The sequence below is a fragment of the Lepidochelys kempii genome, chromosome 11 (genome assembly GCF_965140285.1).
Source record: "Lepidochelys kempii isolate rLepKem1 chromosome 11, rLepKem1.hap1, whole genome shotgun sequence".
Classification (NCBI taxonomy): domain Eukaryota; kingdom Metazoa; phylum Chordata; order Testudines; family Cheloniidae; genus Lepidochelys; species Lepidochelys kempii.
Genome location: NC_136390.1, coordinates 81,760,440 through 81,831,883, shown reverse-complemented (window position 1 = coordinate 81,831,883; position 71,444 = coordinate 81,760,440). Strand labels below are relative to the sequence as shown.

Below are 71,444 nucleotides of genomic sequence, written 5' to 3'. Positions count from 1 at the left end.
CCTCGTCTGGGGTGGAAGACAGTCAGTCCCCAGCCTGGGCTGTCCCGTCGTTGGGGTGCGGGTGTGTGGAATTCCTGAGCCCCAGCTGGAACAGGGCAGGAAGGATGGAAGTCCCCAGCCTGTGCTGCCCCAACCCCTTGCTGGAGCTGGGAGAGGCCCGGAACCCAGGTTGCCCCGGAGCCGGAGCCAGCAGGTGAGGGGAGAGCCCCGGGGGAAAGGGCTGGGGCCACGCAGGAAAGTGACTGCACCAGCAGCCTCTCCCTGCCCCAGCTCTGCTCCCAGGGGAGCTGCCAGTCTCAGAGCTCCTGTCCTCCCAGACCCCCCCAGGCTCTTCCCCTCCAGTGCCTGCAGGAGCCGAGCCAGCTCTGGGAGAGCGAATGCCCCAGGCCGGGCTAAGGACCAAGGCTCCCAGCCAGAGGGGAGTAGAGAGGGAGCAGGAGGGAGACAGGGGGAGAGACTGGAAGAGGCAGCAGGAGCAATAAGTGGGGTGGGGGGAGGGTCCCAGCCAGTGATGAGCTGCCAAAATCTTAACAACCGGTTCCCTATAAAAAGTTCTGATTTAAGGGATGTGCCCCAGTATGTATTTTTTGTACCAACAGGGTTACCATACGTCCGTATTTTCCCGGACGGCAATTTAAGAACCAAAAAGCCTGACCTGCCCGGGAAAATACGGGTGTGTTTTAACCCTGCCTAAAGTTCTTTTTTAAAAAGATGGGCCTGAACTAGAAATGAGCTCCGTTTCACATGTGTGGGTCCCTGCCACTCCCTGGGGGCGTGCTTGGGTGACCAGATGTCCCGATTTTATAGGGACAGTCCCGATTTTGGGTCTTTTTCTTATATAGGCTCCTATTACCCCCCACCCCCATCCCGATTTTTCACACTTGCTGTCTAGTCACCCTAGGGTGTGCACAAGTGTGGGTCCCAGCTGCTCCCTGCCACCCTCATTGAAGCAGGTGTGCAGGGTTACTGCCCTGGGAACTGTAGGGCACCAGTGGACGTGGGGCCAGCTGCAGACAGGGGCATGGGGCAGGGCTAGCTGGAGGCAGGGGGTGCGGAGCTGGCTGGAGACAGGAGGGTGCGGGGTTGGCTGGAGGCAGGGCAGGGGCTGACTGGAGGTACGGGCTGGCTGCAGGCAGGGCAGGGTGGTGCGGGGCTGGCTGGAGACAGGGGGTGTGGGGCTGGCTGGCTTCAGGCGGGGCTGCAGGGGGGGTGCGGCAGGGGTTGGCTGGAGACGGGGGGTGTGGAGCTGGCTAGCTTTGGGCAGGGGGGTGCGGCAGGGGTTGGCTGGAGACAGGGCAGGGGGTGCGCATCAGCCCTGCCCCATCAGCACAGAGACAAATCGCTCTTTATCTTGGGGAGAGTCAGAGACACAAGGGACCCTGAATCTGTCTCCCCGGAGCTGGGGCTCTGTCCCGACTCAGGGCCTGAATGGAGAGATGGTGGGGATGGAGTCATCAGGCCTTACCGTCCATCTCTGGGCTCGGTGTCTCCCCAGGCTCTGTCTATCCCTGGGAGCTGGCAGGTCTTCTGTGCTTCCCCCGGGCTCGGTGCCTCTCTGTGTGCCCTGGAGTGAGTATTATATCTGCACCCAAAGGCTCCACCCACCCTTGGGGCCTGTGGATAGAAAGATCCCCTGCCATGCATCACAAGAACCCGACCCAGTCAGGGTGTGTCCTCCCCCCACACATCCGCTGATGACTTGCCATGACTCAGACCATTTGGCAGCTCCCTTATGTTTACTTGGCCCCATTTTCTGGCTTGCCCCCATGTGACCCAGGAGTAACAGGTTTAGTTTCACTTTCCTGTTCCCAGAAATGTGCTGCTCTGACAGCAACCATCCATTTTCCTTCTGCCAACTCCCTGCTGCTGTGGGCTGACTTGGGAAGAGTCACTAGGGACAAAGAGCCACCTCCCATCCGCATGTTAGCCAGTTCCTGCAGCTTGGCCTCTCCTCAGCTCCAGCCAGGTGTTGCATCTGCTCTGGGTGAGGATGCTGTACAGGTGAATCATAGGACTGGAAGGGACCTCGAGAGGTCATCAAGTCCAGTCCCCTGCACTCATGGCAGGATCAGCACCATCTAGAACATCCCTGACAGGTGTTTGTCTAACCTGCTCTTCAAACTCTCTAATGTGTAATCACACACCTCCAGGGTGCGGTGCTCTGTCCCATGGTGTGGAACTGAGCCCGCTTAGAGACTAATGAGTCTGCTACAGCCTAGTTATCAGCCATGTGGCTTTTAGCTCATGCAACAGAGGTTCATGCATTTAGCTCGAGAGGTTCCCAGGTTCAATCCTGCCCGCCAGTGACCGGGGTCTGCTAGCATTACCTAGGGAACAATGGTGCATGTGAGCATCACATCTCTCACTCAGACTATGTCTACACTACACACTCTCTGCTGGCACAGGCCCCGCGGGTAGATGCAGCTGCACCAACTGAAGGAGTTCTTCCATAGGTGTAGAAACAGCACCTCTCTGAACAATGCTAGCTGTGCCAACAGACATCCTCCTCCGGCCTTTACCCTCTATTATCCAACAGGGCCAGTTCTCCACAGAACTGGGGGCTGGGGCCCAGAGCCACAAGGGGACTTAAGTATTGCAATGCCTAATTGTTAGACTTGTAGAAAATCACTGGAACAACACTGTGCTCCATAAGGCCTGAGCTAGGTGCCTGGGCTCCCCATACAATGCACAGGGGGAGAGACAACTGAGAACAATGAGGAGTCCTGTGGCACCTTAGAGACTAACAAATGTACTTGAGCATAAGCTTTCGTGGGCTACAACCCACTTCTTTAGATGCATATCAGATGGGTTGTAGCCTACGAAAGTTTATCCCCAAATTTGTTAGTCTTTAAGGTGCCACAGGACTCCTCATTGTTTTTCCTGAAACAGACTAACACAGCTACCCCTCTGAAACTTGACACCTAAGAACGGGATCCACAAAAACCAGCATGCTAGGCCAGGAGCCTCCAGTAACAAAGTGGAAATTTTCTGTAATATTTTTCTGAAGCCTATGTGTGCCTCAGTTTCCCCTATGTGATTCATTGTTACCTAGTGGGTGAAAAAGGACTGTTTGCTCTCAGAGCAGGCTAAAAGGCATAGGCATGAATGTCATCTTGCTGTCTGGATGGCTGGCTGGATAAGGAGAAACCTATTAGACAATAGCAAACCCAGTTACCTGGACATTGACACCCAGCACCCAACCACCCAGAGGCAGATGGAGCCCCCTCACCTCTCCGTGGGGAAGCCAAGCAAATATTCCCCAGATGGAGAACAAAGGACTGGGAAGGTGTGAGGTGGGAGAATAAGAGTTGGCTGCTGGAAGGAGTTGGGGGGTTTGACCAAGGAGGTCAGATGGGGAGGCAAATAGTGCTTGAACAAGGGGATTCAGAACAGCTTGGCTGGGTTCTGGGCTGACCAGCCTGGCCTATGCTTTGCTTTTCATTTCTCTATGATAACCTAAGGACTTGCTATGCTGTGTCCAATTGACTAAAAAAGCCGATTGTTTGGGCAATGTTATTTGGACTGTCACTGCAAATGCTGGATGAAGTGCATTACTCCCTGAAGAGTGGACAAGTGTTCAACAGGAGTCTATCTCGGTTGTACTCGCTGAACAAAGCCCCCGCTGTGAGGCAGGAGTGCTGGAGCTCAGAGGCTCAGTGTTAGGAGGTGGTGAGGCTGCGTGACTTATCCTGGAGGAGGAGTGAGACCCCGAGGGGGTCTGGAACACTGAACTGGGTCCTCTTAGAGACTATTCCAAAGCTGGGGCCATAGCACCAATCCTGTGAGTCCATGACACCTCCTGGGGAGATGCTGATGAGAGCAGTGTGTCCTGAGCCCAACCCCTCTCACAGAAATAGGTGTCACCGTTCAGAGCAACCATACCTGTATCTCCTCTCACTGATGCTGCAAGAGCAGCCATTCTCCAGCTACCCCCAGCCATTGCCTCTGTAGGGTGGAGACCCACGTCCCTCTTCCTTCTGATCAGGGTGTGTCTAGGCTGCCGAATTCCTGGCACTCACTGTAATTCCCAGTACAGACAGGCTGTCCTAGGACACCTGCTTGCTTTCACTTCTGAGACGGCTACGGAATAATTGCTACAGGTGTAAAGTTACCACTCAGCTCTTTCTAAGCAAGTCCACATCATTCATAAGGTAAAAAGATGACATATTAAAAACAACACAAGAACCTACATACCTGTTAATAAGCTTACCAGGCACCAGCCCACTCTAGGGGTTTCCTTCTGGTTCAAGCTCATCAGAGCTTCAGCTCCAAGCAAGGCCACTGTCTTATGAGGCCTCAGCCGACCAAGTCCTTCCACTCCTCCCCTAAGGACTGGGGCCCTTAGGGGACCAGGGTCCTGTCCATTTGCTGGACCAGGAAGAAGGCCCTGAGTCATTTTAACCTTTTGGGTGTAAACTTGAAAGCTGGTTCTCCCTCTGGAGCACTCATGGGGAAAAGCTGGGGGCCCCAGGCTCAGTAACTCCTCCCCCACCCTCCCAGAGCTTCTGGAGCACCGCAAACAGCTGATTTGCGGTGTTCAAGCTCAGGGAGGGAGGGGGAGGAGCAGGGACTGGGGGACACTTGGGGGAAGATGCGGGACAGCTGTGAAGTCCTGCGGCCGGGGGCCAGGAGCGCAGCCCAGCGGCAGGCAGCTGGGAGCTGTCCCGGCCCCTGGGCTCCGTTGCTGGCTGCGGGGCTCTGTAGCTGTCCCTGCTCAGTCAATGCCAGCTTTTCTGCTGCCGCTGGAGTGGAAACCCACAGCCAGCAGCAGACAGAGGGGCCGGCATTGACCTGACCTCCCCTGGTCCGGTAAATTCCCTGGTTTGGGACCAGTCGAGTTCCGAGGGTGCTGGACCAGGGAAGTACGACCTGTAGCTACTTACACCCTTCAAGTCTTAAAACACAAGTACACTTTCACAATTACACAATAAAACAAGGTTCACAATATTACAGCTGGGCTCTTACTTCACTTCATCTGGTTCTTATATCTCACTGATTGACTGGTGACACCCTGCCCCTTATCCACCTGCGAGGGCATGGCGGGCAATGTTTTAGGAGCTTCGACGAAAATGTAGTTCTCAGAAAGTCTGGAAAGTTCCACGCGATTCTACAAAGCTCCAGAACATTATAGGAAGTTAGTGAAAAATGAATCCACATATGGAATACTGGAAACATTTTACTTCAGACATTCTATTTTCCCTTTTGTCACTAACAACAAAAACAGCACCCTGAGCCTGGTGCCCCCCTGAGCCTGGTGGTTGCCTGGGTCAACTGCCCTTAAATCTGGCCCTGGGGTGGGTGCCATAACATAAGAACATAACAGCGGCCAGACTGGGTCAGAGCAAAGGTCCATCTAGCCCAGTATCCTGTCTTCCGACAGTGGCCAGTGCCAGGTGCCCCAGAGAGAATGAACAGCTTCCGCAGCTGCCTCCATGTCCCTACTTGTGACAACGTCATGGTCTGTATGGCCCCTGTATCCCTCTGATGGGTTAGCAGAGAGCTTAATTCCCTTATCTGTGCATTAGGGACAAGCAGATTTCCCTTTCAGTCAGTAGGCCCTGTTCCTTCTGGAAAAATCATGGAGCAGATCCACAAGGAATCAATTCTGAAGCACTTAAAGGAGGGGAAAGTGATCAGGAACAGTCAACATGGATTCACCAAGGGCAAGTCATGCCTGACTAACCTAATTGCCTTCTATGACGAGATAACTGGCTCTGTGGATGAGGGGAAGGCAGTGGACGTGTTATTATTTGACTTTAGCAAAGCTTTTTATACAGTCTTCCACAGTATTCTTGCCAGCAAGTTAAAGAAGTATGGGCTGGATGAATGGACTACAAGGTGGATAGAAAGCTGGCTAGATCGTCAGGCTCAACGAGTAGTGATGAATGGCTCCATGTCTAGTTGACAGCCGGTATCAAGCGGAGTGCCCCAAGGGTCGGTCCTGGGGCTGGTTTTGTTCAATATCTTCATTAATGATCTGGAGGATGGCGTGGACTGCACCCTCAGCAAGTTTGCAGATGACACTAAACTGGGAGGAGAGGTAGATATGCTGGAGAGTAGGGATAGGATACAGAGGGCCCTAGACAAATTAGAGGATTGGGCCAAAAGAAATTTGATGAGGTTCAACAAGGACAAGTGCAGAGTCCTGAATTTAGGATGGAAGAATCCCATGCACTGCTACAGACTAGGGACCGAGTGGCTAGGCAGCAGTTCTGCAGAAAGGGACCTGAGGATTACAGTGGACGAGAAGCTGGATAGGAGTCAACAGTGTGCTCTTGTTGACAAGAAGGCTAAAGGCATTTTGGGCTGTATAAGTAGGGGAATTGCCAGCAGATCGAGGGACGTGATCATTCTCCTCTATTCGGCATTGGTGAGGCCTCATCTGGAGTACTGTGCCCAGTTTTGGGCCCCACACTACAAGAAGGATGTGGAAAAATTGGAAAGAGTTCAGCAGAGGGCAACAAAAATGATTAGGGGGCTGGAGCACACGACTTATGAGGAGAGGCTGAGGGAACTTGGATTATTTAGTCTGCACAAGAGAAGAATGAGCGGGGATTTGATAGCTGCTTTCCATTACCTGAAAGGGGGTCCCAAAGAGGATGGATCTAGACTGTTCTCAGTGGTAGCAGATGACAGAACAAGGAGTAAATAGTCTCAAGTTGCAATGGGGGAGGTTTAGGTTGGATATTAGGAAAAACTTTTTCACTAGGAGGGTGGTGAAGCACTGGAATGTATTACCTAGGGAGGTGGTGGAATCTCCTTCCTTAGAGGTTTTTAAGGTCAGGCTTGACAAAACCCTGGTTGGGATGATTTAGTTGGGGATTGGTCCTGCTTTGAGCAGGGGGTTAGACTAGATGACCTCCTGAGGTCCCTTCCAACCCTGATATTCTATTATTCTAGGGTGCACCCTGTCACTGCCTTCCTCCTCAGGCATTTGCCTGCAAAGCTGGGGGTGTCACCTGACCCCTCTGGGAGTCTGGCTGGGCAAATATGACTCCCCCTCAGCTATTCTATCTGCAGCTTTGCTCACATACCCTTTTTGTCTGTCTGAGGCTACCGAGGGGCTGATTCAGCCCTTCTGCATTCAGAGCCCTAAGGTCATTCCTCCAAAACAAAGAACATGGAATATCAGACAACACAGACAGCCTGCACTCCTGGCCCTTCCTAGGGCTGTATGTGTGACATAGGCAGCATGAAGGATTTTGCATCAGGAACCTTAACCCACATTTGGCATCCTGGGGGGCATCTGATGGGGTTTCACTTATCTATAGTCTTAGCAGTCTCTCCACCCACTGAACCTCTCCCCATTAACCACCACCTTCCATTCCCACTGGTGATCTGCTAGCTCAGCACCCAGGAGGGTGCAGCATGACACGTACCCAGCGGTGTGGGGTGTGAGTGAGTCAGCACGAACCTTATGTGCCTTTGGCAAACTGGCTGCGAGACGCTCTCCCTCGGCAGTTCAGTCACACAGTTACCTCTGTGACGTAGGGGTGCAGCCGGCTTTTCCAGCAAGGCTCTGCAGCTCAGTGGGCGTCATGGGCATTCTTAGGCAGTGACCCTGCTGGCCACAAATGGCACACTGCTTCTCCTCACCCACCCCAGGGCTTCTGGGAGGTGGTTTCCCTGCCCCCTGGTTGTGGGGCTCAGCATGGTCCTGATCCCTGTCCTCTGATCCCATTCCATCTCTATTAGATTTTCTCCCAAGTCCGGGATGACTAGCCACATACTGGTCTGCCAGTTTTCCAGCTATAGTCAGTGGTGGATTACTGCAGGGGCCCATGCCCAGGGGCCCCGGCTGATTTGGGCTCCCCCCACCCCGCAGGAGTGCCGGAACTCTGGACCCGTCCCCTGCTCCTCCTCTTTCCCCTGAGGCCCTGGCCGCTGGCCAGGCTGGAAGCTGGAGCGCCCCCTGTAGTTGGGTGGGCATATTCTCCTGCCCCACACACATGGAGCTGGCCAAGCCACTCGCCTGAGCACCCTGGGCCCTGCCCCCGCGTGGAGCTGGCCTGAGACCTGCCCCCCGAGCGGAGCTGGCCCAGCCTCCCCCCCCCATTGTTTCCCTCCCCAAACCTCTTTTTGGAAAAAGCAGGCATTTTTCCTGTTTGCTTTTGCCAGCAAGTGATCAGTTGACAGGAGCAAATGGGACAATTTGGGATCACTTGCCAAAAAAGTTGGGACGTCTGGGGCAGCACTTAAAAAGGGGACTGTCCTGGTCAAAATAGGATGTATGGTCACCCTAGGCTGTGGACAGTAAGAGCCGTCCAGAGAGCCCTGGACTCTCCACCTGCCCTGGGCCAGGACCAGGGGGGGCCTGAGAGCAGCCCCCAGCCGATGTTCTTGCCCCCTGGGGCGCACCGCCCAGGGCAGGTGGAAGGTCCGGGGCTTCCCGCAGCAGCCCAATCTGTCTGGGCAGCTCTTACCACAGCCTGGCTCCAGCTTCCAGCCTGGCCTGCCTGTGGGGTAGGGCCCCAGGGGCAAGGAGAGGGGACCCGTGGCGGAGCAGGGAGTGTGGGGGGTCCAAATGTTCTTTGTGCCCATGGCCCCTATCAATCTGAAGCCGCCTCTGGCTATGGTCACATCTCTGGGATTCCTGACTATTAACTGTGATGTCAGGTTTGGGCAGCAGAGTCAACACGGTTCAGGAACAGATACAGAGCATGTCTAGTAACTGCAGCCACCCCCAATTTCTGGGCCAGGTGGTCAGCCCTGCACTCTACACGTGTGCTGAGCCACAACATCACAATGCTTTAAGTGAGCTGAAGATATTTTTGTTACTTACAGCCTCTCTGACGGTGACCTTTGTGGTTACTGCAATCACTGACTCATTAATAGTACCATCATAATGTAAGAAAAGTGTAAGAGGCAACGCTGTGTTTGCAAGTTAAATTTTCCTAGAGCACATCATTACTACAAGATAAGATTTATATTATGTGTGATTAGCGACGGGTAGAGGCTGCAATCAAAGAGAAATTTTTACAGTTAAAGCACCAAAAATGCGGATCAATTAGTTCATTCTAATGGGACAAGAGTGCCACCACTTCATTGCTTATAGAAGGGATTACTATTCAGGTAAGAATAATTTTTGCCACACAATCAGTATCAAGAGTTGTCAAGCCATGAATAATAATGGCTCATTTAACATCTGAGGGCTAGTCTAAGGCTAGTCTAGTGGGATTTTCAAAAGCAACTAGGTGCTTTCACCCTTTAAAAATCTGGCTTATAGTAAATATTTGGGAACCAAGTTCTACACACAAGTGGTGATATGTGAAAACTCTAGGGGGTATGTATAGAGAGTCAAAAGAACAGCTGACAAAGGTATTCCCCATTGGCTGATCAAAGGGAACTTGAAGAAGTTTTGACATCTAGCCAGGAACTCAGTCTGCCTTGATGTCATGTGATCCCAAGGAATATGCTTTTGAATTAAAAAAATGAACAAAGAACAAAAAATTAGAATTAAATATTAATATTGCAAAGAAAGTGGCATACTAGAAACACTGGGAGATGTGATTGCTGAAGCTACTAGCAACTATTAAAATGTTCAGTTATTAAAAATATAAATTAAACCACACAGTGTTAATGAAGGGAAATGATGAAGGACTAAGAATAATCAAAATAATATTTTAAAAAGTAAATAACTTTAAAGAGTGAAATTGCATTTACAAGGGATTTCAGGAAGGCCGTCCAATCCAAGCAATCAGAGCAGCGGCTAAAACAAATGGATGACCTGCTATGAGGCTTAATGTAGACATAAAAACTGAGAAGGGATGCTTTTAAACACTAAAAACCTGTATGAACATTATAATTTGGGGGGGTGGGGATGTAAAATAGTTCACTGAATCAAGCGTCTGTTAGCAGCTCAGTACACTATATCAGCTGGGGAAGCGCTGCCGTGTCTTGGCGGCAGGATGTGCCTGTAAGAACACAGCCCTGGGGAGCGGGCACTGAGATGTATGGTCCTGTGAGATGTGGGGGAGCCCCTCTGCCTATCACAACCTATTTCTGCAGCCAATGCACATGGCTCGCCTAGGGTGACTGGATGTCCTGATTTTATAGGGACAGTCCTGATATTTGAGGCTTTGTCTTATATAGACATCTGTTCATGGTCTTATATAGACATCTGTTCATGGTGTCCGCAGTCAGTAGTGTCGTTGGCAATTATTGAGACCATTTTTCCATTTAGTGAAGACACAATCTTTTGTTGCACAACATTGTGCAAGGCTACAATTAAATCATTCTGGATGCGATTACTCAGAGAGGTAGCGTTTCGAGGAGATTGTTGGACATGCTTTGCCATTACAGGATCATATTTTTGGAGCATATTGACAAGATTTAGAAATAAACCTTTATCAAAACTGTCAGCTTTTTCATTGTGACCCCTGAATGGTCTTCCACCTTTCACCAAACACAGAACAATGTCAGTCAGTCGCTCCATTACACTTCGGTTATGGCACCGTTCTTCTTGTTTAGACAGATAAGCCTGCTTGCCCTCATCCAACAATACATCAGTAGGTTTCCCTTCATTAAAACTTGACCATGAAGAACAGCTCAACACATGAGATTTTGACAGTTGGTGGTTTTTAAAACATTCGTTAGCCCTATGCCAGTTTCTGAACCCCTTATCAATAAATGCTGGATCACTGTGACCTTTGTTTGCGGCATCATTAGAGGAGACGAAACGGAAGTAAAAGCAAAATGCTGCATCCTTTGATGGGCTATATTCTAACCACCTACACTTTTCATACCAATTGGAATAAAAACTTCTTTGTTTATTCCCTATTTTACTTCTGGGAAACATACTCAATCTAGGCTGATAAGGACCTCTAGATAATCGAGACTGGCGTTATATTTTGGAATATCACAGACCGGCTCATCAGATGGAATGTTTGAGGGCTTTGAATAGGAACTACACTAACCTGAACTAAGTCTGTTTCTGTTGGTCATTACTCAGTTTAGTGCACGCACTGGAACTGGTGGCGGCGTTCTCATCATGTAAGTTCTTAACCGAGGAGTCCGAGGTATTTGCACTACTATCAGTACATCCATTATAATTCAGTTTGTCTGCTCCTTTTCTTATATTAACAACGAACCGATCCATACTTTAAAATTAAGAGGGGGGTATCATATGATTTAATTGAAACATAAAGCCACGGGCTTGTTATGCTATTTCAGTAGAGTACACGCGACAAAGATTATAAACACTGTAGACACTGCGCTGGGCACGCCTGACGCGGCCGCGTATATAGGTCAAAGAATTTTCTAGAATAGTAGTCAGAGGGGGAGGGGAGGACCAATGGTAATGCGGCGCCGCAGTAGTGGGGACGCATGCGGTGAGCAAACGCAGGCTTTCTATACATTTCTACAACATCTATATTACGCAGTTTGGTGCTTATTGCATAATACAACATAATACAACTGCAAAACTAAGCCCGTCTGATGGTATCTTCTAGACTGAGCACTGAGCCCCACTGGGTAGATAGAAAGATTAACCTAAATAATCTATACAGAAGCCCCTGGAACCCCATAAAATTGGGTCCCTAATGCATGAACTATTAGAACACATTTACAAAACTTTTCTTAAACATTACATGAATATATTGTCTCATACTATAGAATTAGAATTTATAATCCCTATTCCATGATGAGATATAATGTATCTTAATTAAAACTATCTTTAGATATGTTTTTTCCTCAAAAATTCAATTTAAATAAAACAAATCCGATATTTTTGATTTTTTTTTAAAGTCATTGATTTTTATCCACCCTAACAGCTGGGCATAGTGGGGATGGGGGGGAAGGATTGGTCACCAGCTGGAGTAAGGCAGGGGCCAGGGGCAAGAGGAGCACAGTGCGGCATGGGGGGAGGATTAGTCCCTGCTGACTGGAGCAAGGCAGTGGCTGAGGGCAAAAGCACAATGGGGCTTGAGCTAGGGTGGTCCCTGGAGCAAGGGAAGGGCTGGGGGTAAACTGCAAGTGCAGCAGGGCTGGGGAGGGGGTAAACAGGATCCCCCCCACTCGTGCCCACATAGAGTGGGTACCTACCTTCTCCCTGGTTCTAGCCCATTCTCTTCCTCTCTCTCTGCACTGAGCTGAGGGTGGGAGTGCACTGAGCACAGGGCTGGGGGAGAAGGAGCAGGCTGGAGGTTGGGGTGTAGGGTCTGGCCAGGAGCTAGAATGAGTGAAGGGGCTCAGGGTTGGGGCAGGAGGTTTGGGTGCGGAGTGCTTACCTGGGAAGTTCCCATTTGGTGCGAGGGGTGCAGGTGGGAATGTGGGAGGTGCAAGAGTCAGGGCATGGGGTGTGGGGGGCTGGGTATGTGGGGGGGGGTGCTGGAGTCAGGGCTGGGGTTGTGGGGGGGTGCAAGGGTCATGGCAGAGGGCTGGATATGTGTGAGGGAGGTGCCGGGGTCAGGGCAGGGGGCTGGTATGTGGGGGGGTGCAGGGGTCATGGCAGAGGGCTGGATGTGTGTGAGGGGGGTGCAGGGGTCAGGGCAGAGGGCTGGGAGTGTGTGTGGGGTGCAGGGGTCAGGGCAGGGGGCTGGTATGTGAGGGGGTGCAGGGGTCAGGGCAGAGGGCTGGTGCATGTGAGGGGGCTGCGGGAGACAGGGCTGCGGAGGTGGGCTGGGGCCGTGGGGGTGCTCCCAGCCCCCTGCCCTGAGCAGTTCACAGCAGGGAGCTGGAGAGGGTATACTCCGATTCCACCCCCTTCCCCAAGGCCCTGCCCCCATCTCTTCTCCATGTCCCCCTCTCTCTGCCCTGCGGACCGCGGACCGGGGCAGGGGGTGGAGGAGGGGCGAGTCCGCAGCGCGCTGGGGGACGAGGTGGGAACTTGGCTGCCAGCTGCCACGGAGCAGCAGGACAGAGCCCGGGGCGCAGCCCCACCAAGCTTCTGCCCCTGCAGGGGAGAGCGGGGCGGATAAGAGAGGCCGGGCCAGGGTCCCCCCTGCCCTGGACTCCCCCGCCCCCCATCTCCGGCAGTCCGGCTGCCCTTTTTTTTTTGCGCTTGGGCTGGCCCTGATTAGGGTGTGCCTGGGCACACCCAGCACACACCGTGCACACGCCTATGGCTCTATGACTGAAATTTCGCCCACGCGTGAGGACTCTTCCCTTCCCATCAGCATGTTATTTATTAGTGTCATTTACTCATGGCAGAAAGATATGAGAAGAGCTTTCTGGGGCACAGACCTTTGCCAACATCATGTTGCCTTCAGCCTAATCCTGACAGGCCCTGATCTTTAGTTTAGATGAGGAAATGAGGTGATGCACCCAGAATTTTTAAAGGTGACCTAAAAAGAGGAAAATAAAGAGTTTTCTGACCATTGTTTCTTTGTGATCAATAAACAAAAAGGCCTGGGAGCTTTTTTATTCTTTTACTAACTAAAAATTCTGGTGTTAAGAATGCTAATGGACAACTGGTGAACTAGTAGCTTTATCCTGTCCAGGATTTTTAGCACCAATGACTATCATAGAATCATAGGCCTGGAAGGGACCTCGAGAGGTCATCTAGTCCAGTCCCCTGCACTCATGGCAGGACTAAGTATTATCTAGACCATCCCTGACAGATGTTTGTCTAACCTGCTCTTAAAAATCTCCAGTGATGGAGATTCCACAACATCCCTCGGCAATTTATTCCAGTGCTTAACCACCCTGACAGGAAGTTTTTCCAAATGTCCAACCTAAACTACCCTTGCTGCAGTTTAAGCCCATTGCTTCTTGCTTTATCCTCAGTGGTGAAAGAGAACAATTTTTCTCTCTCCTCCTCATAACAACCTTTTATGTACTTGAAAACTGTCATCATGTCCCCCCTCAGTCTTCTCTTATACTATGTACCTAAGCCTTGATTGAAAGATGAAGTGATTTTTAGTCAGCCAGTTATAACATTTTTTAAATTGGTTTTGCTTTTGCAATATATTTAACCCCGAACACTGGGTGGAAGAGATCTGTTAGTTCAATATTCGGCACCTCCATCTTTGCAGAGAATCTGAGAAAACTCCCAATAAACAGGGGAGTTGCCCAAATCAGCCACAGCAACAATATGGGAGTGAAGATATTTTTGGACGAAAAAAATAAAATAATAATTTTGCTTGGGGGTGGGGTGGGGGGGAGATCTACCAAGAAGCTTTCAGGCCCATTCTGTGTGCCTTAAAGAAGCACAAAAGGAAGCAGACCTGTTTTATTCATTTAGATGGATATGTGGACCAATGTTAACGTAACCTAGTCACTGTCCAACATTAAACAGTGTTAAAGAAGGTTCGGGGTTTGGCATACAGAGACCTCAGCCTGCTTAGTACCATGGCAAACACACCATTAAAAATCCTTTAAACCTTTTACTAAATATAAAGAAAAGAAGGATAAACAGTTAAAGCATTTGAAATGTAAAGTGTTCAATAAGGCTTTCATTTTAACAACATTCCCTGTTCCGTTTCCCTTGAGCTAGAAAGAGTTTAGAAGTATAGTATCAAAGATGGTTGATAATAATTGTCCTTTGGGGGAAAAAAGAAGTTAGTTGACATGGATTGGAGCTGTTGCTGCTGCTGCTGTTAAAGTCTGCTCCGGTTTCATTTTAGGTGGTGTTTAGGATTGAGCTCGTAGGGGTGGTGAAGTCATATGGATCCCTCTCTCCGGCCTGGCCTGGTCAGGACATCGCAGGATCAGGATTATGAAAGCCGGGGTCCCAGGAAAGAGTTGGGGTGTCAGTCGTGATGGGGAAGCTTGTTCCACCGTCTGTTTTTCTGTATTTCCCCTTCAAAGTCTTTTTAAAGACCCAAAATGGGATGGGAGTGATTGGCTAGAATAGCCCATCCCTCATTATTTTGTCCACCAATTAGGCCTAATTTCCTACACACCCATTTTGGTTTAATGATTTCCAGGTTTTCTTGTTTATCAGGCATGATTTTAACACAGTCCTTGAGTTACATCCGTAGGCTTTTTTGTCTGGACTAATTCACACTTTCCATCTCTCTTTAATTCTCTTTTCTATAGACATTTGTTAGTATAAGTTATTGTGACATTTTATGAGCTTTTACATACTTTTTACAGTTGAACTCACATGTAGGGTAAATTTGTCAGCCCACAACAATGATCTTTTCTTTGCTCATCAAGTCACCTTTAAGGAAGGGCCATTTTTCAAGGACTCGACATTTATCTCCAACTGCAGATTTTGCTGTTTCCTCTCTAATTCTTGCATTTTGAAATAAAATCCCGATATATCCCCTTTTCCCTCTAGCTATTAAATACTAATATATATCTTCGACAGAAGGAAGAGCAATGTCTCTGATGGACAACTGCCCAGCCCCAGTTTGCCCCATTCCAGTTGCTTCTTCCCCTCCCCGTGCAAACCCAGCTCCCCCAAACCATGTCAGTCACCTGCCTCTTCCCTGCTGCTGCCCTCTCCCAAATGCCATGGGATCTTCCAGCTCCATCCTCCACTCACTGCCCCTATTAACTTGGCATTGCCCAGGGCTCTCTGCTACCTTGGTTAATGGCAGGGCACTGGGGCAACCAGCATTTTCCAGTTATTTATGACCGCAGATTTTTCTCTTTTTCTCTCTGTTGATCCAAAATTCCTCTGATTTTCTCTATTTTCCATCTGATTTCCAAATTAGATAGAAAATTCCCTCTGAGTTTTTGTCCCTTTTCTCTAACCATCAGTCACTAATAGAAACTCTCCTCAGATTTTCCCAATTTCCAGTTAAGGTTCAAGTATTAGTATAAAATCCCTTCACAGCTGGGGAGTTTCCCATCCCTTTTATCATCGGCCATTTCTCCTGTTACTGGAGGGGAGCTGTCGGTGTGTCCTCACCCCGCTGGAGTGATATCCCTCCATCCCTTCGAGGTGCCAGCCCTGCCCTAGGCAGCCCCGGGCTCTGCCCACATAAACTCCTGAGCCAGACACTCCTGGTGATTGAGAGGGAGCTGGGTAAAAGTGCTGGGGACAGACAGGAAAGTGACCCTCTTCATAAACAACCCCTCTACGCTCCCACCTCTGCTCCCCAGGGGGTTGTGAATCCCAGAGCAGCTGCTGTCAAACTGCCTGTAGTGAGGCGGTGTGGGTCCCCGCCACCCCGGAGAGAGACAAGCCCCTCTGGACACCAGAGTGGGCGGAGCCGGGAGCTCTGAGCCCGCCCCCAGAGGGTCAGGCGTGGCACTGGAAGTATAAAGGCCGGACCCCAGAGCTCACTGGGAGAGCAGCCACTGGCGAGACCAGACACCTTTGGCCTAGCTCCCAGTTGGGAAGCCGCAGCGGTGGACCCAAGGGCTGGCCGGGCCTGCCCCACGCCAGCTACCCGGAGGAACCCAGGGTGCTGGATGCCCCTGGGGACACCACCCCGACCCAGGTACCTCCAGAGGGGGAGTCTGGAAGTAGCCTGGGGGCAGCCGACCCTAGTCTGGCTGCAACAGTGCCAGAGCCCATGTCAGTGTGTTGCGGCCAGGATCCCCACTGACCCAGCAGCGGATCTTCTACCGCTGCTAGGGCCCCAGGCTGGGACGCAGTGGAGTGGGAGGGCCTGCGTCCCCCCTGCCACCCACCTCGCGGGTGGCCATCTCCCCCTCTCCCAGGCCGCTTGGAGCCTGAAGCCTGGGTGTGCTATTTACCTGCCTGAGCACCTGACTCACCATTGCCCTGCCCTGACATAGGGCCTGGGCTGACGACTAACTATGTTGTTTCTGCCCTCACAAAGGCTGCGGAGGAAGACTCCTGTGGCCGGACTAATTCCCTGCTAGATCTCTTCCTGAACTTAGTGAGGCAGCGGGGGCCCTGCCGCCCCTGAGATTGGTGAGCCCCGGCTAACCTCTCTACAGTGCCACGCACAGGTTCTTGCTCCCGTTTGCGCCTGCAGAAGCTGATCCCACTATGAGAGAGTGAACACCCCTGGGAATGGCACAGTGACAGTGTTTCCCAGCTACAGAGGTGTTGGAAATATCAGATGCATGGGTCATGTACCCAGGCCAGGGTAATGTTATGCTAAGGTAACTGACTGTGGCCTAGTTTTTGCTTGATGTGTCGCATTGCAAAATTCATCCTTATGTGGACTTGCTTAAATAAGGCTTATAGCTGCTGTGTGGGATTGAGAGGATGTTTTGTACAGCGCTGAAAGGCAGAGCTAAGAGGAAGATAATCAGTAAACTCTTAATACACAAAAGGTACTGACCAATTCCCTATCAGGAGTATCTCTTTATGGAGTAAGGTGACACGGTGGCATGAAAATAGCATGGAGAGCAAAAGCTATGTCAATTGAAGTATGTACAGGCGTATAGGTTATTAGATGGTCATAGTGTGGAAAGGTACGACTATACTAGAGTGGAAGGGCGGAGTTGGAGACTTGCAGGAGAAATCCATTATGACCCACCTGTGCCCCAGGAGAAGGTAACTGGCCAATGTCTTTCTCTGTATATGTCATTCATTGCTTTTATAGTAACTGTAAACACTAGGTCATGCTTTTGGTTCAATTAAGGGTTTGAATGAATAAATCTAAGTATGTCAGCCCCCAGTGCGTGGTATTCCTAACCCCCGCAAAGGGAAGGAGATAGACAGATGTAAGCAGTGTCAGGATGAGCTCCACCCTGACATCTGGTGGTGAGTTGTGGCAAGTTGTGGAAAAGAACTTCAGGGGCTGATCTCATTTGCATAGGCACACCCACCACGCCTAGAATGAGGCCATAGCTGCCCAAATGGTCACTTTGGCTGCTGTGGGATCCCCAGTGTCTCTGTTATTGGGGCAGGAAGAATAAATTGTTATTACCCTGATTATGGGAACTGTGCTTGGAACTGTACTTGGCCTTTTGTTATGATGGAGGGACTCACCATCAACTAAGTAGCACTCGCTAGGCAAGGGTCATGGGTTTTAAAACTCTGTGAATTGAGAGAAGCTGTGGATAAGTATTAATACTTAGTGGTATGGGCCCCTTGGTGAGGGCCTTACATACTAATTGCACTTTCTCCACTGTAGAATGTCAGAGCTAATTTTGATTCTATTAGGAGTCTAGTTACAGGCTGCTAAGCTCACTTTGGGCTAATGGTGCACCAGCACTGAGGCTCCCCTACTACAAGCTGAATTCACCTAAGAGCTGAAATCACTGAGAGTTGTGTTAAGTAGTGGGGGAAGCCTGAAGATATATTGTGGAGCAGTTTGCGGGACGGCTGGAGCGCCTTGTGGACAGGCTGGTGGAGCAGTTTGTAGGATGGCGGGAGCTGCTGGTGGACACGGAGCAGTTTGTGGACTGGCTGGTGGAGCAGTTCGTGGGACGGCGGGAGCTGCTGGTGGGCCGTGGGGCGGCTGGCGGAGCGAAGCGAAGGCCTATGGAGCTGTGGGACAGTCAGCTTCAGATCATGTAAGGTGCCTGTTACCCCCGTCCCGTCTCCACCCAGGTTGGGAGGTAAAGCTCTGCAGATAAACTTTCGAACTCTGGGGCTGCCCTGACCAGGGACAGAGACTTTTCGGTCATTGGACTTTTGGGACTTTGGGTGATTTGGGGTTGCTGGACTCAAGAACCAAAGGGAAAGGGGCATGCCCCAATTTGCTTGGGGTGGGTTTTTTGCTCATGGATTGTGTTATGAATCCTGTTGGTGGTGTTTCCCCAACATAATGCCACATTGTTTCTCTCTGTTATTAAAAGGCTTTTTGCTACACTCAGACTCTGTGCTTGCGAGAGGGAAGTATCGCCTCTTGGAGGTGCCCAGCGGGGGTGGTATATATTTGTCCCAGGTCACTGGGTGGGGGCTCGAGCCGGTTTGCATTGTGTTATTGGAATGAATCCCCTAGATATTGAACCCGGCCCTTGTTGCTGCCAACTCTGATGGGCAGAAGGGTTACACAGAGAGAGAGAGAAACTGAGAGAGCATTAAGGAGGGAGGTAGGTTCCTGGCTTCCATGCCTGCCCAGTCCCATTCACTGCAACATGCCTGGGCAGATTGAGTTTCTTGGGTACAAGGTAAGGAGCAGAGAGTGGAAAAGCCAGTTCCTGCCTTTGCCTGGTCCCCAAGCTGCTGGGGGGGGGATGTGCTGCCCTGGGAACAGTGTCTGGGGGAATCCCCCAGAGCAACTCCTTTGATTCTGCTCTTTTCTAGCATTTGGTTCATAGACTCCGTTATTGGGAGAGGAGGTTAGAAATGCCTGGTGGGTTTAGTCCTGGAGTCAGGGCCAGCCCACAACATTTTGGCACCTGAGGCCCGGAGCTCAAATGACACCCCCATGCCCCCTCACTTGGGCCAAAGCTTTGAAAGGTCTCAATTCTGCCTTCTTCCTGTTCTACTCTTGTCATGGTACTTCTCTGCCACCTACCCCAATAAAGAAGAGCTAGCAACTTAAAATGCCTTGTTCAAAAATGTTAAGTAACACTTAATTTTCAAACGCCTGAACAGCAAAGATAACTTTTCTTGTCTGCATAGTAAACACTGGCATTTTTATCTGTTTGAATAATCAAAATGGTGCTTTCCGTGCCTTCTTGGTTGCAAAGATTTGAACTGCTTCCTGCTGAAGGTCCATAGTCTGGGCCAGCTCATGCTCTATTGAGCTGGTTGCAAGGCCAACCAGCCTCTCCTGTGTCATTGTGGAGCGTAGATGTGTTTTTATTAACTTCAGCTTGGCGAAGCTGTGTTCTCCACTGGCAACTGTTACAGGAAGTGTTAGAAGTATGCGCAGAGCAACAAAAGCATTTGGAAAGAGGGTGGTCGTCTTATTTGTGTACATATATTCCAGAACAGCCTTTGGAGTTGATCCTGCTGAAATGTATCTTGAAAGGGCTTTCAGTTCATCACCTAAATCACTTGCATCAATATCGTGCATGTCATCATGTGTCAACATTGTCTCTAGTGCCCTGCATTGCTGGCGTAGGTCTTCTTCAGGTATAGTGAGGAGTTTTGGAATATCATACAACATCCCAAATATACTGCTGTGTTCCTTGAGCTGCATGAAACATTCTTCAACTGACTGTATTGCACAGTCTAGCACCTGGTTAAAGAATTCAACTTTGAATTGTTGTTTGGGGTCTCTTATGGGATTATCCTATGCCTCGTAATCAAAATGTCTTCTTCTTCGGTGACTCTTGTATTCTTGAATGGGTGGGAAAATAGCTTCAGTGTGAAGTTCCTCTGCCAACTTCTGTGGACTCTCCAGAACATTTTGAAATCCCTCATCTGACCGGTAAGATTGTAGGTATGACTTTGCTTTGTCCAGTTGTTCCATTGCTCCAGATATATCAAGATCAACACCCTGGAGTCTCTTGCTTACAACATTTATTTCAAACAGAATGTCATGCCACAACACTAAGCCACACAGAAATTTGAAGTGATGTATGTTTCTGGTGATTCCATTTCCCTCTGCCACTGTTCTCCCATGAACAGTTCCTGTCATAGCATTATCCTCCATAATGGCAACTATGGCATCATCTATCTTCCCAATTTGGTGTTTGATAGGTTTTATTGCCTCCACTCGACTTTCCCATCATGTGGCACTCAGTGGTTTCAGTGTCAGAGAGGATGTTCCTAGATGTTGCTTCAAAATTTGCCATCGATGAGTTGAGGCAGAGAAAAATACATAGATGCTTTGAATTACATTAAAAAATTCAGCAGCCCCATTAGAAGCTGATGCTGCATCACTGACCACCAAGTTCAATGAATGAGAACTGCATGGGACAAAAAAAGCTTGAGGGTTTAACTCTCGGATCCATGTCTGCACTGCTCTGTTCTTTCCTTTCATGTTGGCACCATTATCGTAGCCCTGACTTCTCATGTCAGCAGGGCTGGCCTTACTATGAGGCGAACTGAGGTGGCCGCCTCAGGTGCCAGGGTGGGGGTGGGGGGCCCAGAGTGTAGAAAATTGTGTCTGCTGCTGGTGCATATGTATTCTCTCTGCGCTAGATGCACAGAGATGGTGGACCTTTCAAAGTTTTGGCCCAAGCGAGGGGGCATGGGGGCGTCATTTGAGCTCCCCGCCTCAGGTGCCAAAGTGTTGTGGGCTGGCCCTGCATGTCAGCTATCGCAATTCCCATAACTTCCAGTTTTTTAAGAAGCACATTTGTCATACCAGCTGCTGTAGTATCATCAATGTCAATAAATTCTAGAAAATGCTCTCTGACAGTCACCATTGCAGGGACATTTTCATTTTCTGTTGTTGTTACAAAACGCCCCATTAAAGTAATTTGTTCCGTATGGCTGATGGCAGGTGTGCAGTCCAGAATAACAGAGTAATATCTTGTTGACTTCAGATTTGCCACAATCTTCTGTTTGACTTTTCTTGCCAGTAACTGATCTCATTTTGAATTGTTTTTCCAAAGTAATGTGGTGGAATGGTCGCACCACCGCCGGGTGTACCATGTGAATATGATGAATATGATGAAGCCATATTATGCCAGGGGGAATGTGGTGTTGGCCGTGTGTGGACAGTGGGAAGAGCAGGGAGATGACCCTTTAGTAGATCTATTCCCTGGGACCAGAGCTGGTTCTCCGCTGGAAACAATTCCCCTCTCGGATCAGCTAACCCCTGCCCAGCAAGCTGAGGTCAGGGAGGTGCTGCATCCGTACCGACAGCTGTTTTCCAACCAGCCTGGACGCACTAATCTGACTGTCCACCGGGTGCAGACAGGGTCGCACCCGCCGATAAGATGCTCCCCCTTCCGAGTCACAGGGAAAACTGCTCAGGACCTGGAAAGAGAGGTCCGGGACATGCTGGCTTTGGGGGTGATCCAGCCATCTGCCAGCCCTTGGGCCTCGCCGGTGGTGCTGGTCCCCAAAAAGGACGGGTCGGTCCGGTTCTGTGTGGACTATCGGAAGCTCAATGCCATCACTGTATCTGATGCCTACCCCATGCCCAGGCCGGACGAGCTCCTAGACAAGCTGGGAGGAGCTCGGTACCTTACCACCATGGACCTTACAAAGGGCTACTGGCAAGTGCCGCTGGATGCAGATGCCCGACTGAAATCGGCCTTTATCACCCCTCTGGGGCTCTATGAGTTCCTGACCCTGCCTTTTGGCCTCAAGGGAGCGCCGGCCACCTTCCAGCGCCTGGTGGACCAGCTACTGAGGGGGATGGAGAGTTTTGCCGTGGCGTATATTGATGACATCTGTGTCTTTAGCCAGACCTGGGAGGACCACGTGTCCCAGGTTAGACAAGTGCTGGACCGACTCCAGGGGGCTGGGCTGACTGTGAAAGTGGAGAAGTGCAAGGTGGGGATGGCGGAAGTATCTTACCTGGGCCATCGGGTGGGGAGCGGCCGCCTAAAGCTGGAACCAGCCAAGGTGGAGGTGATCAGAGACTGGCCCGCTCCCCACACCAAAAAGCAGGTCCAAGCCTTTATTGGGATGGCAGGATACTACCAAAGATTTGTGCCCCACTTTAGCGCCATAGCCACCCCCATCACTGAGCTATGCAAGAAGGGGAAGCCAGACAAGGTGGTCTGGACCGAGCAGTGCCAGGTGGCTTTCCGGGCGCTGAAGGAGGCTCTGGTCAGTGGCCCAGTTCTGGCAAACCCAGACTTTGACAAGCCCTTTGTGGTGTTCACCGACGCCTCCGACACGGGACTGGGGGCGGTGTTAATGCAGGAGGATGAAAAGGGGGAGAGACACCCCATCGTGTACCTGAGCAAGAAGTTGCTACCCCGGGAGCAACACTACGCGGCCATCGAGAAGGAGTGCCTGGCCATGGTGTGGGCCCTCAAGAAACTAGAGCCCTATCTCTTCGGGCGACACTTCACCGTCTACACCGACCACTCTCCCCTGACCTGGCTGCACCAGATGAAAGGAGCCAACGCCAAACTCCTGAGATGGAGCCTGCTCCTGCAGGATTACGACATGGACGTGGTCCACGTGAAGGGAAGTGCCAACCTGATAGCGGATGCGCTGTCCCGGAGAGGGGGCCCCGAACTTCCCCAGGTCACTGGTCAGCGTGACCCCGCTCAGTTCAGTCTCGAAGGGGGGAGAGATGTGACGATGTGACTCAGCAGGGAGGGGGGAGTGTTGACCTGGGAATGTGCCCTGGGGATGGGAGACCTGAGAGCCTGTCACCTGAGCCAGGAGGGGGAGGGGGAGGTAACACCTCTGCCCAGGAATGTGAACAGAGGCTGCAGCAGGGAACCTGCTGGGTGGGTTTAGTTTCAGTTTGGGGCTGGGGAGAGGAACACAGGGAACCCCAGGGCTGGGGTCTAAGCTCCCTGCTCCCCCAGAAGGACGTGATTGAGGGGTCCTGGTTGTACCCACAAGCTCTGTTGTGGACTGTGTTCCTGCTGTCCAATAAACCTTCTGTTTTACTGGCTGGCTGAGAGTCTCAGTGGATCCCAGGAAGAGGGGTGCAGGGCCTGGACTCCCCCACACTCCGTGACACACTGTCCACTCTCAGCACTGACCAGCCCCCAGGCCTGTTCCCCAGATCTCAGTTCCCAGCACCAGGCCTGTGAGCTAGGGGGAGATGAGAGGGGCAGAGAAAGGGATGGGGGATGTAAACTGCAGGGGCGCTTGGGGGTGCAGGCTGGTGGGCTTTGAGAAGTGAGGAACGCGGCTCTCACACTCCAAACATTCCCAATACAATGGTATATAAAACAAGTATGAATGACAGTCAGTGAAACGCTCCAACCAGGCCGGGTCTGTATGCAGAGAGCTATGAGCTGGGAGTGGGTGGAGGGGTGTCTCATGTCTGTGGGAAGGGCATTGACCTGATTCAGCCACAGCCCAGTGCTGCTGAAATGGGAGGTCATGTCTATACAGGGGGGTACTGAGGGGTGGGGAGGTTGGTTGGGTTAGGGGATGAAGTTGCTGTCCCTGATTGGACAGTGTTTCTCTGGGGAGGATTTGGCAACTCAGTGGCTCCAGCCTCTTCTCGGTGGAGGGGCTGAGGTGGGCTAGACAGAAAACTGGGAGGGGGACAGATCTTGTGGGAAGGCATATTTATTTTTTTAACAATATGCACTTAAATGTGCGCTTTATCTCTGTTATCCCCAGAAGAAGAATAAAAATATATACCGACTGATCGGTTTTAAACTTTTTCTATGGCAGCTCACTGGTGCAACATTTATTCACAGAACATCAACAGGAAAAAAACCTAGGCAAATAAATGAATAAATACATAAACTACCTTACGTGGTTCAACACTGATGGCCCCACCTCTCCATAGGGATCCACTCTGCCAGCTGCTCTGCTCCACTCGCTGCCCCACAAACTGCTCTGCCAGCCACTCTGCTCACCGTACTGCAAACAGCTCTACCATATAGCTTCAGGCTCCCCAACTCCTTAACATAACACTCAGTGATTTCAGCTTGTAGTAGGGGAGCCACAGTGCTGGTGCCCAAAGTGAATTCACCTCAGCAGCCTGTAACTAGACTCTTAATAGAATCAAAATGAGCTCTGATATTCCACAGTAGGGAGAGGAGGAAGTGCAATTAGCATGTAAGGCCCTTACCAGAGGGCCCATGCCATCAAGTATTAATACCTGTTCCCAGCCGCACTCCATTCACAGAGTTTTGGAACCCATGACCCTTGCCCAGCAAGTGCTACTTAGTTGATGGTGAGTCCCTCCATCATAACAAAAGGCCAAGCACAGTTCCCATAATCAGGGTAATAACAATTTATTCTTCCTGCCCCAATAACAGAGACACTGGAAATCCCACAGCAGCCAAAGTGACCATTTGGGCAGCCATAGCCTCATTCTAGGCGGGGTGGGTGTGCCTATGCAAATGAGATCAGCCCCTGAAGTTCTTTTCCACAACTTGCTACACCTCACCACCAGGTGTCAGGTGGGGCTTCTGGACCCTTCGCGCACTGAACTCAGGCCATGTCTACACCAGCACTAATGGCGGAAAAACTTTTGTCGCTTAATGGTGTGAAAAAAACAACGCTCTGAGCCACATAAGTTTCACCGGCGTATGCGCCCATGTGCCCAGTGCTGACCCAATGCAGTGTCACCCTCTGCCTGTGTCAATGGCAGGGCTCGGGGGGAGTAACACTTTCCAGTGATTTATTAAATATTGATGAAAAATCCCTTGGATTTTGCCCTTTTCTCTTTAAAAACCAAATACTGATGAAAATCCCACAGATTTCTCCCATTTTCCATTTAATTACCAAATTACATACAAAATCCCCTTCAACGCTGTACTTTCTCTCTCGTTACTCGTGATTGATATAAAATCTCCTCAGATTGTGTCACTTTCTGTCTAATTCTCAAATACTGATGGAAAATCCTTTTCGGCTTTGGCCTCCCCAGTCCCTGTCTGCCGCCACGTCTTGTTCTGGAGGGAAACTGTTGTTCCGAGTCACTACCCCAGTTAGGGGTGGGGGAGCTAAACGCCCAAAGGACAAACTTTCCCCTCATGTCTGAGAATCCAGTTGTTTTCCCCTTCACATCAATTAAACCCCCACCCTTTCCTCTTTAATAATTGAACACTGATATCAAATCTCCTCAGGCTTTCTCTTTCCAATATCACTTTCAGGTTTTGATATAAAATCCTCTCCGATTTCAATTTTTTCCTCACTTCTTTATTTGCAGCAACTTGTTTTTTGAGGGAAGCTGTTACTCTGAGTCATTTTCTTTGTGGGGGGGTGCAGTGGGAGGAGGTCAAACCCCCCAAGTGATCAACTTTCCCCCTCACATCTCAGAGTTGAATTGTTCCTTCCTTTACACAGAGTAAAATCGACATGTTGCTGAAGAATGTGACTCGCCCTGTAGTTAATGAACTTCAGAGCCAGGAGCCTGCCCCTGTTTGGGGAACGGTGTCGCCCAGCTGCTAACAGCAGAGCTGGCCAGACCCTGACAGGCTGTTTTACTGCCCCAGATGGGGCAGAAAAGTGGGAAGTTAGAGGGCTGCTCTCTGCTTAACTGACCCTGTTCCCATGGGCAGGACCCAGAGTGGCCACAAGCTCCTGTCCCAGCTGTTCATGCTTCCCTCCCCTCTGTCACCACAGGACAAATGACCCTGGGGTGGGGGGGAGGTCGCTTCCCACAGCTCTCAGAAACAACCAGGGCCTGGGTGGGAATGTGGTGGCCATTCTGTGCCAGTGACAGGGCACGGCTGGGTCACTGGAGAGGAAGGAAAGAGCCACGTCCCCCACTGAGACTGCCCGGCCCCAGTTTGCCCAGTCCCAGCTCCTGGCTCCCCTCCCCCAGCCCAACCCAGCTCCCCGTCTTCAGCTACCCCCAGCCCTTTCCCCACTGCTGTGCCTTCCTGCTGCCAAGGGACCGCCTGGCTCCATCCGCTCTCCCTGCCCCTGTTAACATGGTGTCACCCAGGGCTCCCTGCTGCCCATGTCAATGGCAGGGCTGGGGGAAACCAGCCCCCTCTAGTTAGGTATTCAATATTGATTTTAAAATCTCCCCACAGTTGTTTCTGGTCTATGGTGACCTCTCTGCCACTGACCTCCCCACTGGGGCTATGGGAGATGGCAGGGGAGGGTCCGACAACTAAATCTGTCCCCTTTTCATCCCAGTTCTGCTCTTTGGTGGGCAACTGGGCCAGAAATTACAGCCAGAAGAACAGGAAGCACAAAATAATGTGGCTGTCAATGACATCTTTATTGGATCTATGAAATGACAGGGGTTAACGCCATCAGGGGCAACACACGGGGGGGACCCACAGGGCCCTTTGCCCCGGTGGTGGCCCCTGCTGGCCCCTCCCATTTTCTGGTGCTGCCCCTCCTCCCCCATGTCGCCCTGGAGTGGAGGGAGCTTTCTGGCCCCATTACACTTACTGGGGGCCTGGGCTTGCCGTTCCTTTGGAAGTTGTATAATGCAGTTAATGGCCCCGAGGGGACCTGAGAATCCTCCAAGTCCCTTCCCACTCCTTCACAGTCACAGTCATCCCCATCAGGTAGGTGAAGTGCAAAACCCACTTTTCCTCACTTTTCACAACCTTAAACACTGTGGGGATGTAACAGAGCACAAGGTGAGACTGAAATGGGGGGGCCTCCTTGGAGCAAGAGGGAGGGAGGAGGGATCACTTGGGTGGGGGGCCTGTCTCCCAGCAATAAACAGGTCTCCCTGAGCCCCCACCTACAGAAGCACCTCCCTCCACATCTCCTGAGAGAGAAATCAAACCTATGTGAGAGGGGTGTAAAGTTCTGTTCTGGACACCCAGAACTGTAAACCAAAGTGTTACCCCTCTGTTTTAGAAAGAATGAGCTTTACTGGAGATTAGACTGTGTCAGCTCCCTGCCACATCTTTCTGTTCAATTCACCAGCAAACTCCTCGAGACTCTGCCAGTCTTTACCATAGCTTGCAGGTAACAGTCAGTGAACTCCAGCTCCTGAGTTCCCCAGAGACATTTCTCTGCAGCATCCAGTCCCTCTCACTGTACACTTGCAAAAGTTATTAAGTTCGTTGCCTCCAAAGAGCTAGAGCTCATACCAGCCTGTTACAATCTTTGGCTAAGCAGTTTTTTCACTGACATCAAGTTACCAGCATCACTGGCCATTTAGACCAAGGCATCCAGTTTTCACAGACTCAGAGGGTGCTGTTTCCTTTGCTCCTTAAGTGATGGGTATGTCCTGGAAGTCTATTGAATTTTCTGAAGAGCCAGGAAGACTTCCTGGGGGTGCAGACTCTGTCCCGCGGCATGCTCACTAAGCTCTTTCCTAGGAAGCTTGTTGGTTTGCTTTGTTTACCTTATATGTAAATGTATTTTCGTTGTTCTCTACCTCTATTCCTTTGGCTAGGGCTGGCTGGCTTTATGCACTGCCTCCCAAACACATTAAGAACATATTTCCAGCACTCATGTATAACTCTTTGTACACAACCCACACAGACATCATCCAATGATTTTGGGGACCAGTGTGTCACCAGTTTATATATGACACCTTACATGACACCTTTTAGATATATATGAAGACAACTGTGTGGTGGGGGTAGTGAATGAGTCAGCCCTGATCTGAGTTACAGTATGGTGGCTTTGTCAATTAGTATCAGAGAGCTCCTAGGGCACTTTTGAAACATTTTGGCCCTGGTGTTTCTGTATACCACCATCCCATTATAACTCCCTTCTTTCTATTCTCTCTCTCTCTGCTGGATAGCTCCTTGCCTCACTGGCAGCTGTCTTTTCACCATGACTCCCAGGAATTGTTTTCCCTCCAATGCTCCTCCCCCCACATGGGCCTGTCCTCTCCACCATCAAACCAAACATCTTGGAATCTGGTCACTGCACCGTCCTGGCTAACACTGGGTGGGGTTTGCAATGGAACATGGTTCTGATCTATGTTCATCTTCCCCTGAGTCATACAGGGCCCTGCAGGTGCCTCCCGGGGCAGCGCAGCTCAGGCACAGATGAGACCGAGGTTAGTCCTGTCTACACTGCAGCACCCGGCCGCGCTCTGAGGGTGTTGGCAGCCACCGTGTGCTCAGTGGCTCCTGCAGGAACAAGAGACAGAGTGCTAGGAGGGCCCATCCCTCCCTTCTTTGGTTCCAGCATTTCGTGCTCCTGGCTCCCTCCCTTCTGCCAACTCTTACCTTCCCCAGGATCCTCCTGCTCCCCTGAGCTCCTCCTCCTCACACTGGGGTCTCCTTCCCCTGTCATTTCTGCCACAGACTCTTCCTCCTTGTGGTCTCTCTCCCCTCCGCCTCTCATTACATCCCTGTGATGGGGCGCACTGGGCGGGAAGGGGTTAACCCTACATTGTGGGCTGAGGGAGCCACTCCGCATGCTCCAGGTGCCGCAGTATAAAAGAGAACAGCCCAGCTCAGTTAGGGAAGGATCTGTGTTAGGAGCTCCAGCTGAAGGCTGCCTTTGCCTGAGGAGACTTGGAAGACAGCCTGGGGTCCCAGCTGCCCAGGGAGCAACCTGCACTGCGGAACCTGTAGACCCCCAATGCCTCCTGGACAGACACTCGAGGCTGCAGTAGGAAGTGGCCCAGAGGAGGTGGAGTGGTATCTCCTACTGAGGTAAGCTCAGGGTGTTTGGTGGGTCTCCCCTCTGAGCGAGTGATGACCTGCTCTGCCACTAATAGGGCACTGGGTTGGGTCCCCTCTACCTGGGCCAGTGGCCCCTTGGGTGCTGGCTGTTAGGCCACATGCTCCTGCATGGGGGAGCAGTTGTATCACCACTGGCCATTGGGCCCCGCTACGCTGCAAAAAGGGTGCAGAACTCCAGAGTCTGGCTGCTGGGCTGTACTGCCCTCCACGCCTGGTATTGCACCCACACATCCCTGCACCCCCTTTTCTGCCCCTCTCCTCTCTACCAGCTCACAGGGCCTGGTGATGGGAATTGAGGGTCTGTTCTCAAAGTAATAAAACAAACTAAAAACAGCGGTCACAACTGTTTTCTGGAACACAGCAATAAGATTTGTTGACTCCTACCCTTTGCATTTTTTATCTTGTTTTCTTTTCGTGTGTAGCAAGTGGTATAAACAAATTCATTGGAGTCATAGACTCTGACATTAAGGTCAGAAGGGACCATTATGATCATCTAGTCTGACCTCCTGCACAACGCAGGCCACAGAATCTCACCTTCCCACTCCTGCAATAAACCTCTCACCTATGTCTGAACTATTGAAGTCCTCAAATCATGGTTTAAAGACTTCAAGGTGCAGAGAATCCTCCAGCAAGTGACCTGTGCCCCACGCTGCAGAGTAAGGCAAAAAACCCCCAGGGCCTCTTCCAATCTGCCCTGGAGGAAAATTCCTTCCCAACACCAAATATGGTGATCAGCTGAACCCTGAGCATGTGGGTTCACCAGCCAGATACCCAGGAAAGAATTCTCTGTAGTAACTCAGATCCCACCCCATCTAACATCCCATCAGAGGCCATTGGGCACATTTACCATGAATAGTTAAATATCAATTAATTGCCAAAATCATGTTATACCATCTCCTCCATAAATTTATCAAGCTTAATCTTGAAGCCAGATAGGTTTTTCGCCCCCACTGCTTCCCTTGGAAGGCTATTCCAGAACTTCACTCCTCTGATGGTTAGAAACCTTTGTCTAATTTGAAGTCTAAACTTCCTGATGGCCAGTTTATATCCATTTGTTCTTGTGTCCACATTGGTACTTAGCTTAAATAATTCCTTTCCCTCCCTGGTATTTATCCCTCTGATGAACTTATAGAGAGCAATCCTATCTCCCCTCAGCCGCTTTAGCTTAGGCTAAACAAGCCATGCTCCTTGAGTCTGTCATGCCCCAATGATTTAAAATAGTTAAGTAAAATAGGGTGTGATTGCAGATGTATGTTTGAATGTTTAAATAAGTAATAAAAGGTTAAGGTGCCAGCCTTGAAATAAAAAAAACTACCCAGGACCATTTGGCTGAAAAATGTGTTGCGTAAAATAGCCCAATAAGAAGCCTGAGGGCACCCCAGAATCCACCCCTAACCACCCCAAGAACAGGGGCCAAAACACAAAATAACAACAAACCATCATTGCCGTACCATATGCATAATTAATTATCACTTCAAACATGAAAACAACACTTCAAACATGAGAGCAGCATAACAAAGCAAGCCTCATAAATTTTTATAAAAAATAAATCCCTATGAATACAAACCCTAAAAACTTTGTCTGGTTCTGCAACCACCCTCCAAAAGCATCAAATGCGCATCTGACAAGACTCAGCTCCATCCTCATGTCCAGGCCACCTGGCCAGTGACTTGGCACAAGCAACTCTAAAGCTGGTAACTATATAACAAAAACCTTGCAAAACTTGTGTGTGTATGTGTATATATGTATGTGTGTATATAAATAAAATGTTATAACTATAACTTACTTCTTACTCTAATTCTTTTTATATTCACAAAAACACAGTGTATTGCCTTATCCCCTAAATAAAATCCTGCTGTTTTTCATTTTCTAAGCATAATGGGGGTGGGGGGGGGCAGGTGATACCCTTTGTACCAACCCCGTGGTAACAGGGCTGGTCAGCACTGGGAGGGGACAGTTTCTGCTGCAGGGTCACTGTCAGGGACAGAGATTCCCTCCAGCCTGAGCTGCGACAGGGCAGATTGTCAGGGGAGTTGCATTTTTACCCTCCTCTTTGTAACCAGGATAGAAATAAGGATGGAGCGTCTCTGAGAAGGTGTCGGTGAAAGTGAACAGATGGGACCTGTCAGTAACATTGTAAAATGAGACCTCACCTGCTTCATAGTCCAGGAAAATCCCCACCTGGTTGGGTGTGATGCCTGTGGGGAGGGGGATCTTGGGGGAGGAGGTGTAGGCCTCGTATTTCCCATCCCTCAGCCACACAGCCCAGTATCCATTCCCAGGAGTGAGTCTGACCTTCCCTGTCCTGATCACAGATTCCTTACAAACCCCCACAGTCCAATTTATTTTGTCTCCCACCTCCACCTCCCAGTAAAACCTCCCACCTGTTAATCCATTTGTGCCCAGGACAGTGGGATAAGTATTGAATCTCTCAGGATTGTCAGGTCGATCCTGTCATCTATCATCGTATGTCAGTTTTCTGATCCTCAGACAGGATAAGGTTGGGATGAACCGTGTTTGGATCCAGAGTCTCATCCACTGGGGAGAGAATTAGAGTCAGTGCTGGGGGCAGGGGCTGGTCACTGGGATCAAAGGGAAATTCACCCACATGCCCATTAATCACTGTGATTTGGGGTTCTTCACCCTTAAGGGGAGTCAGGAGCTCAGTTAATGCTTGGGAGGGGGGGGGAAGCTCTAGGGAGTAGGAGGAGAGGCAAGGCAGGCACCAAGGAATCAGAGCGGGAAGAAAGGGTGGGTGCCTGTGGATGGAGCAGGGCACCAGGCGGGGGGCATGTACCAGGGTGCAAAAGGTGAGGGGTGGGGTGGTTGCTGGGGTGATGTGTGTGGGGGGGAACAGGGGTGGGGTCACAGGGAAAGAAATGGGAGTGGGCTGGAGTGGCGGCAGGGGAAGGGTGGGTTGCAGCAGAGGACCAGGGATGAGGGGCAGGTGCCATGGAGCTGGGAGGAGATGGGTAGTGAGGGGGAAGGGCTGGCACAAGCAGAGGAAGGGGACAGGTGCTAGGGAGGCAGAGAGGGGAGGGCAGGCTGCAGGGGAGGGAAAGGGCAGGTGCCGGGGCAGAGGGAAGGTGCTCAGGCTGGGGTAGGGCAGCGAGGGAATGGGATAGGCAGGCACTGTGGGAGCTGCGGGAAGGGGTGGGTGCCAGGGGGACACTACAATGAGGCCTCGAGGCCACTCAGGCCAATTCCCCGTTGTGCCGGCCCCTGCACAGACAGAGGCGGGATCTTCACCTGTGTCTGAGGGGCACAGATCCCAATGACCATCAATGGGAGGTGGGCTCCTGAGTCACTAAGTCCCTGGTTTCAGCTCCACCGTGATGCATAAACTTCCTGCTGACCCCGGAGGTGTCAAAACTCACTTGGCGCCAAAGTTTGTGCAGTAAAAGTTCCCTCCGTGCCTGTGTTTCTCCCTCCAGCCATGACCATGGCTGCCTCCCTCTAGGCGCGTAGGCGCCTATTCCCCTGCCTGAACCCCAGCGTGATCCAAAGACTGGGGGAAGATCGGGGTCCAGCCATCCCAGCCTAGTTTGGTAGGCGGGCTCAGGGGCGCTCTCTCAGACCGGGTCCCTCAGGCGAGGTCACACAGCATCTGGTTGGGGAGGGCTTCCCTCATACATTTTAACCCAGTGGCTAGAGCATTCCCCTAGGATGGGGGGACTCCCAGTCCCTGCTCTCCTCAGGCAGAGGGGGAGCTTAAACTGAAACAGGGCTCTGCCAGTCTCAGGAGAGCGCTTTGACCACTAGGCAAGGCTGAGGTGGGGGGCTCCCGCACTCTCTCCTGCTGAGGATTTTCCATGGTGGATAAATAAAGGTCCATTGGTGCAGGGACGGGACCCTGGCTTCCCCCCTCGCCGGGGGGGTGCTCTAACCCCCCAGCTGTAAAGTCAGCTGCATACTTGCTCTCTCTGACCCAATCACAGGTGCCGACTCCGTGGGTGCTCCGGGGCTAGAGCACCCTCAGAAACAAAACAGTGGGTGCCCACCAGCCATCCTCCAATCAGCTCTTTGGTGGGCCCAGCTGTTTGGCAGTGGGCAGGAGGTGCTGGTGTGGGGCAGAGCGGGGGCAGGAAGAGATGGAGCAAGGGCAGGGCCTTGGGGGAAGGGGCAGAGTGTGAGCAGGGCCTTGGAGTGGGGGTGGAGCACCCACCCAGAAAGAAGAAAGTCAGCACCTGTGCCCAATGACCTTTAGTTATTCAATCCATAGTGGAGCAGGTTCAACAGAGGAGAGAGTCTGTTCCGAGACTTCCTATCTCAGAGGTTCTCAGACTGTGGGTTGGGACCCCAAAGTGGGTCTCAACCCCATTTTAGTGGGGTCACCAGGGATGGCTTAGACTTGCTTGGGCCCGGGGCTGAAGCTTGAGCCCCACGCCCCAGGGCCAAAGCCTGAGGGCTTCAGCCTTGGGCTGTGGGGCTCAGGTTACAGGCCCCCTGCTTGGGTCTGAAGCCCTTGGGCTTCAGCTTTGCTTCCTGCTTCCGAGGAGTGGAGCTCAGGAAGGCTTTGGCTTCCCCACCCAAGGTGGTGGGGTTTGGGCGGGCTCAGGCTTTGGTCCCATGTCTTCGGGTCGTGTAGCAATTTTTGTTGTCAGAAGGGGGTTGCGATGCAATGAAGTTTTTTATGTTGGGCACGAGTTGTGTTTTACCTTTATTTTTCTTGTAACCATTTATGCCTCTTCATTAATTGAATAAAAGTTAAATCTATTTTGTTGTGCCAAATTTGTTTTATCTAATCCCATGTGTTTGAATTGAAGATTTTTGGAAACTCCATTTGGGATAACCAGATTCGTGCATATCATTTCTATTAATAAATTGACAGACTTTAAATGGGCATGCTTGTATTGTCCAGGAGAAGACCTACATTTCCGGGGGAAAAATGTGGGCCTCGGAGTGTGCTGAGATTACCCTGTGGTATAATTCAGGCTGGTAAGAGCCTCGGTGTGACTGGCCGACGGCAGGTACACACACACCAAGCTCTTTGTGAACAATCCTGACTGGATGCTATAGCAGCAAAGCAGTGTAAAGGGGGGGGCACAGCTACTCACTAGTCTAGATTGTACCCTCTGTAGGTTGTCACAGACCCCCTAACATAGAGCCCAACTCCGTGGGTGCTCCAGGGCTGGCAGTCAGCTCCCCCCCCCAGCATCTCCCACCTGCCAGTGGCCCTGATGATCAACTCCTCCCCCTCCCCGCAGCACCTCCTGGCCGCCGCAATCAGCGGTTCTGCAGCATGCAGGAGGCCCTGGTGGGAGGACCGGGGATGGGGCACGCTTAGCGGAGGAGGTGGAACTTGGCAGGAAGATGACCGGCGGGGCTGGGAGATGGGGGAAGGGATGGAGTGGGGGCAGGGCATGGGGCGAAGTGGGGCTTGAGCACCCCCAGGGCAAGGAGGAAGCCGATGCCTGTGCTCCCTAATGGTAACTATAATGGACACCCCCCCTCCCTTCCAGCTCAGTGTAGTGGGATACTTTGACATGCAAGGAGCTGCTACGTTAGTGACAGAACAGGGGTGGGGGCTTAGGGGAAGGGGCGGAGTTTCCCAGCCCTGACCTTTCTGCCCCCAAGGCCCCGCCCCTTCCAGGGGGCAGAACCGCCCCCCCTTGGTAAGGACACTGGGCCCTGTGCAGGGAGCACTGGTAAGTCCCACTTTCACCCTTGACTAGCGGCGCTGCAATGTGCGTGCACATCCAGTGGGCTCTCTAATTCCTTCTGGAGCTACCCACGGTCAGGCTGGGTGCAAACATACACACACTGCTCAGCCACTGCTGGGAGGCAGAAAAGCTGCTTTGTGGCAACTGGGTCAGGGGAGTGTCACAAGCTGGTAATAAAAACCTGTCTGCCCTTGCAGTGGGGACAGGGCCAGCCTCACCCCAGAGCCAGGGGGACACTGAACAGCTCTTCCCTGGGCATGTTCCACTAGAAGAAAACTGTGGCTAAAGCCCGGTCTGAGCACGGAAATCCTGCTGCTGGGAAGAGAGACCTGAGTCGTTCAGTGCCAGTGATGGACAGATAAGAATGCCCATCCTGCAGAACCCAGGTACCACCCTGCAAAGGGGACACCAGGGGGCAGCGTTGCCTCACCCATCAGACCTTTCCCAAAGGGAACATCTCCCTGCTCTGCAATAAACCTGGGTGTTGCCTGCCCCTTTCCATCAGCCCCCAGTGACATTGCTATTTCCAGCCAACTGAATGTCACAGGGAAATGCTCTGTGCAGGGAAAGGAGCAGAGAGCTCCCAGAGGAAGGTAGGTCTCACCATGGATTCAATGCCAGCGGTATGTACAGTACCTGTGTAGAGCCGGGTGCTTCTCCACTCTGCAACCACACACAGAGGGGTGAGAACACCCCTGGACACAGACACACTGAGCAGGAGACAATGTCACACAGGGGTCGTACTGCGGGGAATGGAACTTACTGATCTCAGCCTGGAGTTTGTCTGAAAATAAAACAGAGAGAAATGAGTCAGTGTCACATTACCTTGCAGAAGGGAAGTGAGTGAAAAAGACCTTAAAGAAAGAAATTAAAATCCTTAGACTCAGTCTGGAGCCTATGTCAGCAACCAGGCACCAGCACCCCCTGAGCAACAAAGGATATTGGAAAAGAAGAAATACAGAATTACAGCCCAGAGAGCCTTTCTTCAATACCTGGTAAACTGATTGAATCAATAACTAAATTTGAATTCTAAAAACGATATGGGCATGACATTCTAAAGTCTAACCAGCCGAGGTTCTGCAAAGGAAAATGATATCTCATTAAATCTATCTGAATTCTTTGAGCATGCCAATAAAATAGCGGTCAAAGGAGAACCCTCTGGAATGGGTTTATATCTTTGCAATGTTGTTGTAGCCATGTTGGGTTTAGGATATACGAGAGACAAGGGAGGTGAGGTGAGGTGGTAATTTATGTGGACTTCCAAACAGTCTTTGACAAAGTTCCTCACAAAAGATTATAAGGAAACCCAGTCATCATGGTATGAGAGACTAAAATACAATCATGGATGAGAAACTGTGGCTACTGTCAGAGACAGGATCCCAGACTAGACAGCCTCCAGTCTGATTTACTCTGGCAATTTCTGTGTTCTTAAAAGCATCTGGTTTAGAGCCTGATGCAGCTAAACACTCTGCACATTCTGAGCAGGGATAGATTTACTTGTAGTTCAACATGTGCTTAACCACCTTTTTGAACAGGGGCTCTAGTGAATATACATTTAAAGGCCTGTTCCTGTAACAGCTATCTAGATGATAATCTCCAAATAAATGTGGCTATCTTGAAGTTAAGGCAGTCTTATGAAAATCCACTATTGGTGGCTGAGTGAAGCAAGGTCCTACACTAAACTCAATGGCATTTCTATTTCTTTGTCTGTAATTCAATAGCTTTTGAAAACGATATTTGATCAATTCCAACATTTCCAGGTGTGCTCTAGGCATTAATGGGCAGAGCCCTAATGTTTATGGTAAAAATCAGAAAACTGGTAAAGCCTAATTTTAGTGGAAATCGAGTTTCTTGTTCAAGTAGAACACAGATTCCCCCCCACATCAGTAGGTCAATAATTCATATACTTACCAACAACACTCTATGATGTGAACAGGCAGAGGGGAGCACGCTCCAGTATGCTCTGCCTTGAGGAGATCAGGTTGTAGCAGTTCTGCATCTATGAGCATATCACTCCAATGGCTGATCACTTACCCAGGGTTCAGAATCATTTTGCAGACATCACAGCAGGAATTTTCCCTTAAACCACTAGTGGTCTCTGAAGCCTTGCAATCTGAGAGTCGTTTTTGCAGTGTGGGGCATTCCAACAATTGACCTGTTCACCACAAGGGATAACAGAAAATGCTGTCTACTCTTGGGGGTTGGGGGGGGTGTCTGAGTCTGGGCTCCCTGTCTGACATCTTCCACCTCAGCCAGCAGTCAGCTCTCCTGTATGCTTTTCCTCCAATCCTAATCATCATACAGGTCATCCTCAAGCTGAGAGCGGATCATGGCAAGCTCATTCAAATTTCCCTGGCATGGCCGAGGCAGTGCTGGTTCTCTGACCTTCTCATGTTACCAATTCAGCCTCTCTGGTACCCTTTCCTCTCCATCCCAAGCTACTCTCAAAGAAGCATAGTCACTCCTTGCATCCCACGCTCAGCTCTCTGCATCTCACAGTGTGGCTGCTTCATGGTTGAATGGGGAGGAAGAGTATTGTTCAGTGGCCTACTCAACAGTAAAAAGCCTTCTACCAGAATGGCCTAGTCAGTGAAATGGACGTGTTTTTTGGTGCAGTTGTTGACCCACGGAATCCAACTGATGCTGGCTTCTATCCAGGACATCTCGGAGCTTTTGTTGCACTTTTAGTCATCCAGCCTTGCGCTTAGCTCATTGAGAGTGCACAAAGTGGCGATTTCAGTGTTTCATCCTCCATTCACAGAAGATCACTCTTCTCTAATGCCATGGGCTTATTCATCCATCTGCCCTCCGGTCTGAGAGCCACTTCCTGTGTGGTACCTGAACACAGTCCTAGCAGCTTTAATGGGACCTCTGTTTGAGCCCCTGATATCTTGTCCCTTTCTGCTGTTGTGTCAAAAGACTGCCTTCCTGGTAGCAATGAAATATGCAAGGCGAGTCTGTGAATTGTAGGCTCTGACAGCAGAGCTTTCTTATACCTAGTTCTCCACAGACAAAGTGACTTTACAACCCCACCCAATATTTCTGTCCAAAGTAGTTTCTCAGTTTCATTTGAATCAGACAGTGCATTTATCTGTGTTCTTCCCTAAACTGCATTCATCTCCAGAAGAGCAGCGTCTCCATACTTTAGATGTCAGGCTATGTCTAGCCTTCTATCTGAACAGGACTAAACCTTTTTGTGCTTTGCCTGGTCTGTGTCATATGCAGATTGTATGAAGGGTCAGGCAGCCTCTTCACAGACGATCTCTAAATGGAAAACATTGTGTATGAAGACTGCAGATGAAATCACTTTGGCCTCACCTCCTCTGCAGGTGCGAGCTCATTCTACAAGAGCACAAGCAGCATCAATAGTGTTCCTCAGTATTGCCTCAATATCGCACATGTGCAGGGCTGCTATGTGGTCATCAATATATACGGTCACGAACCATTATGCCATTACTGCATCATCCAGGGCAGATGCAAGCTTTGGTAGGGTGGTCCTGCAATCCTTGTTTAGGTAGACTCCAAGCCTTGCCTCTTGGGTGGGGGGTAGGGGGGTAGGTCCTGCTTGTGAGTCACCTAAGTGGAATACTTGGCTGATTCTACTTGAAGAAGAAAAACTGGTTACTTACTGTAACTGTGATTCTTTGAGATGGGATGCAGGCATACTCCATGACCCACTTCCCATCTCCTTTGCATCAGAGTCCAGTATCTGGATGCTTGGTGTGAAGGAACCGAGGGGGAGCAGGGCGGCATTGCCTCACTTAGCCAGGGGAGGGGCCATCACCATAAAACACAAGTGCTGCCCCTCTATGAGTACTACTAGGCAAAATTCCCCAGCTTCGATGTGCTTGTCCCACACATGACTAGGTGGAATATATGGCGTGAATCACACCTCGAAGCACCACAGTTAAAGCATGTAACCATTTCTTATCCTGTTTTCTGATTTTCAAGAAAATCAACAGGGTTCTGACCAGAGTGTGGGGGGAGGGACTCAGCCTACATAATCAATGAAGTAGGAGACCCTCTAGTTTAAAAAAAAAAAGCCACATAATTTTGCTTCAAATGATCTAAATTTTCACAATGAGATTCTGTGCTGGGAATCTGCAGCCTCAGAGCCCATAAGAGCTAAGGTGACTTTCGGCATCACTGACATCCTCCTGATCCTGGGCTGCTCTGGATAATGTAACTTGGGGCTAGTTCTGCAAGAGTGTTGTAGTGATGTCATCTCCAGAGCACCCTCTTCTAGCATAGGGGGCTTGCAGGTACCCAAGCCTCATTTCTATCCTGGCACGTCCGAGCACATAAAATAAACATCTCCTTCTGGGGGTTTCTGATACATTATAAATTAATTGATTTATTCATTTTCTCCCCTCTTGTCACTTTACCTTTCTCTCTGTGTTGCCTCCAGAAGCAGTAACTGGCCAGGGCAATGAGAACAGCCAGGAGACCAGGATCACCCCCAGAGCCACCCTCCAGGGACTGACTCTCAGGAAAAACTGCTCTGCAAGAGAAACTGTTATTGACTTGAGAACAAGTATGTACATAAGAATATTAGAACAGCCAGACTGAGTCAAACAAATGTTCCATGTAGCCCAGTATCCTGTCTTCTGACAGTGGCCAATGCCAGCTGCCCCAGAAGAAATGAACAGAACAGGGCAATCATTCAGTGAGCCATTCCCTGTCACCTATTCCCAGCTTCTGGCACCTAGTTTTAGGGACACCCAGAGCATGGGACTGCATCCCTGCCCATCTTGGCTGATAGCCATTGATGGACCTATCTTCCATGAGTTTATCTAGTTCTTTTTTTTAATCCCATTATAGATTTGGCCTTCACAACTTCCCCTGGCAACGAGTTTCACAGATTGACTGTGCGTTGTGTGAAGAAATACTTCCTTTTGTTTTTTTTAAACCTGCTGCCTATTAATTTCATTCCTGGTTCTTGGGTTATGTGAAGCGGTAAATAACATTTCCTTATTCACTTTCTCCATACTAGTCAAAATGTTATAGAGTGCTATCATATCCCCTCTTAGTTGTCTCATTTCCAAACTGAACAGTCCCAGTTGTTCCATACCCTTAAGCCTTTCATACGTGTAATAATTTTTTTGCTCTTCTCTAAACCTTTTTAATTTCTAATATATCTTTTTTGAGATGGGATATCTACACACAGTACTCAAGGTGTGGGCCTATCATGGATTTATATATATGTATTATCCTATTATTACTCCTGGGGGGATTCTGCACCAAAAAATTCAATATTCTGTGCCCCCAAATTCTGCATATTTTATTTGTGCAATATAATCACACCAGTTTCAATTGTTTTAGTAAGTTATTTAAACTACAATACAGAAAGAAGTCACAATAAGTATTCAGCATTTCCTAAACACATGAAAATGAAGTTACAAACACTTGATAACTAATACCCTCCATTCCAGTTATCATCCTGGATTTTCATTTAAATTACATTACAGAACACTAAACAGCAAAAAAACAAAAACAAAAAAAGTAGAATGTCTTTTTAAATTGCTCAGACTTTCACACATGAAGGTCATACAGTTTTGCTAATTATTGTCCTGGACCTGGAATGGTACTTTGGGAAGTGCTTGGTTCTGATTGTCCTGACATTTTATTGACTGCTTGGTGAATGTTTTATCTGCCCTCACAGTCTTTTTTTTTTAAATGGGTAAATACAATAAATCCTGAGCTGTAATCTAACCCCATTGTGCCACTTTGGCACAAGAAAAAAGTGAGACAATACATAGATCTTCCTAAAACCAGGATTCCCTTCCTGTCATTTATAAGTAGGAAGACTCCTTTATGTCACTCTGGCAATAGATTCATAGATTCATAGATATTTAGGTCAGAAGGGACCATTATGATCATCTAGTCTGACCTCCTGCACAATGCAGGCCACAGAATTTCACCCACCACTCCTAAAAAAGACCTCACACCTATATCTGTGCTATTGAAGTCCTCAAATTGTAGTTTGAAGACCTCAAGGAGCAGAGAATCCTCCAGCAAGTGACCCGTGCCCCATGCTACAGAGGAAGGCGAAAAACCTCCAGGGCCTTCCAATCTGCCCTGGAGGAAAATTCCTTCCCGACCCCAAATATGGCGATCAGCTAAACCCTGAGCATATGGGCAAGATTCATCAGCCAGATACTACAGAAAATTCTTTCCCGGGTAACTTGGATCTTACCCCATCTAAAAACCCATCACAGGCCATTAGGCCTATTTACCATGAATATTTAATTACCAAAACCATGTTATCCCATCATACCATCTCCTCCATAAACTTATCGAGTTTAATCTTAAAGCAAGATAGATCTTTTGCCCCCACTACTTCCCTCGGAAGGCTATTCCAAAACTTCACTCCTCTGATGGTTAGAAACCTTCGTCTAATTTCTAATCTAAATTTCCTAGTGGCCAGTTTATATCCATTTGTTCTTGTGTCCACATTGGTACTGAGTTTAAATAATTCCTCTCCCTCTCTGGTATTTATCCCTCTGATATATTTATAGAGAGCAATCATATCTCCCCTCAACCTTCTTTTAGTTAGGCTAAACAAGCCAAGCTCCCTGAGTCTCCTTTCATAAGACAAGTTTTCCATTCCTCGGATCATCCTAGTAGCCCTTCTCTGTACCTGTTCCAGTTTGAATTCATCCTTCTTAAACATGGGAGACCAGAACTGCACACAGTATTCCAGGTGAGGTCTCACCAGTGCCTTATATAACGGTATTAAAACCTCCTTATCCCTACTGGAAATACCTCTCCTGATGCATCCCAAGACCGCATTAGCTTTTTTCACAGCCATATCACATTGGCAGCTCATAGTCATCCTATGATCAACCAATACTCCAAGGTCCTTTTCCTCCTCCGTTACTTCTAGTTGATGCGTCCCTAGCTTATAACTAAAATTCTTGTTATTAATCCCTAAATGCATGACCTTACACTTCTCACTATTAAATTTCATCCTATTCCTATTACTCCAGTTTACAAGGTCATCCAGATCCTCCTGTAGGGTATCCCTGTCCTTCTCTAAATTAGCAATACCTCCCAGCTTTGTATCATCTGCAAACTTTATTAGCACACTCCCACTTTTTGTGCCCAGGTCAGTAATAAAAAGATTAAATAAGATTGGTCCCAAAACCGATCCTTGAGGAACTCCACTGGTAACCTCCCTCCAACTTGACAGTTCACCTTTCAGTAGGACCCGTTGTAGTCTCCCCTTTAACCAATTCCCTATCCACCTTTCAATTTTCCTATTGATGCCCATCTTATCCAATTTAACTAATAATTCCCCATGTGGCACAGTATCAAACGCCTTACTAAAATCTAAGTAAAATAGATCCACTGCGTTTCCTTTATCTAAAAAATCTGTTACTCTCTCAAAGAAGGAGATCAGGTTGGTTTGGCACGATCTACCTTTTGTAAAACCATGTTGTATTTTGTCCCATTTACCATTGACTTCAATGTCCTTAACTACCTTCTCCTTCAAAATTTTTTCCAAGACCTTGCATACTACAGATGTCAAACTAACAGGCCTATAATTACTTGGATCACTTTTTTTCCCTTTCTTAAAAATAGGAACTATGTTAGCAATTCTCCAATCATACGGTACAACCCCTGAGTTTACAGATTCATTAAAAATTCTTGCTAATGGGCTTGCAATTTCTTGTGCCAATTCTTTTAATATTCTTGGATGAAGATTATCTGGGCCCCCCGATTTAGTCCCATTAAGCTGTTTAAGTTTCGCTTCTACCTCAGATATGGTGATGTCTACCTCCATATCCTCATTCCCATTTATCATGCTACCATTATCCCTAAGATCCTCTTTAGTCTTATTAAAGACTGAGGCAAAGTATTTGTTTAGATATTGGGCCATGCCTAGATTATCCTTGACCTCCACTCCATCCTCAGTTTTTAGCGGTCCCACTTCTTCTTTCTTTGTTTTCTTCCTATTTATATGACTATAGAACCTTTTACTATTGGTTTTAATTCCCTTTGCAAGGTCCAACTCTACTTGACTTTTAGCCTGTCTCACTTTATCCCTACATATTCTGACCTCAATAAGGTAGCTTTCCTTACTGATCCCTCCCTTCTTCCACTCCCTATATGCTTTCTGCTTTTTCTTAATTACCTCTCTAAGATGCTTGCTCATCCAGCTTGGTCTACAACTCCTGCCTATGAATTTTTTCCCCTTTCTTGGGATGCAGGCTTCCGATAGCTTCTGCAGCTTTAATTTAAAATAATCCCAGGCCTCCTCTACCTTTAAACCCATAAATTCTTCAGTCCAATCCACTTCCCTAACTAATTTCCTTAATTTTTGAAAGTCAGCCCTTTTGAAATCAAAAACCCTAGTTGCAGATTTATTTTTGTTAATCCTTCCATTCAGTTTGAACTGAATTAGCTCATGATCACTTGAGCCAAGATTATCCCCTACAACCATTTCCTCTATGAGGTCCTCATTACTCACCAAGACCAAATCTAAAATGGCATCCCCTCTAGTCGGTTCAGCAACTACTTGCTGAAGGAATCCATCAGCTATCGCATCTAGGAAAATCTGAGCCCTATTATTATTACTAGCACTCGTCCTCCAGTCTATATCTGGGAAGTTAAAGTCTCCCATGATCACACAGTTTCCATTAGTATTTACTTTATTAAAAACATTAAAAAGGGCTCTATCCATATCCAAATTAGATCCCGGCGGTCTATAGCACACCCCAAGCACTATCCCAGGGGAGGCTCTAATAGTTATCTTCCCCAATTTAATTGTTGCCCAGACAGACTCAGTCATATCCATTTCATCGCTTCTTATTTCTTTACATTCTATCTCATCATTGATATACAGTGCTACTCCACCACCTTTACCTTTATTTCGGTCTTTCCTAAACAGCACATACCCTTCAATACCTGTAGCCCAGTCATGACTACTATTCCACCAGGTCTCTGTTATACCTATAATATCTGGTTTCACTTCCTGCACCAGTAACTCTAGTTCCTCCATTTTGTTACCTAGGCTCCTTGCATTAGTGTACAAACATCTTAATTTTTGCTGTTTGGCCTCACTCACATTCTGTACCCTATTAGGCACGGTTATTTTACTACCAGTATAACCTATTAGACTTGTATCTACACTGCCCTTCCTCCTACCTACAGCTGTATCCACTCTTACTTCATTTTCTTTCCACTCTATGCTAAATTCTGGCGTGGAGATTACCTGGACATCTCCCAACCATCTCCCCCAAATTCCTAGTTTAAAGCTCTCTTAATCAGTTGTGCCAGCCTCCATCCTAGAAGTCTATTTCCTTCCCTACTCAGATGAAGTCCATCCCGAGAGAACTGTCCTCTATCCATGAATGCCTCCCAATGGCCATACATCCCAAAGCCCTCCTTATAGCACCACTGCCTAAGCCATCTATTGATAGTCATAATCTTGTCACACCTTTGTTGCCCTTCTCTAGGAACAGGCAGAATCCCACTAAAGATCACCTGAGCCTCAATTTCCTTAAGCGTCCTCCCCAGCCTAGCATAGTCTCCCTTAATACTTTCCAGCGAGAATCTAGCCGTATCATTTGTTCCCACATGAAGGATAATTAGGGGATTCTTTCCCGCTCCCTTTAGAATCCTTTTCAACCTCAGGTCTACATCCCATATCTTAGCACCTGGAAGACAGCACACCCTCCTATTTTCTGGATCAGCTCTGGTTACAGGCCTATCTATTCTTCTCAGTAAAGAGTCCCCAATCACATAGACCTGCCTTTTCCTAGTGACGGTGCTATTCTCCAGTCTATCCCCTGTTCCCTCTGGCTGCAAGTTCTTTCCATTCCCATTCTCCCTTGTAATCCTTTTTAACCCATCCTGTATCCTCCTGGGGCTCATATTTGGTGTAATCTCCATTAACTCTTCCCCTTTTCCTATAGGACTAACCGCTCTTCTCTTCTTCCTTGCCCTGTCACCTTCAGTGACTACCTGCTGAGCCCCTTCTTCATTTTCCAACTCTGCAAACCTATTCTGAAGCTCTATTTCTCCTTCACTAGCCCGTCTTTTCCTCTGCCTAGTTCTTTTAGTCACATGCTTCCACTGACCACTTTCCTCACCCAGTCTCCCCTCAGAATTCCCTAGTCCTGCTTCCATCTGCAAGTCTGAACTTTGCCCTTCAGATACCTCATGTCTTTGCTCCATAATCTGCTCAAACCCCTTCCTAAACTCTACCAGACTTTCCACCTGCATCTCCAAACCTCTGATCTTTTCCTCCATCAGCTCTATCAGACGGCATTTCATGCAGACAAAACACTTACCAGGTGCCCCCTCCAGGATCATGTACATACCACAGCAATGTAGGGGCCTGAAAAGTTTCACAGGTTTTATACTCCTGGGGGAATTGACTGAAAATGGGACCAGTTAACTAACAATAGGAACAATAGGCCTACAGCAACTTTAACAACTTTACTACACATTCAGGGTGCTACATTTGTGCCTCAGAGAATGAGATCAATTAACTCAGGCACGCTGCTACATTTGTGCCTCTAGCCTGCCTCCTGCATAATAAAAAGCCCGACCCTTACACGCCAGAGGGACGTCTTTCTCTCTTGCTTGTTGGGACGCACATAGGTACAGTGCCCTCCCCCCGCCGGTGAACCCGCAGGCGCCCATGCCTGCCCCTCCCCGCCCGGTCTCTGAGGCTGCGCCAGCAGGGCCCGCTGGAGCCCCCGCGCTGCCTCCTCGGCTGCCTGGGAAGCGGCTCATGTCCCTGGCCCCAGCAGCAGGGAGGGGCAGAGGGCTCCATGCGTTGCCCTGGCTTCCAGGCACCGCCTCCGACAGCTCCCATTGGCCGGGAACAGGGAACCGCAGCCAATGGGAGCTTCGGGAGAGGTACCTGGAGGAGCAGCAAGGCAGCACACGGAGCTCTGTGCCCTCACCTCCCCCCCCCCCCCCCGGGCTGCAGGGACATGGTTCTGGCTGCTTCCCGGAGGGGAGCGGCATGGGGCGGGGCGGGGCGGGGCCAGGGCCAGGGGCAGGGCAGACAGACAGGGAGCCTGCCCTGGCCCCAGTGCATGCCGCTGCCACCCCGGAGCCACTCTAGGCAAGTGGTGCTGGGCCGGAGCCTGCACCCCTAACCTCTCCTGCACTCTGCACCCCAACCCCCTGCCGCACCCCGCACCCCTCCTGCACCCCAACCCCCTGCCCTGAGCCCCCTGCCTGCACCCCAACCGCTTGCTGCACCCCAACTCCCTGCCCTGAGCCCCCTGCCGCATCCCACACCCTTCCTGCAGCCCAACTCCCTGCCCTAAGCCCCCTCCTGCACCCCAACCCCGTGCCCTGAGCCCCCTGCCTGCCCCAACCCCCTGCTGCACCCCAACTCCCTGCCCTGATCCCCCTGCCTGCACCCCAACCCTCTGCCACACCCCACACTCCCTCCTGCACCCCGTACCCCCTGCCCTGAGCCCCCTGCCTGCACCCCAATCCCTTGCTACACCCCAACTCCCTGCCCTGAGCCCCCTGCTGCATCCCACACCCTTCCTGCAGCCCAACCCCCTGCCCTAAGCCCCCTTCTGCACCCCAACCCCGTGCCCTGAGCCCCCTGTCTTCCCCAACCCCCTGCTGCACCCCAACTCCCTACCCTGATCCCCCTGCCTGCACCCCAACCCTCTGCCACCCCATACCCCAACTCCCTGCCTTGAGCCCCCTGCCTACCCTGCATCTCAACTCCCTGCCCTGAGCCCCCACCACACCCTGCACCCCTCCTGCACCCCCTGAGGGCAGGGAGGGGGCAGAGTTGGGGTGGGGACTTCGGGGAAGGGGTTGGAATGAGGGCAGGGCAGGGAAGGGGTGGGAAGAGGCGAGGCAGGGGCAGGGCCTCATGGAAGGGGTGGAGTGGGGGCGGGGCCAGGGGCAGCAAGGGGGTGTGTCAGTGATGTGGCCCTCAGGCCAATGCACTAGTCCTCATGTGGCCCTCGTGGTCATTTGAGTTTGAGACCCCTGGTCTAGGTACACTACATCCAGTGGATCACTCTTCTCCACTTTTGTTGACCCCCTCAAAGAACTTTAGTAGATTAGCAAAGCGCGATTTCCCTCTACAAATGCTGCGTTGACTTTCCCCCAATAAATCATGTTCACCTATGTGCCTGGTAATACTAGAGTTCTTTACTAGAGTTTCCACCTATTTGTCTGGTACTGAAGTCAGGCTCACCAGCCTGTAATTGTCAGGATCATCTCTTGAGCCTTTTTTTTTTTTTTAAATAAGAATTTTCTCCATCACCCCCATTGAGAACTGTGATGTTCACAACACACACACACACACACACACACACGTCAAATACTAACAAAAATACTTTTGCTTGAAGCGTAACATGACTTTGTTTCTTAGAATCCAAAACCTTTAAACACAAGAACCCAAAACAGAGAGGGGCTGCTCCCTAAGGCAGTAGGCACAACTTCCACCTTGAAGGGTCCTACAGCTTGGTCTCCAGCACAAGCCCAAATGTCTACACTGCAATTTAAAATGCCCTTAGTCCAAGCCCTGCAAGCCTGAGTCAGCTGGCATGATCCACCAGTGGATTTTGAATTGCAGTGTAGGCATATCCAAAGAGAAGTAAGGTTGCTCAGAAGTAACTAAGAAGTGCTCAGCATGTTGAAGGCCCAGGCCAATACACAGGAGACACAATGATAAATAGTCTCTGCCCACGTCTGTAGCGTCTCTGTCTACCCATGTGCGGCACGGACGGGCACTGACCTGCTATGGAAATCGCTGACTCTCACTCCTGGTTGAGTCGGGGGTTCCTGACACAGCAGGACACTTTCTGGTTGGACTCTTCTGTTAGAACAATGGCAATCTCTGTTTGAAACAGGCCACCGGCCTCTTGGGATATGTTTTCAGAAGCTGATGGTAAGAGCTGCCCCTGGAGATCTCTCCACTGAGCCTCAGGCTGTGGATACCATCCGGATGATCAACACACCACCTGGATCCCTCCATCCTGATGTCCCTCCACAGAGATGTCAGGAGCAGAACCCAAACCTACAGAAGAAATAAATGTACTTGTGATAATCCTACAGTGCCCAGTAATGAGCCAAAAGATTTATTACAGCGTTATCAAAAGCCATTTCCTCTCAAACTAATAATTGAATGGGAGACCACGAGTGCGTTAGGTAAGTTAATCTGGTCAGCTTCCGATTTGATACACAGTAAAATTAATGTTAATGTCAGGGCTTTTTCTTGCTCCAGTTTAATTAAACTGATTTAGTTAATCAAGTGCAAATTCCTGTGTGGACACTCTTAAATCAAGAAGAAATTCACTCAAGCTAAATCAATATAAGTCATTTCTAAACCCATGTAAGTATCCACACAGAGGTTTGCACTAGTTTACTGAAACCAGTGCACATGTACATGTAGACAAGCCTTAAATAATACACAAATAAAAATCGTCATTCTAAGGGAGTTCAAGTTGCCTTGGCCTCCATTATCTAGTGTTTGTGATTTTGTTTTGCTCAGTGTATTTCCTGGCTTTCAGAGGTACCAAATTTTCTGCTACCCACTTCTGGCATTCTCCAGGGGGCCTGGCCCATCCACTTTTCAGTATGGGCAGAACCCGTGCCCCTCCCTTTCCTCCCGAGGCCATGCTCCCCAGCCAGGCCAGAAGCTGGAGCCCAGCCAGCTCTGGGGAGACACACACCCACCACCTGCACTGGGTGGGGGCCAGGGAGGCAGGGACATGGGCAGGGGGCTGCTCTCAGGCCCCCCCACCCCTGGCAGATGGAGGAGCCCAGGCTCCCCAGCCCAGCTTCTGGCTTCCAGCTTGGCCAGGGGCCGAGGCCTTGAGGGGGAGAGAAGGGGTAGGGGCAGGGAACTACAGGCCAGTCAGCCTCACCTCAGTCCCTGGAAAAATCATGGAGCAGGTCCTCAAGGAATCAATTCTGAAGCACTTAGAGGAGAGGAAAGTGATCAGGAACAGTCAGCATGGATTCACCAAGGGCAAGTCATGCCTGACTAATCTAATTGCCTTCTATGACAAGATAACTGGCTCTGTGGATGAAGGGAAAGCAGTGAACGTGTTGTTCCTTGACTTTAGCAAAGCTTTTGACACGGTCTCCCACAGTATTCTTGCCAGCAAGTTAAAGAAGTATGGGCTGGATGAATGGACTACAAGGTGGATAGAAAGCTGGCTAGATTGTCGGGTTCAACGGGTAGTGATCAATGGCTCCATGTCTAGTTGGCAGCTGGTATCAAGTGGAGTGCCCCAAGGGTCGGTCCTCAGGCCAGTTTTGTTCAATATCTTCATAAATGATCTGGAGGATGGTGTGGATTGCACCCTCAGCAAGTTTGCAGATGACACTAAACTGGGAGGAGAGGTAAATATGCTGGAGGGTAGGGATAGGATACAGAGGGACCTAGACAAATTGGAGGATTGGGCCAAAAGAAATCTGATGAGGTTTAACAAGGACAAGTGCAGAGTCCTGCACTTAGGACGGAAGAATCCAATGCACTGCTACAGACTAGGGACCGAATGGCTCGGCAGCAGTTCTGCAGAAAAGGACCTAGGGGTTACAGTGGACGAGAAGCTGGATATGAGTCAACAGTGTGCCCTTGTTGCCAAGAAGGCCAATGGCATTTTGGGATGTGTAAGTAGGGGCATTGCCAGCGGATCAAGAGACGTGATCGTTCCCCTCTATTTGACACTGGTGAAGCCTCATCTAGAGTACTGTGTCCAGTTTTGGGCCCCACACTACAGGAAAGATGTGGAAAAATTGGAAAGAGTCCAGCGGAGGGCAACAAAAATGATTAGGGGACTGGAACACATGAGTTATGAGGAGAGGCTGAGGGAACTGGGGATGTTTAGTCTATGGAAGAGAAGAATGAGGGGGGATTTGATAGCTGCTTTCAACTATCTGAGAGGGGGTTCCAAAGAGGATGGCTCTAGACTGTTCTCAGTGGTAGCAGATGACAGAACAAGGATTAGTGGTCTCGAGTTGCAGTGGGGGAGGCTTAGGTTGGATATTAGGAAAAGCTTTTTCACTAGGAGGGTGGTGAAACACTGGAATGCATTACCTAGGGAGGTGGCGGAATCTCCTTCCTTAGAAGTTTTTAAGGTCAGGCTTGACAAAGACCTGGCTGGGATGATTTAATTGGGGATCGGTCCTGCTTTGAGCAGGGGGTGGGACTAGATGACCTCCTGAGGTCCCTTCCAACCCTGATATTCTATGATTCTATGATTCAGGGCCACAGAGGGGATGGGGCCTCGTGGCCCCCGCCCCTTTTAGGAAGAATATGTCACCCCTTACTGGTGCTGGTGACTTTGCAGTGGGAATAAGGAGGGGGCTGTAGCCAGTTAAATGGGGAGGTGGTCGCTCTGTGGGGTTTGCAGAGAGCAGCAAAAGAGGGCACTGAAGGGGTTTGTTGGGGAAAGTTCACTGGCGCCGAAGACGACCAGGAGCACCCAAGACTCAAAGCTGCACTGGATCTCTGCCCAGGATCCCTGAACTCTGACTGTAGCTGCAGTGCTGTGTGTCTGCCCTCTCGTATTGTGGTACCACTGGGCCCGTGTTGGCTCGAACCCCGTTTTCCTGTTCCCACTATGTTCTCCCCTGTTGTTTGTCTACCTTCATCCTTCTGTAAGTCAATATTTCCCTTTCCTATATTTGTGGTACTATTCTGGGGTGTGTGCATTTACCCTGGGGGATGGGGGGTGGGGGGGTTGGAACAGGTGCCCTTATGGTGGAAGGGAATTACCCTGCTGTGCTCCACAAAATACTTGTCAGTGCAGAATTAAGGCTGCCCAGCAGTCCCTTGTCCCTTTCCAAAATGCAGAGAGCAGCTAAACTTAAATTTCTGAAATGCAAGAGATACAAAGTAACAGCACCCACCACCCCAGCCGTGCCCCCTGATCTCTGCCTCCTGGGCTGGCAACAGGTGCTGGAAACAGTTCAATAAGGGTGGTGCCATCATACACAGGCATGAGGAAGGGCTAGGGAAGGTGCCGTTGCTGGTGTTGTGTTTCTCGGATTTGGATTCCAGCATCTATCTGCCTGCGCTCCCACTGCCTTCCCCATGTTCAGAGTCGCCGTACTGACTGGGGGAGGGATTCATTCGAGCAAGCTGGCAGAGCTGTCACTGTGATAAGAGGAGAGGTGTGTGTACCTTGAGGGATCACATACGTGTCTTATTTCAGTGCTGAGGTAGACTGTGTCAGCAGAACTGCCCAGAGGCGTCTTCTTGCCACGGGGTCTGTCAGCAGTCTGGTGTTCACGGCACCTGACCTAAGCCTCCTGTCACGGTCACAGAATTAGCTACACCTGACCCCTGGCTGGTCTGTCTGGCAGCACTTTCAGGGGTCAGACCTCCTGCCTTCACCTGTCCTCGTGGAGAATTCCTCAGCTCTCCCACTCTTAGACCAGGCCTGGGCTACAGGACTCTCTGTATCAACCACTGTTACTCTGTGGGTGCCAGACACCAGCCGAGATCAATCCCCACTGGTGACATCAGTGAGGGGAGGATCAGAGCCATCGTCTGACACCCTGATGTGCACAAAAACGTTCTAATAACTATCTGTTAGTATCACGTGACCTTTTATTGGTGTCTGTGTGTCTCATTAATCCCTGGCTCTAATGACCCTAAATTTAGCTCTCTAACACTACCCCAGAGTCCAGTGAGCCACAGCAATTTTCAAGACAACCCTGAGCTACAGACTAGGGACCGAATGGCTAGGCAGCAGTTCTGCGGAAAAGGACCTAGGGGTGACAGTGGACGAGAAGCTGGATATGAGTCAGCAGTGTGCCCTTGTTGCCAAGAAGGCCAATGGCATTTTGGGATGTATAAGTAGGGGCATAGCGAGCAGATCGAGGGACGTGATCGTTCCCCTCTATTCGACATTGGTGAGGCCTCATCTGGAGTACTGTGTCCAGTTTTGGGCCCCACACTTCAAGAAGGATGTGGATAAATTGGAGAGAGTCCAGCGAAGGGCAACAAAAATGATTAGGGGACTGGAACACATGAGTTATGAGGAGAGGCTGAGGGAGCTGGGATTGTTTAGTCTGCAGAAGAGAAGAATGAGGGGGGATTTGATAGCTGCTTTCAACTACCTGAAAGGGGGTTCCAAAGAGGATGGCTCTAGACTGTTCTCAATGGTAGCAGATGACAGAACGAGGAGTAATGGTCTCAAGTTGCAGTGGGGGAGGTTTAGATTGGATATTAGGAAAAACTTTTTCACTAAGAGGGTGGTGAAACACTAGAATGCGTTACCTAGGGAGGTGGTAGAATCTCCTTCCTTAGAGGTTTTTAAGGTCAGGCTTGACAAAGCCCTGGCTGGGATGATTTAACTGGGAATTGGTCCTGCTTCGAGCAGGGGGTTGGACTAGATGACCTTCTGGGGTCCCTTCCAACCCTGATATTCTATGATTCTATGAGTGTGGGTCTGGATTTTAGAGCCCTTAGGAAAAACAGCTGTTAACAGTCAACTAGAATAAACCTCAACCAGAGCAGAGCTGCTGCCCCACTAAAATGAGATAAATCAGGTGTCATCTCACAATGGCCCCTCTGACTCCACTTATTACCCTGTTGAAGACGTCAAAGTATCACAAGTTACTGACCTGCCACCTGCAGTTCCAATAAAGCTTCTTCATAAGTGACACGGGACTGAAAAAAGCACGTGTACTGTCCCTTGTCGGAGAGTCGGATATTGTATATTCTCAGGGAAACTCTCCCATTGGTGATGTCATCGCTCAAGAGCTCAGTTCTTCCTCGATATTCCGGCATCTGCTCTCCATACTGATCCTGCCCATCACGGTACAGAGTACGGGGATCTGAACCTTCTCAGTTCCATGTTCTCAGCGCTCATCCTGGGGGAGAGGTGGCAGGGCAGGACGGCCTCATCCCCTAGGGAGGCAGTGACTGGATGGTCAGGTCCAATCACTGTGAACTGTGCTGTGAAATGTACAATGGAAAAAGGAAATGAAATAGGCGAGAGGCTGGAGGTGGCATTAATTCAGCAGTAAGATATACAGTAAGAGAGTACCCTGCATTAGCAGTGAACACCATGTACCCAGGCAGCGCTCTCGACATGTCTGTGAGTGTAGAGAGTCACAGGTTTGGCCTCTGACTTCCTCTGGGTCTGCTCAAGGAATGTCCCCTTAGGTCTCAAGCCTTCAGCCATCACCTCTCTCTGGGCAGGGATCCATGTCCTTCTCTCACCACACTGAGGTTTTACAGCTCCCGGCAATTCACCGTGGTTTTCCCAGCAGGCCTGAGAAAAGTCCAGCACCTGCATTTTGCCTTCTCTTCCAGAGCTACAAACAGCATGTGTGAGCGGTTACCAGTAATCAAATTGCACTTCCAAAGCAGAGCAAAAGCCTGACAGAGAAAACGTATCGTAAATCAAAGGTCTGAACACGTTATGCTTATACCAAATGATTCTCATCTGGCACATGGGACTCTTTAAAAATGTCTATAATGGTATCCCTCTTGCTTAACAGGTGATGTCAGTTTGTAGCCCAAAATCCCAGGTCTCTTCTCAGTTTAAATAAAGGATTTAACCAAAAATTGTTCTCTTCAACTTCTGGGAGCTGGTCTGAATTACTTTAAGCAGTTTCCCCTCTGGGTGGTTGTGATAGGATCCCCAGAGTATAACCTGGAACTGGGACCTGGAGGATGGGGACATGGGCCTGGGGCTGCTCTCTGTGCCCCCCACACACACACTGCAGGCATGTGGAGAGTCTGCCATGGCTCCCCACAGCTGCCTACGCAGCTCTTATCATAGCTCAGCTGTGGCTCCAAGACCCTGCCCTGGAGCCAGGTTGGGGAGAGCTGCGTGGGCAGCTTTGGTGAGCCTAGGTCCCTCCAGCTGCACTGAGTGGAGATCCAGGGGGCAGGGACACGGGCAGAGGCTGCTTTTGGCAGCTTCCAGAATTGGCCAGTGGTGGGGACTCCAGGGGAAGAGGAGCAGCGGGGCAGGCCCTTGGGGGGAAGGGGAGGGGCCTCAGGGGGTGCGGGCCCCCGGTCCTCCCACTTTTGGGAAGGCTCCAATGCCCTTGGTTGAAATTCTCTAAGCTCTTCAACTAAAATCACATTATTTTAGGTAAAATATAGAACAGATATATTAACTGCAGAAGTGGTTCTCAAACTGTGGGTCGGAACCCCAAAGTGGGTCATCACCCCTTCTTAATGGGGTTGCCAGGGCTTGTTTTGGACTTGCTGGGCCCTGGGGTCGAAGTCAAAGCCCAGGCCCCACCATCCAGGGCTGAAGCCAAAGCCCAAGGGCTTCAGCCCTTGGTGGTGAGGCTCAGGATACAGATCACGCACTTGGGGCTGAAGCCCTTGGGCTTCAGCTTTGCCCCCCTCCCCCACCAAGGCAGTGGTGTGCAGACTTCAGTCCCCCCCCCCAGGAGTCATGTAGTAATTTTTGTTGTCAGAAGGGGGTCACGGTTCAATGAAGTTTGAGAACCTCTGAACTACAGAAAGATAGATTTTAGGTGATTATAAGTAGCAGGCAGAGAGATCAGAGTAAATTACATACAAAATAAAATCACAGTGTAAAGTGTACAGACTAAGCAAGATTTGAATCAAGTAGTTTCTCACCCTAACTGATGTTACAGGCAGCTCACAGTTCTTAATACACAGGCTGTATTCTCTTTCAGCCTGGGACCAATCTCCCCAGTTCAAAGTCTCTGTCTTCCGTCAATCTTCGAGGTGTTCAGAGAGGGGAGCAGAGAGGCCCAGCTGGGATGTCATCATCCCTCACTTATATTTTCTCTCCACATGCTAGAAAGATCCTTGAGGTGACGTGGGGGTTGGTAGCCACTGTGGCATGCGTGCCCTCTATGAGAAGCCTATGGGAGAGTGGATTCTTCTTGATGGCCCATCAACACCTGTCTGGCCAGTGACGCTTGCTCCTTTGTTGTCATTGAAAGGCTAGCTCTGGGTGTCTCCCACTTACCACATATTTCAGTAACAAACCTATAGCGATACTTCATAACTTCACATGAAATGATGGTACATAGAATTCAACAGGATATTAAACAGATCAAGGGAAAGTGTGGGACCCCTACTGAATAGTGGAGGCAACCTAGTGACAGATGATGTGGAAAAAGCTGAAGTACTCAATGCTTTTTTTTGCCTTGGTCTTCACAGACAAGTCAGCTCCCAGACTGCTGCACTGGGCAGAACAGTATGGAGAGGTAGTGAGCAGCCCTCTGTAGTGAAAGAACTGGTTAAGGACTATTTTAAAAAGCTGGACATGCACAAGTACATGGGTCCAGATCTAATGCATCTGAGAGTGCTGAGGGAGTTGGCTGATGTAATTGCAGAGCCATTGGCCATTATTTTTGAAATCTCATGGCAATCGGGGGAGGTCCCAGATGACTGGAAAAAGGCAAATATAGTGCCCATATTTTAAAAAGGGAAGAAAAAGAACCCAGGGAACTACAGACCGGTCAGCCTCACCTCAGTCCCTGGCAAAATCATGGAGCAGGTCCTCAAAGAATCCATTTTAAAGCACTTGGAGGATGGAGCTTGGCTGTTCTCAGTGGTGGCATATGACAGAACAAGAAGCAATGGTTTCAAGTTGCTGTGGGGGAGGTCTAGGTTGGATATTAGGAAACACTATGTTTGTCAAGCCAGGCCTTAAAAACCTCTAAGGATGGAGATTCCGCCACCTCCCTAGGTAACCCATTCCAGTGCTTCACCACCCTCCTAGTGCAATAGCCTCTGGCATGTAATCTGCTCCTTGGATTGTGCAACTGAATGACACTAGCCAATATCTCCAGTCCCAGACACAACCCTAGGAACCTCCATCTTCCAGCGTCCAGTTATACCCACTGGACACTGCAAGCTGATATGAGTTCATCAATTTAATAAAGAAATTGATATGTACCAGGCTTGTTATTCCAAGGGGAGTCTCTGACACACTCCAAACCAAACACACTGCTTCAGGTAGAATAAACAAACAGATTTATTAATTATGGAGATAAATTTTAAGTGATTATAAGGCAAAGCATAACAAGTCAGATTTGGTCAAATGAAATGAAAGCAAAACGCATTCTAAGCTGATCTTAACACTTTCAATGCCCTTACAAATGTAGGGCATGACTACACTTGCAGATGTAGAGTGCTTTGAGTTAAACCAGCCTTTACAGAGCATGGCAGGGAAAGCGCTGCAGTCTGTCCACACTGACAGCTGCAAGCGCACTGGCGTGGCCACATTTGCGGCACTTGCAGCGGCATGGGGAGCGGTGCATTCTGGGCAGCTATCCCAGCATGCAAGTGACTGCAACGTGCTTTTCAAATGGGGGGGGAGTGTGGCAGGGAGTGTGTTGTGTGTATGTGGGGGGAGAGAGAGAGTGGGTTTTTGGGGGGCTGAGAGCATATCGGCATGCTGTCTTGTAAGTTCAGACCCCCTTCCCCCCCACCTCTCTCTCTCACACACACACACACAGCATTGCACAGTAATGGTTGCTTTATAAGCAGCCGGCTGTCAGAAATGGAGCTTTGAAAGGGCATATCCGCATTCCTGCAGTGATTCCAAACAATGAGAAGAGTGGCCACTTGCCTGAAGGGGATTATGGGACATTTCCGGAGGCTGATCAGACTGCAATAATGCAACACCTCGTTCACACTGATGCCCGGGCATTTCAGCCGAGGCACAGCAAGCATTAATCTTCCTGTGGAGGTGGATTACCAGGAGCGCTCCAGCTGCAGAGTCCAGGCACTCTAAGTGCCTTGCCAGTGTGGATGGGTCGTGAGTTAGAGTGCACTGGGCTGCTTTAATGCGCTCTAACTTGCAAGTGTAGCCATGCCCTTAGATGCTTCTCACCACAGGCTGGCTGGTTGCTCTTCAGCCAGGCTCTCCCCTTTGATCAGCGCTTCAGTCGCTTGGTGGTGGTGTCTGTAGGTGTAGGTGGAAGAGAGAGAGCATGGCAAACGTCTCTCCCGTTTATCCTGTTCTTTTTTCCTCTTGGCTTTGTCCCCTGCACCCCTTCAGAGTCAGGTGAGCATTACCTCATCACAGTCCGAAACTAACCAAAGGAAGGAGGGGTGACTCACTCGAGAGTCCAACAGATTCTTTTGTTGCTGCCTAGGCCAGTGTCCTTTGTTCCTGTGAGGCTGGGCTGGGTTTGTTTCATACCTGCCCTGATGAAGTGTGAACTGCCCCTCTGCTCTTGGATAGTTTTTGCCTGGGCTCATTTTAAGCCAGGAGAATATGTTTTCAGCCTCATAACTACATACATGAAATTATAACCTATAACATTACTAGAACGTTACTTGTAACAACAATTACTATAACATTACTGTAACAAGGATGCTCAGTGCATCTTGAGCCTTCCGAAGACACCCAACATGACAAACTTTGCATTGGATACCACACAATCATTTTACAAGGATGAACATGGGGTGCTTGGTGTTCCCCCGAGTTACAGAGCGTCACACCCTCCCCGATGGAGGAGATTATAGTCCTAAGCCCACAAAACTACATATAGATACTATTTATCAAGGGGTACAAAGATATACAGTACATGCATCATGTTAATTTGATAGTCCCCAAAATATTGCATGTGGTTCCAATGTCGGTCACCCAGAGTTCACATGTGAATGTTATACACTGTCCCTATTATCTCTGAATAGGGCTCCTTGGGTATAATGGATACTGGGGGGTCTGGTTCTCTGATACACCAAGGACTTTTCATGCTGCAACAGCGTGAGGGCCTCTCCAACTGGTGTAGGGATGGTGTAAGGGCCTGCAAGGTGTAAAGATATGAAAATTGATCGTCATCACTATGCAGGTAAAGTTACAGGTCAGATAATGGAGAGGGAGAAGGCGGCAGATAGAAAAGTGCTGGAGGCAGAGAACCAGCCATTGTGGAACTGCACAGAAAAGGGGGGGGGGAGGCGTGTCTATGGGCAGAGACGCAGCAAGAGCTGGTTAAATTAGCAGGATGGAAACCACAGCAGGAGGAACCAAAATGCCTGAGTAGTTGTGGGAGCAGCCCCGGGGTGGAGTGGGACATAAGGTCTTCACCAAGGGCACAGAATGAAGAAGCCAGTAAATATCCTCACATCCCCATTGTGAGATGAGGTCTCGCTCTCGGCCCTAGTTAGATGTGCCTAGTGCAATGTGAATAACTTGTGGGTTTTCATTTCATAACCAGAGAGACGGGGATTCATAATTTGTTTGTGGCTTAAGAGTCTGTTCTGTGACTTACACAGTCCAGCTGTATAATCTATAGGAATTGGGTAGTGTCCCTTTAAATAGTATGAGAGCCCTACAATGATGGTCACCATTTTCTATGTCTTAGAAGCTTCTAGTCAGAGCAGCAGCATGCGTATAGCTAGGCCTGACAACAAGACTGTATATAGGTAGCAAACACGGTTACTGGCGACCCAGCTGTTCCCTGTGGTTGCTCCACGTTGCTGGTTGTTGGCAGGTTGCGCAGATGTGGTTTATAAGAAAAGGCAGTGAGGTAAGATGGGTGTTAGTGACCAGCAATAGAACAGCAGCAAACCCAGCGAGAAGGCCGGAGCTCCTACCTGACACCAGACTGTGAACCTGTAGAGCGAGGCAGAGAGCGACGTAGCCGGGCAGAGCGAAGCTCACTGTGGAGCCGGGAGAGAACAAGGGAACCTTCCCCATCATCGTAGCTGGGTCTGGGGAACAGGAGAAACAACAAACAAGACAGCGAGTGAGTGGGACGTGGTGACAGCGACACAGGGCAGTGGGGAGGAGGTAACAAGCCAACCATGCTCCAGAAGGGAAGGGATTTCCCCCACAGGTCTTGCCTGCCTGGCTCTGAGCAGGGTCAGATGTTGTGGAGCTGTCTGGTCTATTAGATTGTAAGGAACTTTCCAGGGCAGGGATGGTCCCTGACTATTGGTGTGTCCAGGGCCCGGCCCAATGGGGTATCTCGCTTGGGGCATTTAGGCACTACTGTAGAATGGGACGTATTAAGGAAAACAAGCCAGCATGGTATGAATGGCCACTGATTGCTGTGGGGAAAAGTGGCTCCATCGCCTGACCACACCTGTCCCAGGTGAAGGCTCTCTGGGGATCTCTCAATGAGCAGATGAGTCCCTGGCCCTGGTGATTTTACATGTCAGTGACCCACCCTCATTGGCTCCAGCCTTGGTGCAAAGGTCGGATGAATTCAGAACAGGGTCACCCCGGCTCTTTGCCCCCTGGGATCTGAAACATTTAAACCTCTCTCAGGGTGCATCTGCACTGCAGGTGGGAGCGAGCTTTCCGTGGGTGTAGACAGACACATGCTAGGTCTGCTCGAGCTAGTACACTAAAACTAGCAGTGTAGCTGGGGTAACCCGGGCAGCAGCTCGGGTTACCTGCCTGAGAACAACCCCGCCTGGACCCCCTTAGGTATGTACTTGAGAAGATAGCTTGAGCCACCGCCCACGCAACCCCCCCGCTACACTGCTGTTTTTATTGCACTAGTTTTAGTCACTCAGGGCACGCTGCACCCAGCCGTGCGGCTCCTGCCAGGCCGTGCAGTGGTCAGTGTGAACCAGACTGTGCCCGGGACTTTCCCTAGACTGGGACAGCCGCCAGCCAGTGTTTTCCACAGAGCGGCCAGCATTGGCCAGGAAGGGAGCCTGACCAAGGCTCCAGGGCACAGACTCAAGGCCGCCACCACCCCACCACCACTCCCCTTGTGACTCCCACTGACAGGGCTCTGGGGCAGGTGAAGCACCCCCTGCCCTGGCAGACACCCATAGGATGAGTGCCAGCAGTAACAGCACCTGCCGTCCCTCGGGGCAACGGCCCCGCAGACTGGCAAGGGGCTGACAGGGGTACACTGACAAAGGTTTTGCTCATCTTGTCTTTCACCCCCTCACTCTGGAACTTCAGTTTAGTGACTTAATAATAAAGGGGAAGAAGGGGGGCAGAATCACAAACAAATAACCCCCGCATCACAACATCACATAAGGAAAACTACACATGGTGATTACTGGCCAATCAACATCTAACATCACTGAACAGAACCAATGAGTGCCAATGAGCCCAGCACTGTGCCAACCCAGTCCGCATTCAGATGAACGGAGCAATCTCTGCATTTGCAGGGACATTCCCACAGCCAGATTTACATTCAAAGTCAGGAGGCACCGGTTTCTCCTAAGAATTCCTTCAGTGCGGCCTGTTGGTGCCAACAGCTCATCTGAAGGGTCAGTGCTGTATGTGAGGTCTCAGACCAAGCACTGTAGCAGGGGATCCAGTGCCCAGAGCACCCCTCCCTGCCGAATCCTGGACAGAAGCTTTGAACCCGTGCCCATCTTTGTTAGGGGGCTCTCAGAGTCTCTGACACCCGCGGCCGTTCCTTACGGAGAGTTTGCACCATAAATCCCCCTCTCACTTACCGAGGCTGCTGCCCCCACTCTGCACAGGGAGTCACAAAAAGCCGGGTGGTTGGGACCAGACTCTTCATGGTTGTTTTTGTTACATTTGTAGCTGAATTGACTGAGCTGAGCACTCTCCCCTCCTGTCCCTTCACTCCCTGCAAAACAAAAGTACAAAAAGCATCAGAAACTAACGGTCTGCATCCCTGGCTGAGTGGGGCAGAGAGGAAATTCCTCTTAAAGGAACAACCCAACCCACAGGGCCCTGAGCTGGAGGGAATTAGCCTGGTAGGGGTAGTTTGCTGGGGGTGCCAGTGTAGGCAGGGCCGGTGCAAGGATGTTTTGGAGCCCTAGGCGAAACTTCTACCTTGCACCCCCCTCCGCCCTGAAGCACCCCCCTTGCGGCAGCTCCCCAGCGCCCCCTCGGGGAGCCGTCCGGCAGCTCCCCTCCTCCCCTCGGCCTGGGGAACTGCGTGCTGCACCTCCCGCCCCAGCTCACCTCTGCTCCGCCTCCTCCTCGAGCAGGCCACCGCCGCTGCTTCTCCCGCCTCCCAGGCTTGCGGGCCAATCAGCTGCTTGGTGCGCAAGCCTAGGAGGGAGAGAGGCAGAGCAGGGCAGGGCTCAGGGGAGGAGCCGGAGCAGACGGGAGCCGGGGTGGGGAGCGGTTGCCCTGTGTGCCGCCCCCCGTTACTTGCTACAGGTGACCTTCCCCGCGCCCCCCTGCCCCAGCTCACCTCCGCTCCACCGCCCCCAATCACTTGGCGCCCTAGGCGACCGCCTAGTTCTCCTAGTGGGCCCTGCACACCCCCAGGGATGGCCCTGCATGGGAGAGTGCTCTAAAATATTTATTCTAGTAACTGAAGTTAGGCTGACTGGTCTATAGCTCCCTGTGTCCTCTTTGTTCCCCTTTTTAAAGACAGGTACAGTGTTTGCCTTTCTCCAGTCCCAGGGTCCACATCCATCCTCCATGAGTTCTGAGAGGCAGGGCCGTCCCTGGGGGGGTGCAGGGCCCGGGACAACTCCCACCACCACCACCCCAGGCCCTTCTCCCAAACCCCCACCACACCTCTTCCCATCTCTGTTCTGCCCCCATTCCACCCCTTCCCCAAGCCTGTGCCCCTTTCTCTCCTGAGTGACACCGGAAATTAGTGAGGAGGGGCGTAGCGGAGTGGAGTGGAGCAGGGCCGGACACTGCCGCTGGCCCCCAAGCCGCCCAGGCCCCACATCCTCCGGAAGCAGTAAAGCTCAGTAAAGCTCATTCAGTAAAAAGAAAAGGAGGACTTGTGGCACCTTAGAGACTAACAAATTTATTTGCGCATAAGCTACAGCTCACTTCATTGGATGCTCATGAAAGCTTGTGCTCAAATAAATTTGTTAGTCTCTAAGGTGCCACAAGTACTCCTTTTCTTTTTGCAAATACAGACTAACACGGCTGCTACTCTGAAACCTTTCACTCAGTAAAGTGATTCATGGGGTGGGGGGGCAATAAAGCCAATTAAATTTTCAAAAATGTTGGGAGGTATGCCTAGAGTCGCCCCTGCTCAAACCGACCTGTGGATGGGACGGCTCTGTTAGCGGGTCTGACAGCCCGTCAGCTAGTTCCTTAAGTGCCCTCAGGGGAATTTCATCAGGCTCCACCAACATGAATACATCAAATTTACCTAAATATTCTTTAACCTGTTCTTTCCCTATTTTGGCTGGGCTCCTTCCCCCTTGTTGTGAATATGAATTGTGTTGAGTACCTGGTCATAATTGACTTTTTTAGTGAAGAATGAAGCTAAATAGGCATTAAACACCTCAGTGTCAGTGACCGGGACATGGTGTCACACCCCGATGACCCCCTCCCTCAAAGGGTCCCCTGGGGAAGGCAGATAGGCTTTGTATATTGCTAACGCTGTTGCAAGCATTGCAGGATATTTTGGAAAGGGTCAAAGGTCTGAGTGAGTGTGGAATGGAGGATTCCTTTGCAGGTTGCAAGAGGCCAGGGGGTGGGTGGGTGGGGGGAAGAGAGCAGAGAACGGGTTAACTCCACGCTCATGCTAGGCCCGAAGATAAGACGCTGACTCCAGCCAGCTCAAGGCCACGGCACACATCTGGCTTTCGGCTGCTTGCCAAGAAAGAGGGGGCCCGGAATTCACCGACCAGCCATGAGAAAAGGAGATTCAACTTAACAGACCTGCAGAGCCAGTCCATAACAAACGAGGCAAGTGAGGCCAGCAAAGAAGAAAACAAGGTCTAAGACTGCAAAGATTGAAAACACCAGCAAGACAGCAAGAGGGGGAGCTGAGTCTTGCGTCCCTGGAGCCAGGGTGTTTTGAGAAAGCTGAAGACACCATGAAAAGCAGGTTTGGACTGGCACAGAGGGCACCAGGAGCAGGGGTCCCTGAACGAAGCATCCCCCCTCCCAAGGTACCCAGGACTTAAAACCCTCCCGAGAGCTGGAGCAATTTGGAGATCACAGCTGATCCTCGGACGACCTGGGCCCAGGACAGCACTCCCGTCCACCCTTCCCCCCCTATTCTTCTTACGTCACACCCAGGCTTGGCCAGCTTTGGGTGGGGCATTTATGAGTATGATTTAATTGGGGATTGGTCCTGCTTTGAGCAGGGGGTTGGACTAGATGACCTCCTGAGGTCCCTTCCAACCCTGATATTCTATGATTCTATGAAAGTGGGTTAGGGCTTGGAGCACTAACGCTTCCTTCCTTCCTTTGAGTGACATGGAAGCATTTCCAGTACTCTACGCTGTTATTTTATTATTTTATCAATAAAGCTTTAAAATGTAGACCCTTGCTGGGTTCCGTTATCTCCTCCCTGTGGCCTTAGACTGATCACCTGATGCTTCAGGCAGATTGGTAACAGAAATCTGTCACAATGGGCAATCATGCCTAGAGGTCAGAGCAGGGGTCAGTAACCAGGCATCAGAGCCCATGGTCAAAACTGGAGTCAGAGCCTTGATGCCAGAGTCGGGGATCAGCGCTGATGTCAGAGATCAGGAATCTGAGTTGAGAAGTCAGAACTGGGTTAGCTGGAATGAGGCAAATAAGGGGCAAGGCTGGGGCCAAGGCAGGGGCAGGTGCTATCACAGACATGGGTGACGCTTTGAGCAGCCTTTGAACTGCTGCTGCTGGGCTTAAGAACTGCTCTGCTGACTCTTCCAACCAATCCGGTCCTGTAGCCAGCCAAGCAGCCTACTGCCGGCCAGCTGTGCTCATTAGGTTGCCCAGAGACTGGGTCTGATTCCTGACACTCAGCCTTCTTGAGGTTGTCAGTTATTAGCCCTGTTCCTTTGCTAAGTAAGGGGCCTGCACTTTCCTTCCTCTTTCTCTTGCTCCTAACCTATTTACAGAACCTCGTCTTACTGCCTTTTCTGTCCCTAGCTAGGTGCAGCTAATTTTCTGACTTCGCCTTTCTCATTTTGTCCCTATGTGCTTGTGCTAGTCATCTGGACTCATTCCGAGCAACTTGTCCATGTTTCCACATTTTATAGGATTCCCTTTTGGTTTGCAGGTCATTACAAAGCTCCTGATGGAGCCATATGGGCCTCTTACTATTCTTCCTATCTGTCCTTCATATCAGGAGAGCTTGCTGTTGGGCTGGACCTTTATTAGTGTCTCTTTGACACGCTGCCAGCTCTTCTGAACTCCTTTTTCCCATAGATTTTCTTCCCGTGGGATCTTAGCTGCCAGCTCGCTGAGTTCGTTAAAGGTCATTGTCCTTGTTCTGCTACTCTCACTCCTTCCTTCCCTTCCAATCATGGCATCTGGCATTACAGGGCCACTTTCACCCAAACTGCCTCCAACCTTCAGATTCACGACCAATTCCTTCCACCCCATTAGTCAGAATCATGTTGAAAATGGCTACTCCCTTGGTTACTTTCTTCACCTTCAGAAACAAAAGGTTCTCCCGGATACATTCCAAAAACATATAGGAACCATTTATGTTTTGCTGTATTTCTTTTCCAACAGGTATCTGCTAAAGCCTCTCATTACTACTAGGTCTTATGTTTTGTATATTTCTGTTATTTGTTCTAGAAATGCCACACCTACCTCCTTCTCCTGATTTGGGGGTCACTAATAGACCCCTATCATGACATAGCTTCTGTTCCCCCCCACACTTTTATCTTAACCCATTGTAAGGGATCAGAGCATAGGCAGTCTTGCCTACAAAACACAGCTGGAATGAGGTCTGCCTACCAGGGAAGAGAGTCACTGGGTCAATGTTAGAGGAATCACAAAGCCAAGTTCCATAAAAAAGAGTCCGGGTCAGGCTGGGTCAGAGACCAGAGGCAGTATCGGGTTAGGATCATGAGTCAGGGTCAAAGTTAGGCTGGAATCAGGAGATGTAGCAGACCAAGATCTATGTGGTTGCCCAGATATCTTCCTGGATTAAGTAGGGACACCTGTCCACCCTGAGGGCTGCAGGGTACTGTCACTCTGGGTCTCTTGGGCGGTACTTCCTGCAGTGCCTACTCTCCACAGTGCTCCCTGGCTGTACCTCCGCATATCCTGCCAGTGGCACTGTGGGCAGGGGTGACGCGTGTATGAGTGTGGGGGAGTGCGGGGGCCATTCCCCCCACACACACACACACGGCGGTGGCCTCTGCTGTCCCCTCCCCTTTTCCGGCGCCTTTGGTCCTTACACACAAAGACTTTCAAATGAGCTACCTCTCATCTCCTTCTAGACCTCAGAACAAGTGAATAGATTCTTGATGTATAACGTAACACCACATCCCTTTTCCCCCACCTGTCCTTCCTGAACAAGCTGTACTCCTCTTTGCTGATATTCCAGACATGAGATTTATCCCACCATGTCTCTGTGATGCCAATTAAGTCATAATTTAGCTAATGTGCTAATGCTTCCAGTTCATTCCCTGTATTCCTTGTCTTGGTGTAAGTATAGATAAGATATTCTCCATCTTATTCTCTATCCCTTTTTTAATGATTCCTAACATCCCGTTTGATTTTTTGACTGACGCTGCACACTGCGTGGACATCTTCAGAGAACTATCCACGATGACTCCAAAATCTTTCTCCCGATTTGTTGTAGCTAAATTAGCCCCCATCATAGAATATCAGGGTTGGAAGGGACCTCAGGAGGTCATCTAGTCCAAACCCCTGCTCAAAGCAGGACCAATCCCCAACTAAATCATCCCAGCCAGGGTTTTGTCAAGCCTGACCTTAAAAACTTCTAAAGAAGGAGATTCCACCACCTCCCTAGGTAATACATTCCAGTGTTTCACCACCCTCCTAGTGAAAAAGCTTTTCCTAATATCCAGCCTAAACCTCCCCCACTGCAACTTGAGACCATTACTCCTTGTTCTGTCATCATCTACCACTGAGAACAGTCTAGATCTATCCTCCTTGGAAACCCCTTTCAGGTAGTTGAAAGCAGCTATCAAATCCCCCCTCATTCTTCTCTTCCGCAGGCTAAACAATCCCAGTTCCCTCAGCCGCTCCTCATAAGTCCTGTGTTCCAGTCCCCTAATCATTTTTGTTGCCCTCCTCTGGACTCTTTCCAATTTTGCCACATCCTTCTTGTAGTGTGGGGCCCAAAACTGGACACATTACTCCAGATGAGGCCTCACCAATGTCAAATAGAGGGGAATGATCACGTCCCTCGATCTCCTGGCAATGCCCCTACATATACATCCCAAAATGCCATTGGCCTTTTTGACAACAAGGGCATACTGTTGACTCATATCCAGCTTCTTGTTCACTGTAACCCCTACGTCCTTTTCTGCCGAACTGCTGCCGAGCCATTCGGTCCCTAGTCTGTAGCGATGCATGGGATTCTTCCGTCCTAAGTGCAGGACTCTGCACTTGTCCTTGTTAAACCTCATCAGATTTCTTTTGGCCCAATCCTCTAATTTGTCTAGGGCCCTCTGTATCCTATCCCTACTCTCCAGCATATCTACCTCTCCTCCCAGTTTAGTGTCATCTGCAAACTTGCTGAGGGTGCAATCCACACCATCCTCCAGATCATTTATGAAGATATTGAACAAAACTGGCCTGAGGACCGACCCTTGGGGCACTCCACTTGATACCGGCTGCCAACTAGACATCAAGCCATTGATCACTATTCTTTGAGCCTGACAATCTAGCCAACTTTCTATCCACCTTATAGTCCATTCATTCAGCCCATACTTCTTTAACTTGCTGGCAAGAATACTGTGGGAGACCATGTCAAAAGCTTTGCTAAAGTCAAGGAACAACACGTCCACTGCTTTCCCCTCATCCACAGAGCCAGTTATCTCATCATAGAAGGCAATTAGATCAGTCAGGCATGACTTTCCCTTGGTGAATCCATGCTGACTGTTCCTGATCACTTTCCTCTCCTCTAAGTGCTTCAGAATTGATTCCTTGAGGACCTGCTCCATGATTTTTCCAGGGACTGAGGTTAGGCTGACTGGCCTGTAGTTCCCAAGATCCTCCTTCTTCCCTTTTTTAAAGATGGGCATTACATTAGCCTTTTTCCAGTCGTCCAGGACTTCCCCCGATCGCCATGAGTTTTCAAAGATAATGGCCAATGGCTCTGCAATCACATCTGCCAACTCCTTTAGCACTCTCGGATGCAGCGCATCCGGCCCCATGGACTTGTGCTCATCCAGCTTTTCTAAATAGTACCGAACCACTTCTTTCTCCACAGAGGGCTGGTCATCTCCTCCCCATGCTGCACTGCCCAGTGCAGTAATCTGGGAGCTGACCTTGTTCGTGAAGACAGAGGCAAAAAAAGTGTTGAGTACATTAGCTTTTTCCACATCCTCTGTCACTAGGTTGCCTCCCTCATTCAGTAAGGGGCCCACACCTACCTTGACTTTCTTCTTGTTGCTAATGTACCTGAAGAAACCCTTCTTGTTACTCTTAACATCTCTTGCTAGCTGCAACTACAGGTGTGATTTGGCCTTCCTGATTTCACTCCTGCATGCCCAAGCAATATTTTTGTACTCTTCCCTGGTCATTTGTCCAATCTTCCACTTCTTGTAAGCTTCTTTTTTGTGTTTAAGATCAGCAAGGATTTCACTGTTAAGCCAAGCTGGTCGCCTGCCATATTTACTATTCTTTCTACACATCGGGATGGTTTGTCCCTGTAACCTCAATAAGGATTCTTTAAAATACAGCCAGCTCTCCTGGACTCCTTTCCCCCTCATGTTATTCTCCCAGGGGATCCTGCCCATCTGTTCCCTGAGGGAGTCAAAGTCTGCTTTTCTGAAGTCCAGGATCCGTATTCTGCTGCTCTCCTTTCTTCCCTGTGTCAGGATCCTGAACTCAACCATCTCATGGTCACTGCCTCCCAGGTTCCCATCCACTTTAGCTTCCCCTACTAATTCTTCCCGGTTTGTGAGCAGCAGGTCAAGAAGAGCTCTGCCCCAGTTGGTTCCTCCAGCACTTGCACCAGGAAATTGTCCCCTACACTTTCCAAAAACTTTCTGGATTGTCTGTGCACCGCTGTATTGCTCTCCCAGCAGATATCAGGGTGATTGAAGTCTCCCATGAGAACCAGGGTCTGCGATCTAGTAACTTCCGTGAGTTGCCGGAAGAAAGCCTCATCCACCTCATCCCCCTGGTCCAGTGGTCTATAGCAGACTCCCACCATGACATCACCCTTGTTGCTCACACTTCTAAACTTAATCCAGAGACTCTCAGTTTTTTCTGCAGTTTCGTACTTGAGCTCTGAGCAGTCATACTGCTCCCTTACATACAGTGCAACTCTCCCACCTTTTCTGCCCTGCCTGTCCCTCCTGAACAGTTTATATCCATCCATGACAGTACTCCAGTCATGTGAGTTATCCCACCAAGTCTCTATTATTCCAATCACATCCTAATTCCTTGACTGTGCCAGGTCTTCCAGTTCTCCCTACTTGTTTCCCAGGCTTCGTGCATTTGAGTATAGGCACTTGAGATAACTCGCTGATCGTCCCTCTTTCTCAGTATGAGGCAGGAGCCCTGCCCTCTCACGCATTCCTGCTCGTGCTTCCTCCTGGTATCCCACTTATCTCAGGACTTTGGTCTCCTTCTGCCAGTGAACCTAGTTTAAAGCCCTCCTCACTAGGTTAGCCAGCCTGCTTGCGAAGATGCTCTTCCCTCTCTTTGTTAGGTGGAGCCTGTCTCTGCCTAGCACTCCTCCTTCTTGGAACACCATCCCATGGCCAAAGAATCCAAAGTCTTCTCTCCGACACCACCTGCATAGCCATTCGTTGACTTCCACGATTTGACGGTCTCTACCCAGGCCTTTTCCTTCCACTGTATGTATAGTTGGGGTTATTTTTTCCAATGTGCATTACTTTACATTTATCCACATTACATTTCATTTGCCATTTTGTTGCTCAATCACTTAGTTTTGTGAGATCTTTTTGAAGTTCTTCACAGTCTGCTTTGGTCTTAACTATCTTGAGCAGTTCAGTATCTTCTGCAACCTTTGCCACCTCACTGTTTACCCCTTTCTCCAGATCATTTATGAATAAGTTGAATAGGATTGGTCCTAGGACTGACCCTTGGGGAACACCACTAGTTACCCCTCTCCATTCTGAAAATTTACTATTTATTCCAACCCTTTGTTCCCTGTCTTTTAACCAGTTCTCAATCCATGAAAGGATCATCCCTCTTATCCCATGACAACTTAATTTAAGTAAGAGCCTTTGGTGAGGGACCTTGTTCCGCTACAAACACTGGGAGTGATTGCTTAATAGTAACATCAATTACTATTTTATGTGATTATTTATTATTAAAACCATACACTAAGCAGCACAACACCCATGTGCATAGTGTTAACCAAGGCGTGCTAAGAAAAGCAGGAGTAACCAAAACACTGCTTTTAAAAAGGAATTAAAAATAAACAAATAAAATGGAGTGAAGTTGCATTCACAGTGGCTTATAGGAAACAGAGTAACTGTCAGGCATCGGCACAGCAGATCACACCCACATACAGTGACCATGAATTATTATGTAACAAGACATATAGGGCAATGTGTTTTAACACCACAGCCCTGGGGAGGGGGGTGCTGCAATGGGCCAGCCAGGAACACCAGCCTCTGCCCCCATGTCCTATTTTGGCAACCACAGCAGATGGCTCATCCCATTGTAGTAACTCATAGCCCCTCTGCCCCTCCCTATCCCGGTGTTTCCCCCTCTGCCCCTGTCTGGCAGCGCATCTCCCCCTACACTAACCTGGTTTCTTGCGCCTTCTCCCTGGTTCTCTCCCTTCCCCTGCCACCACCACCTGTTCCACCTGCCTCTGGCCATGTTTTGGTCCCTGCACAGATTCTCCCCATTCCTCCCCCTGCTACAAACCAGGCCCCTCTGCAGCCCTCAGCGGGGAGGAGAGTCTGATGGCAAGTGAGAGCAGCAGCGTCAGCAGCTGTTACTGGGCATGGCCCGCTCGCTCCAGCCTGCCCCGTGACAGCTCAACAGCGTGGGAAATTTCCTGCAGAGTCTCCCCTGGCCCTTCCCTCCAGCGGATGAGCTGCCTGGGTTAGAGGCTGCTCCAGCCGCCTCCATTGTGAGCTGGGAGCCTGGGCCGAGCCACTGCTGCTCCCTAGTGGGGTCTGTCCAAGCCTCAGGCTCTGCCTGCACCAGCCCCGAGGCCGGAGCCTGCAGGTGAGGGGAGCCCCGGGGGAAAGGTCTGGGGCCAGGCAGGAAAGTGACTCTGCACCAACAGCCCCTCCAGGACAGCAAACACCCCCAGGGACCGACTCCTGGGCAGAGGGGGAAGGAGATGGAAGGGGAGGAAAAAGGGGAGGCAGCAGGAGAAATAAGTGGTAATTTATTTCAAAATACCTGTCAACAAGTATGTCTGTAACAATACAAATAAAAAGATTCAGCAATTTTTTTATTGACTAATAGATTCTTTACTAGGCGTATTAGTACAGAACGTTGATGTCAAGGTTCCTTCCCCACTCTGAACTCTTGGGTACAGATGTGGGGACCTGCATGAAAACCTCCTAAGCTTACTTTTACCAGCTTAGGTTAAAACTTCCCCAAGGTACAAACTAATTTTATCCTTTGCCCTTGGACTTCCGCTGCCACCACCAAACTTTATCTGGGTTCCTGAAAAAACGTAGTTTGGACAAGTCTTTCCCCCCAAAATCCTCCCAACCCTTGCACCCCACTTCCTGGGGAAGGTTTGGTAAAAATCCTCACCAATTTGCATAGGTGACCACAGACCCAAACCCTTGGATCTTAGAACAATGAAAAAGCATTCAGTTTTCTTACAAGAAGACTTTTAATAGAAGTAAAAAAGGAATCACCTCTGTAAAATCAGGATGGTAGATACCTTACAAGGTAATTAGATTTAAACATAGAGAATCCCTCTAGGCATAACCTTAAGTTACAAAAAAGACACACAGACAGGAATATTCATTCTATTCAGCAAAGCTATTTTCTCAGCCATTTAAAGAAATCATAATCTAACACACACCTAGCTAGATTACTTACTAAATTCTAAGACTCCATTCCTGTTCTGTCTCCGGCAAAAACATCACACAGACAGACACAGACCCTTTGTTTTTCTCCCTCCTCCCAGCTTTTGAAAGTATCTTGTCTCCTCATTGGTCATTTTGGTCAGGTGCCAGCGAGGTTACCTTTAGCTTCTTAACCCTTTACAGGTGAGAGGATTTTTCCTCTGGCCAGGAGGGATTTTAAAGGGGTTTACCCTTCCCTTTATATTTATGACAGTTGAGTACTAATTCATTTAAACTACAATACAGAAACGTATTTCCCGCACCCCTCAGAAGCCATGCAAAGGCTTGCGGGAGTCAGGGTAACGGACGAGCTGAGGGAGAGGGAAGAAGCCTGGGAGTGAATCTGGAGGGTTGTTGAGTGTGGGTGGGAGAAGCCTGGAACAGCTTCTTTTGGGGGGGAGGGATTGTTAGGGAGTTGGGGAACCTCCCCCCTGCAGACTCTGGCTGACCCCGAGCCTCTCCCATTCAGTCAGGCACATCTGCCCCATCCCTGCATCCCGTTCCCCCTCCTCATGTGTCCCGTCACTCACCCTTCCCTCCATCCCCATGTGCCCCATCACTCACCCTACCCTCCATCCGCATATGGAGCCCCCCACCCACTCAGACCCTAGCTCAGTGCTGTCATCCTACTAGCTCCTGAGCCCACGCCCCAGTCTGTCCCCACAACTAGCCCTTCTGAACCCCAGCCTGTGGCCCCTCAGCAGCCCTGTGTGGCCCCCCTCTGCCCCTGAGCCTGGCTCCGCCAGAGGCTGCTCTGATGACAGCAGCCAGCTGTTGTCGTGCCACATCGGCCCCTGGTGGGCGAAAGGAAGAGCTGCCTGAGCGCGTGTGTAGTGATGTTTATAACCCGTGAACATTGTGCTGTACGTAGAATTGAATAAACTGGTCTGACAGTTTTATAATTATTTTGTAACAATAAATATTTGGGATTTCTTGAAATAACAGTTAAAACAACAACAAAAATCAGCTATTTAGAGAAGTTAAATTTTAATGTACTTGTCAATGAACATTCAAACAATACGTGCTAATTCCATTTCTAAGAGTGTGTTTAGAGGCATGTTTTTGAAATACTGTTGAAATGTAAATTAAAATATTCTCGTATGTACACCTTGTTACAATCA

The 71,444-nt window shown here is 49.8% G+C and overlaps 2 long non-coding RNA genes and 1 pseudogene across 2 annotated transcripts in view; all 3 read right to left on the bottom strand.

Annotated features, from left to right (window-relative positions):
- LOC140895995 (uncharacterized) overlaps positions 1 to 1,633 on the bottom strand; it is a 12,517-nt gene extending 10,884 nt beyond the window's left edge. The window contains exon 1 of the long non-coding RNA XR_012154415.2: positions 1,466 to 1,633. This is a non-coding gene — a long non-coding RNA (uncharacterized LOC140895995). The remainder of the gene's footprint in view (positions 1 to 1,465) is intronic.
- A 29,225-nt stretch (positions 1,634 to 30,858) lies between these two features.
- LOC140895280 (butyrophilin subfamily 1 member A1-like) lies at positions 30,859 to 52,458 on the bottom strand (annotated as a pseudogene).
- Positions 52,459 to 55,509: 3,051 nt separating this feature from the next.
- LOC140895997 (uncharacterized) lies at positions 55,510 to 60,064 on the bottom strand. Its single transcript, XR_012154417.2, has 3 exons — positions 59,887 to 60,064; positions 58,054 to 58,170; positions 55,510 to 57,263 (listed from the first exon to the last, which is right to left on the bottom strand). It is a non-coding gene; the product is annotated as an uncharacterized LOC140895997 (long non-coding RNA).
- Between the last annotated feature and the right edge of the window lie 11,380 nt (positions 60,065 to 71,444).